General features: G+C 42.2%; 2 protein-coding genes across 6 annotated transcripts; one reads left to right on the top strand and one right to left on the bottom strand.

The window, feature by feature from the left end:
* Positions 1–1,465: 1,465 nt before the first annotated feature.
* LOC122010719 (probable pectinesterase/pectinesterase inhibitor 21) lies at positions 1,466–3,359 on the top strand. The gene is made up of 2 exons (XM_042567214.1): positions 1,466–2,459; positions 2,641–3,359. Exons 1-2 carry the CDS (start codon positions 1,466–1,468, stop codon positions 3,357–3,359), a joined length of 1,713 nt encoding a protein of 570 aa, XP_042423148.1.
* A 1,492-nt stretch (positions 3,360–4,851) lies between these two features.
* On the bottom strand, positions 4,852–28,817 carry LOC122008616 (chloroplastic lipocalin-like). 5 transcript variants are annotated; one of them, XR_006119329.1, is made up of 7 exons: positions 28,662–28,817; positions 28,214–28,349; positions 14,693–14,923; positions 14,338–14,628; positions 5,616–5,720; positions 5,385–5,521; positions 5,181–5,313 (listed from the first exon to the last, which is right to left on the bottom strand). XR_006119329.1 is itself a non-coding variant. In XM_042564408.1 (5 exons), the coding sequence occupies exons 1-5, from the start codon at positions 28,721–28,723 to the stop codon at positions 5,023–5,025; spliced, it is 1,011 nt and encodes a 336-aa protein (XP_042420342.1). In that variant the 5' UTR covers positions 28,724–28,817; the 3' UTR covers positions 4,852–5,022. The 5 variants fall into 5 exon arrangements, 3 of the variants coding, with proteins under 3 accessions (XP_042420342.1, XP_042420345.1, XP_042420343.1); XR_006119328.1 differs by having other exon boundaries at positions 5,170–5,521; XM_042564408.1 differs by lacking the exons at positions 5,385–5,521; positions 5,616–5,720 and having other exon boundaries at positions 4,852–5,313.
* Between the last annotated feature and the right edge of the window lie 32,921 nt (positions 28,818–61,738).

Genomic DNA, 61,738 nt, shown 5'->3' with positions numbered 1-61,738 from the left:
AAGGTCACATAGAAGAGTGTTCTTGGTTTTTATCCTCTCTTCTTTGATCTCCTTTCTTCTTCCATTCCATCCGAGAGCCCTAGAAAGTGCTAGCACACTTGAGGTCTCTCTTCTCCATCCTTTGAGTGTGAGAGACACTCCTTGTTCGTGTGGATATCATTAGAGGAGTGTCTACGTTGACACTCTCGAGATCCGGCGTACCGTTGGACGAGCGGGATTTGCGAGGGCACGCATTGAAGGTAAAATTCTTAACATGTAGATCTAAGAGTAGATCTAAAATTTTGAAACTCGTACTCGTAATTTTCGTTCAGTTTTCCTTGCACGGATCTACGGCATTGGGTGATTCGGGGTTTCTGCGACGCGAAAAGCGGTTTTCGCGGCCCGAAAAACCCAACACAGACGAATATATACGCAACTTCGTTACTCTACACGCTCTTGGCTACAACTTTTTTGCTATTCTCCACATCTTGGCTCGGCTTCTGCGCATCCCTTGAGCGTCAATTTGATTACTCTGTGTAGGAGACGGTGGGTCGATACTCAACCCGTTGTCGGAATATGCCTCGCCTGATCGGCCAACACCGTCCACCCATTGATCATCTTGACTTTAACCTCCACTGTGGCAACAGGGTGGGGCCTCTTCTCCTAATCACCGCATCACTTGGAAAACCGTATGCACACTTTGAGATGCATGTGCGGACACTATAGTGGTACTATAAAAGGAGTTCTCATCTACAGACATATGTATGCGCAACTTCGTTACTCTACAGTCTCTTTGCTACAACTTTTTTGTTATTCTCCACATCATCGGAAATTGACTTGAACATCGGAGAGCTAATACCGAGAACCCCCTCCCGACCCAACACTAATGCTTTTGTGTCACATAACCACGTAAAATCTTCATCCTATCAACTTCTAAACTACATCTCTAATTTACCATATTCTTCACTTTCGAATAGATCAAATATCATATTTATTGTTATTACTATAATAACTGAGATCACATACTATATTCATTGTTACCATATTTTTTATATATTTATAGAAATAAGCTGGGTAACCGTGATAATTAATCAATAATAAAAGACAATAATTATTTATCTTTAACCTCCTCCGTTCTTTCTCTTTGACGGTAACAAATTAGCTTGAATGCTTCTGAAAAGTTTGACTTAAGCTTGACTTGTAACAAACTGGACAGCTATGATCGATCGATGTAACCGACAGTCTCTATTTCTGTCCGCCCTATTCTTAGCACATTCTAAGTTTGGCCCAGCAGCAGTTTCTCGTGCACAATCACACAACAGCTAGCTTCCTTCTTCCTCCACTATATGGAGGCCCTTTCCTTCTCTTCACCGGCGACACCTTCCAATCGGAACAGGAATAATTAAAGGGAACGACAACCTTAATTATACTTCAATTGATTGATTGATTATATTGTCAATTTAGTTGCTAACCATCTCAAATCAGCATGGGAAAGGCTGTCATCCTCGCCGTCTCCGTCGTCATGCTCGTGGCCATCGTCGCCACCGTCGGAGTCTTAACCATTTCCGGCCACCACAGCGGCTCCGAGTCAGCACAACTTCAAATGGCCGAGATTTCCACCTCGCAGAAGAACATCCGAGAATTCTGCCGCCCCACCGACTACCAGCGGACGTGCGAGACCACGTTGGCCTCTGTCGCCGGCGACGACGCCCGGCCGGAGGATCTCATCAACTTGGCCTTCAACCTCACTGTCAACCACATCAGGCAAGCCTTGCACCATTCTTCGGTGCTGCGGGAGGCCGCCAGGGATCCTCGCACCTCCGAGGCGCTCGCGAACTGCCGCGAGCTCCTCGACTACGCCGTCGACGACCTCCGGAGCTCCGTCGGTCGCTTCGACAGCTTCTCCTTGGACAAGATGGACAAATTCATCGACGACCTGAAGGTGTGGATCAGCGCCGCCATCACCTACCAGGAGACCTGCCTGGACGGGTTTGAGGGTGCCAACACGGACGCCGCGGCGTCCATGCGCAAGGCGCTCAACATCTCCGCCGAGCTGACCAGCAACATCCTCGCCGTCGTCACCTACTTCGGAGACACTCTAGACAAGCTCGACCTCGATGGCTTCGGCCGAAAGCTCCTGGCCGACGACGACGGCGAATTAATATTATACCCTTCGTGGGTGTCTTCCGGCAATCGGAGGCTCCTCCAGCTGAGCCCGGCGGAGCTCAAGCCCGACGTTACGGTGGCCCAGGACGGCTCCGGCGACTTCAAGACCATAGGCGAGGCAATCCTCCACGTCCCGAAGAAGAGCTACAAGAAAGTCGTCATCTACATCAAGGAAGGTGTTTACCGGGAGCAGGTCCATGTCAACCGGAGCCACACCAACCTAATGATGGTCGGCGACGGGCCCACCAAGACAAAGATCACCGGAAGCCTCAACTACGTCGACGGCGTCTCCACATACAAAACCGCCACAGTCGGTGAGTAAGATTAATTATACCGATATATCGCCAAGTAATTTTGCGGGATCTGGGAAGGATCCATTGTACGTAACTTTTTACAGAAAACTATTTCCAGAATTTAAATTCATGATCTTTTGATAATATGATATTTATCGTTGTGTCAATGCTCCCCTTAATAAAAATTAATTAATTAATACAGCCGTCGTCGGAAATGGATTCATCGCAAAGGACCTGTGGATCGAGAACTCGGCGGGGCCGGAGAAGCACCAGGCGGTGGCGCTGCGGGTGCAGTCCGACAAGTCGGTGTTTTTCAACGTGCGGTTGGACGGGTACCAGGACACTCTCTACGTCCACACCCAGCGTCAGTTCTACCGGGACTGCACCATCACCGGCACCATCGACTTCATCTTCGGCGACGCGGCCTCCATTCTCCAGAACTGCTTGATCCTGGCGCGGAAGCCGTTGGACAACCAGAAAAACATCGTGACGGCACAGGGACGCAAGGACAGGCGGTGCGCCGGCGCCATCATCCTCCACGACTGCACCGTCAGCGCCGACCCCGTCTACTTCCCCTTCCGCCATCGGATCCCCACCTTCTTGGGACGGCCGTGGAAGGAATACTCCCGGACCATCGTGATGCAGTCGCAGCTAGACGACCTGATCAGCCCCCAGGGGTGGCTGCCATGGCTAGGCGACTTCGGCCTCAGAACCTGCTTCTACGCCGAGATTGACAACCGTGGGCCCGGCTCCGATAAGAGCCAGAGAGTCAAATGGAGAGGGATCAAGAACATCGATCTCAACCACGCGCACAAGTACACCGTCGAGCAGTTCATTAAGGGAAACGCATGGCTGCCGCAAACCGGCCTGCCCTTCGTCCCCGGCCTTCTCAGTCCCATGGAACCAGGCAGGATCCATTAGTAGCACTACTCAATTAATCATGTATGATAGATATATCAGCTGGTCTCTGTAACAATAACAATTAAGGCTTAATTTATTCCACTAATTAATAATTTATCACCCCTATTATTTATATTTAAATATATTTTATTTTACAACTGATATATATAGCGCGGTAAATGTCTCTCATTTCACATGAATCCATTTATGAATTGAGAAAGAAATTTGATTTGCTGCTGAAATAACCATTAATTCATATTGCCCAAACTATCAGATCCATTTATTGTTACTCCAATTGTTAATCTGCATTTTCAATCTTAGGCATCTCGCACTTAATTAGTCCTTTTTGTACATTTGCAATGACATAAGAGCCCGGGGCTTGGAGTGAGGATGAACGTAATGAGGGTTTGATTTTCACACAGCGTAAATAAATGTTCACGGTGCTCGAATCACTCATGGTGACGAGTCATCCCAATGTCTCATTCATTCGATAATTATTGAAAAATTTCTATCGGACCGAACTCGATCTTAAAAGTGAATGAAAGATAGAAATAATTTGACGACTGTTGAGTCTAATTTCTTACTAATAAGGATGAGTAAAATATGTATTAAATCAAAATAATGGGTATAACTGATAGAATTTGGAAATTATGAGTTAATTCAGATTTTTAATTTTAAAAAAAATCAGTTCAATCGAATTAGTTAATTTTATATTGATTTGATTTGTTCGATTTTAATGCAATATAATGCTTAGTCTGATCGATTGTCTAAAATATAGTGGTTTGTTGGATTTGCATCCCTAGATATCCATGAGAGAGACTAAGAGAGTTTCTTCTTATATATTTATTGACATCATCAATACATATGAATCAATATAAATCAATCAATATACCTTTAAACTTTCAATATGAAATTAAAACCTCATTTAATTTCTTTCCTTTTCCTTTCTACCTCTTTTCCATTTACATTTCTAACCAACATAATATAAATTCTTTATCTACAACACATCAAAATCTATGATCGTTCCTAACCATCAATTGTATCAACATTTCTCCTTTTTCTTTCCCATTTGGTCTTTATTTAAGGACAAGAGTTCAGCTCAACTCTAATAGTACCTTTTTGTATCTAAAATTTATTATATGATGTTTAAATATAACCATACCTTCTGATGACGATTCATGATATGGAGAAGTGTCGTGCTTGTTTGAGGTCAGTTCTTCATCCTCCATGATATTGGACATAAGAGTGGTAGGTCTTTTCTCATGTTACTACATTGATTCTTTACTCATCCACGTAATCTATTTCTTCTTGTTTCTTAGCTGCTAGAAATGCCTTAGATTCTTATATGCCTGAAAAATTAAAAAGGTATTCTACCACTGCACCATTGCCTCACGACGATACTAAGCTACTTTACTTTCAAAGAAGATCACCTTCCTAAATAATTGCTACTAAATATCCTTACTTTCAGAATGCACTCAGATTTAAAGAAGCAAATACATACACGAAGGATAAATCAAATTCAAAAAACGTAACAAAATGAAATAAAATAGCAATCTAACTTTACACAGAACAGAGAGCTTATGTATATCAAGTTAAAAATCTGTGATTCTGCTCTGGTTCAGCATAACATCGTAGGAAAGTACTAACAAAAAAAAAAATCAGAACGCTACATTGAGTAAATACATCAAGCTTTAAAATTACTGAAATAGAGCCCAATTAACTTTTTCAATGTGTCAAAGATACTCGTGAATGGGTTAAGCTCAATTGGAGCCTTCAACTCTAGATTGGGAAATTGATTTGTTAAAGCTGCCTTCATTCCAGACATTGACATCATCGAAGATAGCTGGCTGGAGGACATAACTTCACAGTCCTGGGGTGTATCTTTTATCATTGCAGGATTGTATCCAAAATTTTCCAGGTACTTTTTGTACTTCTCAATAAACAAGGGTCCAGGATTTGGAGTTCTCGAGTATATCTGTATGTTTGAAACACCATGGGGAGTCAGTAACTTAATGAGCAAAGGAATCAAGTAACTAGCAACCATACTCCAGTTACTGAGCAACAGCTCTGACTGTGCCTCAATGCACAGGTTTATTCCCTGTTCCTTTATTCTTGGAAATGAAGTTCATGCAATTAGCTGCATTGAACTCTAGTGCACAAGTTTATTCTCTGTCCCTTTACTCCTGGAAATGAAGTTCATGCAATTAGCTGCATTGAACTATCTTAGTTACTACGTTTACCTTTATTATAAATCTCAAATATGTTAGGAAAATATACAGGAAAGAATTCAACAAAGTGATTGTCCTTTTTTTTCTTGACAATGCATCAGAGATGTAAACAGAAAGTTTGTGATCATCTACATGCAGATGCCAGCTGATCAATCTGTAAAAGCCAACAAGAAAGGTCGTCACTAACAAAAGCAACCATGCATGAATCTCCCTATCATGAATAAATCAGGTATCTTTCAAATGATGACTGGTATATTTATTAAACCAAAATGAAGTCCCACCCACGCTAACTTTGACATTGGAACCTAATATAAATGCATTAAATGAGTATAGATTACATTTTATGTGAGGTCATGTGATTTAAAGTAATCTTTACCTACACATAAGTTTAAAATATGTATAACAAGGCACCAAGAGTGTATCAAGAATCATGAAAAAAAATACAATTCAATTAGGCAACAAAATCATATAAGTCATGCAAATTATAGTTTGTATCAATTACATTTGTTTGAGTCTAGAATATAATATATGATGAAATTCACTACATCTTAGCATTCATATCAATCAATGATCATACATGTCATACCAAAGCATGACAATAAGCACGAATCATAATGATAAAGCATCATAACCAACAAATAGCTAAAATGTACACCTCAAACAAATTAAAACATGTAGCATAAATATTAATTTGCACGAGAGAAACTAATTGGCTACACCAACTCAAGGGTATAGTCAATAATTTGTCTCATTTATTGGTGCATAGCTAAAATGATAAGAAAATAGATTTTAGTAGCCAAAACAAGTAGGCACAAAATGAGTTCACTAAGTGCTTAGGAATCTATTTCTTGATAATCTTTTAGCTTTAATTCCATAAGTAGCATTTTAGGCACGAAGGGTACAAGATGTTTCCTTATTCTTAGGTTGACCTCTCACTATCAGTAAGGAATTGATCTTTTCTTTGTATTTCCATTCATAATTTAATCAGCCTTGTTATAGAATGCCCTCAAGTACCGTATAAGCATATCTAAGTATTTAGAGACCTTCATAAATTTTTTATTTCTTCAACTTGTGATTTTAGCTGTTCATTTTCAATCTTAAGCTTCTCAATTCAGAACTAATGATGATCATGATCATTTACATCATAAGTGAGTGCAAAGGAATCTAGCTTGGTAAAGTATTTTCATTTCCTTCCTAGCAATTCATCATCGAATGAGCCATTTAACTCAGTCACTTTCACTTATATTTAAAGTTGTCCCTTCACTTGAGCTTTCACCTCTTCATCAGTGAAGGCCACTAGTCTTTGATGCATGAATAGCCTTTGAGTGGGCTCAATGTATCCAAGTCACTCCATGTAGCATTGCCTTTTAAATTTTTTTTTCTGGTTCTTCCTTCTCATTTCTTTTCTCTAATTCAAGGCATTCATCTTGATTTGACCCCTTTTGTCACACATGAAGTATGTGACACCTTACTTGAATCTTCACTTATGTCCTCTTTTACCCCTTTTGTTGCATTTAAAGTATGTGACACCTTACTTAGATCTTCTCTTATGTCCTCTTTCTTCATTTGCTATTTTTCTTTTATATAATTTTATTGATATTATTAGCAATTTATGTTGCTTCATCTTCACTAATGTCCAATAAAGAGGATCATGATGTATCATTTCTAGCTACAAAATCTATATCATTGGTCTGTCATCAATGGACAGGGACTTTGTGCAATTCCATTCAGAATATATCCTCAGCATGCTCCTAAATCTTTAAACATTTGATATACATCCACCATTGATGTCTATTGAGTTGTCCTTAGAAATCCTCTCAGTGTATTCTGTTATAAATAGGTCATTGTTGTTAATTAAGTCATTAATACCTATGTATCTTTAGTGCATTTGCGATACACTCTCTCCATCATTCATCTAGAAGATATCCAATTGAGTCCTTGTAGATCCCTCTTGGCTAACTTGGAAACAACAGTGCCATCATGGAGTTCAATAAATTGGTGTTTAGTGTGGCATCCTTGTAGTACCTCACATGTCTTCTTTTGGAAGACCATAATAAGTAATGTATTCGTTACTCTTTCATTGGCAATATGTTTTTTCTCTAAGTCCATTTTTCTTTTTCAATTAGATTTCTATATTTATTTCTAGGCTCTTCATACCCGATACCCTTCTTCTAAGGCCAATCCCATATTGCACTTCAAATTGCATCACCTGCATCCTCCATAATGCAAAATTTGTGTCATCATAGAATAGAGGACAGATGATTGAAAATCCTCTCGTTTGTCGATCATCATTCTCAATGTTAAGCTTTTAATTTGAGTGCCTTTCTCTAATATCACTGTAGAGGGATCAATAACGTGGCTCAAGGGAGTTAAATAGACAATGCCTTGTACATTCCTTGCAAAGCACAAACTCAAGGCGTATATGATCAAGATATCAAAGTGTGGAACATACATGGTGAACAATGGAAGCAATAAGACACTAACACACAAATACAAATGATATAATGTGGTTCAAAAACACTCAATCATACATCTACAACCTTCATTGTGTAGTGCGCAACCGCAACAACAATCCACTAAACACTAAACGCTTCTTTAAATAAGACAATTGAGTAATCCTCCACAATAAATAGAATATGTCACTAGATTCTCTTGCAACAATTAGGCTATCGAACTAGTCGGGCCAACTTTCCTCGACTAGACTCTTCTTAGTTGATACTTCCCTCAATCTAGACTTTCCCTAAAACAAGAGACACCCTCAGCCTAGAGATAGACCTGACCCCGGGCTGGGACCGGCCCGTAACCAGGTCAACGAGCCGGTTGCCTGTTGACCCCGGTCGCCAGGCTGGTTCCGGTTCCAAGCCCGCAAAACCGACGGACCACCAGCTCAACCCGCCGATTTTTTTTTTCTTTTTTTTGTTTTTTGTTTTAGGACAGTTGGAACCAGCGGTTCCTGGGCGTTGGCTGGCGATTCATAGCGGGGGGTGGGGTGTTTTTTGGGGTATTTTTTCAACGGTTAAGATCATTTGACCTTTTTTTCAATGACTATAGTGTCTGTTACTATCCAAACTCTATAAATAGGAAGTTCATTTCATTATTTTTACACACATCTTCTCTACTCTCATTTTCAATTTCGCATTCTCTACTCGTTTTCGACTCCAAGTCTCCATTTCTACGCACTTTCGTTTTCAATTTTCAACTACAATGAAAGGAGGTCATGGAGGTTCATCATCTCGATCTCGAAGGCGAAAGGAAATAGTGAATCCGCACGAGGACCCCCAACATTCAATCCACCGATGATGAGACCTAGCACCTTCCAATTCCGACACCTGAAACACAACAAAGTACCGATACAATTACTTCTAAGGTTCGAAAAATTTCTCCTCTAAAATCTTCTATTTTTACTAAACATTCTGAGAAGGTCACTCTTCCGTCGAGAGAATTGTGTGCAAAATGTAAGCACTGCAATACTTCCTACAAATTACAAGCCGGCAATGACTATGGGTTTTTGAAACAACATGTAGAAACAAACCCAACGGAATATGGACTCGACCATTCTCAAACACAATTATCTAGATTTTCTTCAACTAGCAGAATACTGATTCCGATTTATTTTTATATTCTGATAATAAATTAAGAGAATCATTAGCTAAATTTATTTCCATAGAACATCTTTCTTTTAGTTTTGGATCTAAATACACATTTAAAGATTTGTAAAGAATCTCTTAATCCATGTGCTAAACGTGTTCCTAAAACTACACTTACTTGTATAATTAAAAAATTAATAAAACAAGGAAAAAAGAATTTAATTGATGAATTTAGTAAATTAAATAATAAAATTTCTTTATGTTCTGATATTTGGAGTGATCATTGGCAAACACATTCGTATATGGGTGTGACTTGTCATTGGATCGATAACTCTTGAAATCTCCAAAAAAAGATTGTTAGCTTATAGAGTTTTTAACAAATCGCATACTTATTATGTTTAATTTTAAAAGAATATGAATTAACTCATAGTTTTTTTAATATCATTAAATAATGTTAGTTCCAATACTGCTTGTATAGAAGAACTAAAATTTGTTTGTCGACCTATTATTGGTAGTTTATTTTTTAATATTCGTTGTGTATGTCATGTTTTAAATTTATGTGTTCAAGATGGATTAAAAATTTTAGAAAATCATATTAAACCAATCAAAACTGCAATTTCTTATTTATGGTCGCATCCATCTATAATGAAACAATGGGGTAAGTTTTGCAAAACTAATGGAATGAGACCTAAAAAATTTCCATGTGATGTACCAACACGTTAGAATTCAACATATCAATTATTACAAAATTCATTTTAATATAAAGAATTACTATGTTTATTTTTTGCACAAAATATTAATACTAATATATATTTATTTTCACAATAATAGAATATTTGTAGTAATATTTGTGAAATTTTAAAAGTATTTAAAGATGCAATCGAACAACTTTCCGGTGTTTATTATCTCACTGTTCATTTAATTTTAGAAAAAATTTCTAGTATAGTATTAGTTTTAAATAAACATATTAATAATGAATCTTTATCTTTTTGCATATTAGCTATAAAAACTAAATGGGAAAGATATTTTTATGTTATTCCTAAAATTTATTTAATTACATTTGCTTTAAATCCTAGATTTAAATTAGAAGTTTTACGAGAAATGTTAACTTACACTTTAATTCCAATTAAAGATTCTTTTTCTCCTGATCCAGTTAATATTATATATAATGTTAAAATTTATTTATATGATATTTATAATTAATATTATGTAAAATATGGAGTACAACCTAATATTTCTGAAATACAACAAATACTAGTAGTAATTTAAAACTTACAAAAGCACAAATTTTATTAAATGAACGGACGATATGTCCACGAGGATCCTCAAGTTCCACACAGGAACTTGAAAATTAGTTTACCACTTCTTTTGATTTTAAAGAAGCAGATAACGAAAATTTCGATATTCTAAAGTGATGGTCACAGAATGCTTAAAGCTTTTTCGTCCTCTCCGTGATCGCCAAATAAATTTTAGCTTGTCCAGTATCAATTGTTGTTGTGGAGCAAGCGTTTAGTGTCGGCAGCGGCATATTAAATGAACAACGATCGACTTTGTCATTGGAAGCTCAAGCATTACCCTACAATTAGACCATAGCCGAGAAAAGAATCCTAAGAATGCAACTTTCTGATGACGAAGTCGAAGAATTTGATACCGAAGGACTAATACAACGGGAACGGGAAATAAAAGTGGATAACAACATCACTTCCTAATGTAAAGGGGTAAAAATGTAAAAGAACTACGTGGGCTATGATTCCCCGACTCATTGGAAGCTCAAGCATTACTCGATAATTGGACCATAGCCGAGAAAAGAATCCTAGGAATACAACTTTCTGATGACGAAGTTGAAGAATTTGATACCGAAGAAACCAATACAATAGAAACGGGAAATGGAAATGAATAACAACATTACTTCCAAATGTAATTGGGTAAAAATATAAAAGATCTACGTGGTCTTTGATTCCCCTTACCCTAAGGGGATACATAGACAACTTGAATAATTGCAAGCCATTTTTTTAAATAAATTTTAAGTTTTAAATTTTAAATTTTTTAATATAATAATCTTAAACCGTGACGAACCGTGAACCAGTAGTTCCGAACCATGAACCGTAACTGTCTTGGGCAGTTAAGGTTAAGGGTTGACCTGTCAGGAACCGTCGAACTGACAGTTCTGAACCGTGGTCAGGTCTACCTAGAGACACCCTAGCCAAGCGATGCACTGAGTATCCTTACTCAAAGTTCTCATGTCCCTCTTTAGTCATATCAAAAGTTCTTGTTATTAAAGACCTTCTAGCGAGCAATACACAGTATAGTGATTGCTTTTGAACCACTAAAAGCAATTACACTCTCAAGATAATACACAATGAGCACAATATGAGTAAACACCTCTACCTCACCCTACAAGATAAAGATCTCAGCATTAGTGAGAAGAGAATCAACAAAACTTCTAGAACCAAGGATGAGATTAATCCAGATAAAGATCTAAGCATTAGTGAGAAGAGAACCAACAAAACTTCTAGAACCAAGGATGAGATTAATCCAGATAAAGATCTAAGCATTAGTGAGAAGAGAACCAACAAAACTTCTAGAACCAAGGATGAGATTAATCCAGATAAAGATCTAAGCATTAGTGAGAAGAGAATCAACAAAACTTCTAGAACCAAGGATGAGATTAATCCTTTCAAGCTCCCCGGTGATGTTTAGCACCTTCAAAACAAGATAGGAGAGATTAGAGAAGGGTAGTCTTGAACTCTCACCAAGACACTTTTAAACTGAAGCCTGGTCATTTATATTACAACTAGGTCGGCCTATTAAAACTTATAGTTCTACTTACCTTAAGAATCTAGCTTTTTTTTTTGATAGCCCAGGTATCCACGCCTTACGGCCCAACTAAGGCCTTCCTCCTGGTTCACCCATGAGGCAAATTCAAAAGCATGAGTGGCCCGGTGGCCCAGCTGTCCTAGTGGTTCGAACATGGTGGCGAATTCCTTGTCGGTCCTGAGATTCGAACCCAAAGTGCATGGGAGATCCTGCTGGGACCTTGCCGCTTGTAAGGTATTTTTTAGGTCGACCTATCAAATATCACAAGTCAACCTAAACTAGGAAATAGTGATTTCCAATGGTGATCAACGAACAGAAGGTCCTGGTCAACTAACCTACTTACTGGTCTTAGCTCATATAAACTGTCATGAGTTCCACTCAACAAAGACCCTAGGTCAACCTACCTACATCTCGAAGTCAAGAATCTGGTCAAGTCTATTAAAGATGTAGGTCACCTAAGCAGTAAGAAAACCCTTTTTAGATGACAATCTTAGCTATAAGATAACTATTATGTTTACATGAACAAACCCAAAACACATTTCAGTTACCCAATGGGACCCTCAAGGTCGTACCTCCACACTCATTCCATTAAATCTATCATACAAACTTCGATCACCTCAATCACCTAAAATGACATGAGCAATCATGCACATTTAAGGAGATTATCAAATAAAAATTCCCAAGTTAACACATTTTGCAAAAGTTAAAATATTGTGATTAGACATTAACACAGTTGAAAATTTTCCCAACAATCTTCTCAATGGATAAGGGTTTATTTGTTGAGTGTATCATAATTGGCACACTTGAAAGTATTTTGTTTTGTCGATTGACTAGGATGCAAAAGAAAAAAAGAGAAGGACCGTATGGTTTGATGAAGTTGAACAAGCACAAAGGAAAGATCATAAAGAATTTAAAGCTTAAGCTAAAATTGTACATATTTTACTCCCAAAGTGTTCTATAACTTTTTTATGACCGCTTCAACATATAGTAAAGATTTTTCTAGGTAAGGTGGCAGAAAAACTTCTTTGTCCAATGACCTTTTTCACATTGCTGTGAAAAAAAATATATTGATGCAACAACTTTTTTAGTCTGCAACTCCGCCAAATCAACTATAGCATCCTTCTTCCTCCAAGTAAGTTGTCGCTTCCTTCTATTCGTTGTTGTATTTCACAACCTAATTGGGAATTTGTATGCTGATGAGAGGTTTCTAAGGCTTAGATGAGTGAGAACAAGGCTAATTATTTTGAGTCAATTATTTGGCATATTAAGTTAATGGATTATTTATCTTGTTTAGGATGGGAATAACATTATGATATCATAGCAAAGCTAGTTCCACGTTTGGTGAACCACCATCGGTTGGGTCTCAAATGCCAACCAACAACTTGGACCCTTAATGAGAAAATTAAATTTTAGTATAAAAGATCATGACACCCTAATTTAGCTTCAGATGATAAATTGTAGACTGATGAGGAGGTGGTTTTAAGGTTTATAAGATTAAATTACCACAAAATTTTGGATCACATGGCCAATCGAGTTATTTGGCTATCTCATTTGTGATGAGGCACGGCAGCACATTATGGTGCAAAGGCCTTTAAAGAAGTCAAATTTTAACCATCATCTTGGGCATTGTGTATCAATATGTTGAACCATCACATCCGCATTCACAAAGGATATGACACATTTGGTATGTTGTTTATCTATAGTTGACACTCATATGTTCTTGAAACGCTGCTTGACTCAATTAGCAAAGATCTATACAATTAACTATGACCAAAATAACAAGTTAATACATCTAAGTCACCCACATTAATGGCATCTAGTATCTTCAAAATTAGGTATATGCAAGAATACTTAAGATTACAAATTATAAGTGAATGTGAGTAGAAAATCTAGATACACACATATATAAGAAGAGGGAGACCAAAAGACTAGATTAACAATGAGCAAACAAAATAAATTTAGATGATACTATTAGGGGATCGAGCCCACATAGGAAGATCCATGTGGCCAACTTCACTTAGCGTGATAAAGGCTTGGTTATTATTGTGAATAGAAAACATGAAATGCTTAAGCTATATTATTTGATTAATATGAATGAAATTAGTTGTAGAGAAAGAATATTGACACAAGTTTATAACATCAAACTAGTACACAAATCCGAAAGTTAAAATTGCACAGTGGGAAGCTTCAAAGTGAACAGTTTGTTACTATATAGCATATGCTTAGTTATGTATTTTGGTGAAACTAACAGACCATCAATAAATATGAAAGAAATATAAGAAATTAACAGATGTATATCTATGCAAATGATTATACTGATAAATATTTAACATCAAATTTGCATTTGACTCAGTTTTCATGACAAACCTGAACGAAGCTTTTATCTTTAGCCCCAGATACAATAGAAAAGTTATCATAGTCAGTGGTAATCACATCATAAGGTTCCTTAGGTATAAAAGGAAGTGTTGGAAAACGCAGGTAACATTTCTCTTTGATCATCTCTCGCCTTTCCAAATTAGTTTCAGTTTTTTCTGTGTCCTCCTCAGAAAGACATTCAACCTTCCCCCGTATACCAGTAATATAACCATCAGGACCACCATGGACACAGAAAGTGTCTACTTGGATTGATGGAGTCTGAGCATCAAAGCTATATATGCCCTGGAATTATGAAATACTTGTGAAACATCAATCAGTAAAAAATATGAAAGCATACTTTTTATACCTGTGTACAATGGCAATCTTCCTGACCTTGGCCTGCAAATCCACGTTTAAGTGAAGCTACTTCAAACCACCTTCCTGAATATCTTACTGGATCAAAATTCTCAGTTGTCATGCCCCTCATCACCATAAATTTCTGATTTCCTTCGTTATTCATGCCACTAAATTTTGGAGTGTCAATAGCTGTTGCAATCTGACATAAATTCATGTATTGTGATACTTCAGCAGCAACCACCTGGTCATAAAGAACCTGTTACTCTTTGCCCCATTGGACTTTTTTTGTATTTTTACACAGCAACTTAAGAAACTAAAGTTCTTTAGTGTTAGGTAGGATTGGTAGTGGATGAACGAAATCAAGTTTAAATATGCTGAGTGGGAAAAAAATTAGGATTCCACGACCTATGGTGGACTCATTCATCAAAACATACTGCCTCAACACTCTTACCATAGTTTGTTACAATTTACAAATTATATAACTAGCAAAATTTGAACAACAAATCTAGATGGCATCTTGATTTTCAAAATATAGTTTCATTGGCCCAATGGAAAACACCATCCAGCTTAGTCATCAATTACTTGAACAAGATAGGCTCACATATAATTAGAACCAAATGCTTGTATTTTGGCCTTGCGTAAGAGCATAGTAACCCAATTTGAATTGCCTACGGTGAGACAACCTTCCCTAACATATCAAATTTGTTAATTGTATGATAGTTTAATTTCCCAAAATCTCCACACCAATCTAAAATTAGGATCCATGGGAACAATGATTGTCATTGTGTTTAGTATACTAGCCTCGCCGAAGAATATCAAACACATGTATCTATTTGAAAATATGTCAATATCTCCACTTTGAAATATGTTAATTCCTTGGCGAACAATCTATATGCCAAGAAAGTACTTTAGATGATCTAGATCCTAGTTGTAATGATGATATCAACTACTGATGCAATAAGAAAATTACAGCGCAAAAACACAAACTCATAAATCTCACCGAGAAGAAAATATTATTAAACTAAAAAATAATCCAATACAACTGATGCTAGCTCCTCTTGTACACTTGAAATAAGAAGAAAAGTGTATCTTGTTTCTAAGAATTATAACAATCTTTTACAAGATCTAATTAACTCTAAAATTATAACAAATTATAAGATCTCTTAAAAATTTAAATAAGAGTATTGAATTTTTAAACTAGAATTTTTAGAGAAATTTCTGAATTAATTTTTAATTTTCAAACTAACTTATTCTCCTTGACTAAGAAAAACGAGTTATCAATATTTTTCAGTGGTCGTCATTTATAAGTAACGATAAAATTGTCAAGAGCTTGTTACACATGGTTTCTTTATTATCTTTTCTTAGATAGTCTATGACAAATTAGTGGTTCTTCAACTTTTCTTTATACACCCTTTCCAATAAGGATTAGTTGTACCTTCTAGAGTTTAGTGATTGTATTTAAAGTTAAATAAAACTAGTTAGAGTTGATTGGTTGTAGGTGTCAGATTCAACTAGGGTTCAATTTGAGTTTTGTTTGATTTTTTAGGCTGTGATAAGTGTGATCAAGTTGGGTTTGATTTGAATTAGAATTTGGACCACAGAATGGATCAATTTGATTGTGTCAGAGTGTTGAATCCAAATCAATTTTAGGTTACTCAGGGACTCGAGGATTATTTGGGTCTATCAATAAGATTTACAAACTCTACCCATGACGAATACTCCGTCATGGTCGGTCCCAAGCCCAGTTGCATTAAGTTGTCAGCCAATATTAAAACTTAGGCAAAAATTATGTATGAATTTATCAAACTATTGTGTTAATGCTAGGTTATTCCTTAGAATGAACGTATTACAAGGTACGACTACAACGTCTTGATAAGGACCGTTATATCTCCATGAGAACTTGGTATAATGTTTAATGTGTAAAAGTTCTCACATCCTAGGATGTTGGATAAAAACGGACATTATGAGACTATTGATTTTTTGAAATTTAGAAAATGAAACATAGGAATGCTCACTGACAAAGTAATAGAGACAATAGATACTATGATTACGAGAAAATTAATATTTATATTTGCAAAAGATAAAATGGATAGAAGAGAAGACAAAGATGATAGAGAACTTAGATTTAAGTCTTGATACACAAGAAAAAATAAAATAAGAAATGGAGTAGGTATTGTTTTAGATAGCCAGTTAAGGATGAAATAGTAGTAATTAGAAAGAGAGATATTATAACTCTTTAGATAGTAGTAAAAGAAACTATTGTAATAAAAGAGTTTAAAGATTCATCTATTTCCAGTCGAATTACATATGTTTATATAGCCATACATCCCTAAGAATCAACTTATTAACAAAAGATAAAAAGACCTATCTACCATTGCTTCTCACAACACTCCCCCTCAAGTTGAACATATATATCAAACATGTTCAACTTGCTAAGAGAGGAGTTGAACACAGCTTGGGGTATAGCTTTTGTAAACATATCAGCAAATTGGTCCTCAGACTTAACATAAGGCAGACATAACTCTCCAGAATCAAGTCTCTCCCGAATAAAGTGACGATCAATCTCAATGTGTTTAGTCCGGTCATGTTGTACCGGATTATTTGCAATATTGATTGCTGCCTTGTTGTCACAATACAGCCTGAGAGGTAATTCAACCTTTAATCCCATGTCTATCAACAGAAAACTCAACCACAACATCTCTGCAAGACCATGTGCCATGGCTCGATATTCTGCTTCAGCACTGGACCGTGCACAAACATTTTGTTTCTTACTCCTCCACGTTACCAAGTTTCCTCCCAAAAAAGTGCAATAGCCAGAAGTGGATCTTCTATCATCTCGAGAACCAGCCCAGTCTGCATCAGAATAGCATTCCACCTTCAGATCACCACCTCCTTTAAACAGCAAGCCTTTTCCAGGACATGATTTCAAGTACCTTAAAATCCTATCAACGGCCTTCATGTGGATAGTTTTAGGAGCATGCATGTACTGGCTTACTACACTAACAGCATAGGTGATGTCAGGCCTAGTCATAGATAAATAGAGTAATTTTCCAACCAACCTTTGATATGTTCCCTTTTCCAGATTTGTAAGATCCTCCCCACTAGAACTAGTAAGATTATGATTTACTTCTATAGGAGTAGACGCTGGCCGAGAACCCAGCTTCCCTGTCTCCTTGAGTAAATCCAACACATACTTTCTCTGACATACATAGATTCCTTTTTTTGATCGAGCGACTTCAATGCCCAGGAAGTACCTCAATGATCCAAGATCTTTAATTTCAAATTCTGATGTTAACTTGGACTTAAGAGCCTGGATTTCTACCTTATCATCACCTGTAACTATCATATCATCAACATAAACCAAAAGAATGGTAGTTCTGTCCTCTTTCTTTTTTATAAAGAGTGTATGATCAGCATTCCCTTGTTTAAAGCCAAACAATATCATGACTTTGCAAAACCTATCAAACCATGCTCTGGGAGATTGTTTAAGCCCATACAAAGCTTTTCTTAGCTTGCAAACCTTTCCTTTTGTTTCAATTCCAGGAGGTGGTAACATGTATACTTCTTCATAAAGGTCACCATTTAAGAAGACATTTTTAACATCTAACTGAAACAGAGGCCAATCATATTGAGCAGCAAGAGAAAGAATTACCCTGACCGAGTTCAGCTTTGCAACTGGTGCGAAAGTTTCCAAGTAATCCACCCCATATGTTTGGGTGAATCCCTTGGCAACAAGTCTGGCTTTATATCTGATCACTTCACCCTCTGAATTATACTTGATAGCATAGACCCATTTAGAACCAACCAAGTTCTTCCCCTTTGGGGGATCAACTAATTCACAAGTACCATTTCTGTTGAGAGCCTCCATTTCTTCATTCATTGCTTCCTGCCACCTTGAATCTCTTACAGCTTCATAATAGGAAGAAGGTATAGCGTGATTTGATAACTGTGAAACAAATACATGATATGAAGGCGACAAACGAGAATATGAAACATGGTTGGAGATAGGATGTTGAGTACATGACCTGACACCCTTCCTAACAGCAATAGGAAGGTTCAGCTCATTCATATTTTGAGGTGCGGTTGGCTCAACTGATGAGGATAACTGCTTCACAGGATCAGGAGCCGGAGCATCCGATTCAACTAGCCGATCAACAGTAGGTCCTTGCTTGTGTCGTCGTCGTTTGTAAGTAATAATATCTGGTGAAGACTGTGAGCCAGTGATGGAGCATCTTTTCCATTTTCCATGACATCCAGTGAAATAGGAGAAGGAATCACATGAGGAACCACTTGTGGTACAAAGGAAGAGGTAGTATTCTCCCCCTGAGGACGAGACTGAGGAGAATAATAGGACTCGGACTCAAAAAAGGTAACATCCTTCAAAATATATCTTGTCCTAGTAATAGGATCAAAGCACTTGTAGCCTTTCTGACAAGTGGAATACCCTATAAAAACACCTCGTATAGAACGAGGATCAAGTTTAGAGGACTTGGGACCAAGAACATGAATAAAACAAAGAGAACCAAAAACCCGAGGAGTAAGGGAGAACAACTCTACGCCAGGATGAAGAATAGTGAGAGGACACCGGTTCCCGAGACCTCTAGATGGCAATCGATTGATGAGATAAGCAGCTGCAAGGACAGCATCAGCCCAGAAATATTTGGGTAAGTGACGTTGAAATAATAGGGCACGGGCTGTTTCAAGGATATGACGATTCTTTCTTTCGGCCACTCCATTTTGTTGTGGTGTGTAGGGACAGGATGACTCATGAAGAATTCCGGAATCCTCAAGAAAAGTATTTAGAGACTGTGCAAAGTACTCACGGGCATTGTCAGAACGAAGAATCTTCACCCTTGAGCCAAATTGGGTTTCAACCATTCTACAAAAATTTTGAATGAGACGAGGAACTTCTTCCCTGGTTTTCATCAAATAAAGCCATGTACAGTGGGTGTAGTCATCAATAAAAGAAAGAAAATATCGATAGTCATCCAACGAAGTCACAGGAGAGGGCCCCCACACATCCGAATGAACAAGATCAAATGGAGACAAACTCTTCTTTATAGACTCAGAAAAATGGGTTCTACAATGTTTGGATAACTGACAGATTTCACATTGAAATGACTGAAGAGGAACAGAAAAGAAGAGACTAGGAAATAAAATTTTCAAAGACTGAAAAGACAAATGACCCAACCGAGAATGCCATAAAAGAATTTCTTGATGCTTATTTTCCAAACACTTGGCTGCAGATTTCAGAGCAGATGTTGTTTCAAGCTGATAATAATAAAGACCCCCTACTTCACGGTCAGTCCCAATCGTCTGCTTGGTCTCGAGATCCTGGAAGACACAATGATCAGGAAAAAAGGTTACGGAGCAGTGTAGTTGTTTAGTAATGCTACTAACAGAAAGTAAATTAATAGAAACGGAAGGAACGTGAAGTGCAGAGGATAGAAAAAAATGATCTGTAAGTTTTATGGAACCTTTGCCAGCAACAGTGGCTTTGGTTCCATCTGCAATGATCACTTTCTCCTGCCCAGAGGATAAAGAGTAAGAAATAAAGGAGTTAGCAACATTTGTCATGTGATCTATAGCTCCTGAATCAATGACCCAGGGGCTGTAAAAGCTGGGACCAGTAACACTTAATCCCAAGCTATGAATACCTGTGTGCGCTTGAGCCTGAAGCCGAGAGAGAAGATGCTGGAGGTTAACAATATCAGTAGAAGACAATCCAGTGGTAGAAGGCACAGAGGAACCAATAATCTCTTCATTTTCTAACTTTTGGATAGCAATATTACCACTATTAGGAGCCTTCTTAGCATTATGTTTAAATTTTTCAGGTTTCTTTTCTGGATATTTTTCGCAACAGAAATCTGAATCATGATTAGTCCTCTTGCAGTGCCGACAAAATCTGTCTCCTCGTCCTTTAGTTCCCCCAGGTCGAAACTTGTTTGCAGAACCAATAAAGACAGAGGTCTCCCCAATCGGAGGGCTTATCATGGAAATCCCCCCTTGTTGTTCATCGTCCTTCTTCTACCTTCTTCACTGAGAATTTTGTAGTAAACTTGTTCTAGAGAGGGAGTAGGATCAAGACCAAGGATTTGCCCTTTTAAATTTTCAAACTCTGCATTAAGTCCATCCAAAAATTTAATAATTCTGTCTTTTTCCAGAAGCTTTAAATATCTCTGATGATCATCAGTGGAACTCCAGTTTTCCATCCGGTAGTAGTCAAACTCATCCCACAGCCCCTTCAGAGTAGCAAAATAATTGGTGACTGACATAGAACCTTGTTCAAGTTTGAAAATTTGACTGCTGAGCTGATAAGTACGCAGCATATCAGGTCGACGTCCATACATCTGCTCCAGTGTCTTCCACATGTCATATCTGGTTTCACTTTAGAGCCGTGAAGAATATCAAGTTTATCATGGCCTTCGACATAAAGTTCAATAGCAACTGCCCAGGATGCATAATTTGTCTCGGACAATTTTTCTGACACTATCTGAAGACCGGGCCCTCCTATGCCTGCCATTGTGAAAAATGGTTGTACCTGTCCTGAAGACGCCATAGGATTCGCAGAAATCCCCGAGGTTTCACTAGCATTATCTGCCATTACACTTACAAAAAAAAAAGAATGCTAGAGAAATCACGACAAAACAGATGCTAGAGAAATCACAGCTTCGAGAAATAGCCGCCTGCACCACACAAGGAGATCAGAAGAGGAACTGCCGCCGGCAGAGATGAAGAGATTGGGCAGCGTCGCGAGATGAAGAAGGAAGAAAAAACGCCGCCGTTGTGCCCTAGACGCCGCTATAAGAAGTCGCAAGCAGCAGAAGAGACGCCGCGGGAAGAAGTCGCGAGCAGGAGAAGGAGCGTCGCCGCTGGAGGAAGTCGCGAGGGCGTCGCCGCTGCTGTTCGGTGGTGATCGAGGCCGAAGAGAAGAAAGAAGCCGGAGACGCGACGGGTTTCCCTCCTCCACGCTCCAAGATCGATCCGTCCCGGCCTCCGAGTATCCCCCGTCGGCGTTGAGTCGCTCGCAAGAGAGAATCGAGAAGGAAGAGGGGAAAACAAAAGAGAGGTCGGCTTCGATCAGAGGAGAGATCGAGAAGAAGAGAAAGAGGGCTCGGGTGGAGAGATCGAGGGTTTTGGATTTACGCTGCAGTTTCTCCTTCTCGGAACAAGAACTCGCTGCTGCAGCTGGTCGACGACAAGAGAAATAAAGAACTCGAGAGAAAGAAGATGAGGCGGTGTCAAGAGAAAGAAGGGTGCGGCGCTACTAGGGTTAGGGTTGCTCTGATACCATGTTGTAGCGTGGTGGGCCCATAACCCACAGGTCCGAGGATCGAAACATTGCTCTGATACCATGTTGTAATAAAAGAGTTTAAAGATTCATCTATTTCCAGTCGAATTACATATGTTTATATAGCCATACAACCCTAAGAATCAACTTATTAACAAAAGATAAAAAGACCTATCTACCCTTGCTTCTCACAACAGAAACCATTAATATAATTAGCATATATGCATCATAAGTATATTAGATAAAGACACCAAATATAAATTTTGGGAAGACCTAGATGGCGTAGTACAAAAAAAATTCTTGACAAATAAGATGATTTTAATAGCAGGAGATTTAAATGGCCAAGTAGAGTATGAAATGAGGAATATAATAGAGTGCATGGGGCTATGATTTTGGAACAAAAAATGAAGAAAAAATAGTTATATTGGTTTTCGTGATAGCATATGAACTTATCATGAAGAGAAAAAAAAAACCTAGTAACTTCCAAAAGTAGGAATAATATGTTAGTGTAGAAAGCAACAGAATCAAACTTATGTTTTGATGTTGTCAAAGTTCAAAATTAAGTTTTGTTGTGATCTAATATGTGTTTACCAAGTGTGCAGATTGAAGGACTTGACGAGTCTAGACGACCAAACATCAGGCTGAAATCCAATTAGATCGGGAGGACCAGATAACTAGCAGGAAGCCTAGATAGGTCAGAGAGGACCAAATATCTGATAGAAAATCCAATTGGGTCAGCAAGACCTGACAACAGACTGAAGTCCAGATGGGGCATCTAGCAGGAAGACCTGATGGGTTAGACGTCGATGCAAGTAAGTCTACAAATGATAAGATAAACGCTGGAGGAGAGAGATCTAGTGAGGACGAGTCCTAGTGGAACTGTAAGTACTGATCCAACTTAGATCCATTTTGAAAATCTAAGTTAAGACCAAGACTAGATCATAGTCTTGGTAAGAAGGATCTAATTCATAAATATATCTATGCATCCGTACTAACTCTGTTTTGTAGGGAATTTTGTTATATGGACTAACTCTGTTTTACAGAAGCTCGAAATAATGAACAATGTTCAAGGCGCCTCAAGTGATTGGAGGCGCCCCGAGTAAGGCACTGGAGGTGCCTCGGCTGATTGGAGGTGCATAGAACAGATAAACTTCGAGGATGAAATTTGAGTGGAGGCGCCTATGGAGGCGTCCAAGTCGAGGCATTAGAGGCGCCCTCAAACGATTAGAGATGCCCCCAAATGAATAAGTGTCAAAGTTCACGAATAGGATCAGAGTTCATGGAGGCACCCTAGGTCATTGGAGGCGCCCCCATTGCAATATAAAAAGGGTGTTCGGCCATAGCATTTAATCACCAATTACTCAATTCTGCTACGTCGTCTCCCTGCGACTATTGTGCTTCGACTCTACTACACCAAACTGACGCTTAAGCAAGCCTCTACAGCAAGAACCACGACGACATCGAGTTACAAGTGTCAGTAAAATTTAAGTGTTCTTCCTTATTTATTATTGCATAAAGAAAGCGTAGGTTATTAGAATTTTTTCATCTTTGTATTCGTTATCTCTGTCCAAAGGTTTTTTTGGAAGAAATTTTAGTGGATTGCCCAATCGAAATGGTCCACGGAATCGTGGGTCTTAGAGTAGTAGTCGTGGGTCTACGAACCAAAAAAAAACAAGTGTTTTTATTTTCCGTTGCATATTTAGTTTTTCCGAAAAGTTTTTAAATGAAGAAAAGAAAAGTTTTAAAAACGAGATTTAATCCCCCCCCCCTTCGTTTGTTTCGATCCTACATAATAAGTTACAATTTAACTTTCTTATGGTTGGGAAGAGGGATAAAAAAATTTTATAAAGATTATAAGGTCATTCTTTGGAGAAAACTTAATCACCCAACACAAATTACTAGTATTAGACACGCGCCTTAAGCATAATATAAAATGTACGTGACTCTTAAGATCAAGAGATAAAAGTTAAAAGATGAGAAACAAAATATCTTCAAGGAAGGGATAGAAGCACAAGTATTAGGAGAAATACATCACAACTTAAATACAATATGGGATAAGACTACATCAAATTTAAAAATAGTGGTCAAGAGCATACTCGGTGAGTAAAAAGAACATGCGCCACCAAATAAAGAATATTGATGGTAGAATGAGCAAATACAAGAGAAATTGAAGGAAAAAAGGTCATTGAATACTTACAAGAGCGAAGAAAATTTTAAAAGTATGTAGTAGCCAAGGAGGTTAAGAAGACAGTAATACAAAAGAAAATGAAAGAAACATCTATAGAATAGCTATAATGAGAGAGAGGAACATAAGAGATGTACTAAAAATGAATCTAATAGGGTATTAGAGAAGGATAAGAAAATAAAAGAGCAATAGTGGAGGTATTTTGATCAACTTTTTATAAAGGGTTAGATGACCAACTTAGCTTAGAAAATTTAAGTTGGTCGGAGGAGCATAGAAATTTAAATTTTTATAGAAAAATTCAAATTTCAAAAGTAAATTAGGCATTAAATGGAATGAAAAATGAAAAAATGATTGGACCAAATGACATTCCAATAGAGGTACAAAAGTAAACGTACAAAGTAAACTTAATATTGAAAACGAAGAAAATATATGATCAATGGAGGGTAAATACTTTAGTCCCTAAATAAAAACAAAGGACGTAAATAATTCTGCGAATTATAGAGGCAATGAATCATACCATGAAATTTTGGAAAAAGTGATAAAAAGATTAAGGAGACAAGGTAGCCGAAAATCAATTTGGATACATACTTGAAAGGTTGACAATAGAATTTATACATCTTTTTGACAATTGATTGAAAAGTATCGACAAAAGAAGTAATACTTACATATGATATTCATTAATCTAGAAAAAGCTTATGACAAAGTTACGAAAGAAATTATAAAGAAAATTATATAAAAGTAAGGTGTTAGCATAGTATATGTATTAAGACACTTAAGGATATATATAACGATGTAATGACAAGATTGAAGACTAGTCCACACAGATTAACCAATACATGTTCTATAAAAATATAGTTAGATCAAGGATTAGCTCTAAGTACATATCTTTTTACATTAATTATGAAAGGGACACATCCACGATATGTAGAGTCATCAATTTGGGTTGGGCCCGTCAGGTTGGCCCGTCCCGCAAAACAATTTAAGCGGGTTAAGTTAAAATTTTATCAACCCGTTGAAAGGTGGATCGAGGCAGGCCAACCCACCAGGGCCTATAACTCGCGCGGGTTGGCCCGCGGCAGCCTTGGGTTTGCCCGTAGATTAAGGAAATGTTGAAGCAGTCGCTAATGTACCTTGAACCGTCGTTGAAGTCCCTTGACGCTTCTATCGTATTCATCAGAGCTAAGATCACACTTGCTGCTCTTTTGCAGTGCATTGATGCAATTGGAGTTACTAGATTGGTTTATAATCATCTTTATGGTAGACTTTCTTAACTTGTGTTTTCTTGAGTAATAGGTGTTAAATTCGTTTTTCTTTATGAACATTTTCTCTTAACTGGATGAGCAACCCGCGGGCCAATCCAAGCCACCATAGACTTTTTTTATTTTATTTTATAGTGGACCTGCGGGATGGCCTGCCTAACTCGCAACTCTCCTTGAGTTGGGTTGGAGATTTTCCAACCCGCCAAGATGACAACTGCTCCGCCCCACCAAATGACCCCCCCATTATGAGTCGGCCCACCCCGCCACAAGTCAGCCTGTCCCGCCACGGGTCAGCCCAACTCTAACGATAAGTTACCATAGTAAATGTTATTTTCACATGACATTGTTTTAGTCAATGAGACTCGTAAATGAATAAATGTTAAGCTCGAATCTTAGCATAAGATACTAAAAGTTAAAGATTTTAAGCTTAATAGAATAAACACAAAATAGATGAAATTTAAGTTTACTAGTAGACGTAAGAAACAATTATTAAAATAAGAGATGATGAGTAAACTATAATTGAAAGTTTTAAAAATCTAGAATTAGTTTTGCAAAAAAATGGAGAGGTTGATAAAGATTTTTACATAAAAGCTTTATGGTTAAAATATAGGAGGGCGTCTAGTGTTCTTTGTGATTGTAAGGCTCCTTTAAGCTAAAGCTTAAAGAGAAGTTTTATAAAATATGGTTAGACCTACTATGTTATATAAAACTAAATGTTAAGTTATGAAGCAAGCAGATGTGCAGAAAATGAGAGTCACAAAGATAAGAAGGTAACGTGGATGTGCAGGCATACGAGGATGAACAAGATAAGAAATGAGAATATTAGAAAAGAAAACTCCGAAAGAGTCATTTAAGATGGTATAGACATGTACATAGGTGATCAATAAATGCCCTCATTAGATGATGTGAGACCGTGACAAATACACACATTAATCGAGGAAAAGAGGGGCCAAATAAGACTTGATTAGCAATGATAAAACATGACAAATTCATTTAAATATAGATCATGATATAATAAGGCGACATAGCTGATCGCGTTTAGTGGAATAAAGGTTTGGTTGTTATTGTAATAAGATTTAGTCCTCTATTTCCATTGATATCCTCTCTTTTCTCAATTGTATCCAGATCCGAATTCCCTCCACCCTTTAAATGTGAGCTTCAATGATCCTTCTCCGTGCTAGCCTATAATCAAATAGCGTACAAAGTGAATAGTCATCGACTTGTGTTCTTCTAGTGAGTATCTTTCTTTGGCAAGGTTAGCCGAACTCTTCTTTCCCTCTCCTCTTTAGTGAGCTTACTCTTTTTTCCCTATGAGGGCAACAGGTAGCAAGGGACGTATTACCCTCTTGGTTAGGTAGAAATTGTGAATAATCTCTCTAACTCTCTTCTACCTATCTTGTTCAGAAAGCTTAGGCTTGGATCCTTCTCCATTGATCTGCCACTGTGATTTAGATCCACCAATGTGACTTGTTTCATGGTGAATTGTTATCCTCATTTAACCTACTGTGCCTTTTTCTTTTTCTTTTGTTTTACTAATCTCTGTTGGAAGCACCTTTCTAAGTCAATCAGTAACCATTCAGGAATAATTTGTTTAGGTGTGCAGACAGAATTTTTCTTATGGATTTTAGATTGGGCAGCTTTGTTCTAATCAGGTTGGCAAAAGGCGACTATGCTCGCCCCCAGCACCCCCGCCAACTCATCCCAGTGTCAACACGAAGGAGGTAAATCACGGATGACTACTAGCCTTGGAATAGTGGCTGGCGCATGAGTGAGGCATTTACCTCGGCTATGCCAAGATTCAAACCCCAACCTCAAGTTGGTAGCACCTCATGTGCTAGCCACTAGACTGTCCCGAGGGGACAACTTTGTTCTAATCAGGATAGCAACTATGGAGGATTTCCACCAACTCTCTTCAGGTTGTGGATGCCCATTCTTCCCTTGCACTATAGGAAATTTTTAGTTTTGTGACGATTATCTACCTATGCTTCACTAAATGTCAGATGTATTTATGAGTTTTAATAAATAGTGGCGCATAATGCCCATGCTTTAATTAGCATTGGATTTGCTGACGTCTAACTAAAACATCACAATAAACGTCATTTTTTAGTTATTTTAACATAGTATGATTAGTTTTAAAAAATGTATATGAACAAGCTGATCATAACCCTCTCACATAGCCTCTTGTGATGGCATTCCCTCTTCCAAAACCCTCACTGATCATCTCTTGCAAAAGCTCATTGATCGAAGCCAAGCTGATGACTCAATGCCTTCTCTCGTGAGGAATCAGCTTTCCCCGTCATTCTCCTTCACTGCAGTAGATCATGTTCTTCCTGGCGTTCCCATAAGGAGCAAATTTGATCCTTAACATCCTGAGCATAATGCAGATCTGAACACAAAGAGAAGCCTCTCTGCTCCATCCCGCTCAAAATAGGCACCTGAAATAGTTGGGAACACTATACAAGGATGTATTTTTATAGTCTTTCTTTGATGTATAGAATATTTCTTCACTGCACCTAACATGGATATGTCATTTAGCAAGCTGGCATTGTATGAAAAAAATTTTAGCTTAAAATTAATTCTTGTACATTATATTCTATCATCACAAGTAGTATCAGAATTCTTAAAGTTTATAGAATTGGAAGATAAAACCTAATATCTAATGGGTTTCAGAGAAGCTAGTTTATTTCACAGAAAGTATTATTTAAAGGAATCTATTGTCTATAGTTCTTGAGTAAATTCATGCATCTATATAAAAATTCAATAGATGTTGAAATGGAAGAAAAATAAATTAATGACCTGGGAGGGCAAGGAAACGAACATAAAAGAAGCTGCAAAAGAAGCCAACACGTGTGTAGCAATTGCCTCCTTGCCTGATACGATCTTACATAATGAAGATTTTATGTATTTTCGGCCACGAATGGAGCTCAATGACCTATTAGCATTGAAACAAAGGTGCTCATCGGATAAATTGAACAAGCCATCAAGCATTGAGAGAAGAAGCAATCAGGCAAACAAAGGACTGAAAAAAAAAATCCGAAGTTGGAGCAAACAAAGGTGTTTTTTTGCATGATAGATGAAACAACAAGAAATAGTTGTCAGTTTAAGAACCAGGTAGTAGACATTGAGACAACATTTAACCCGAAGTTGGAGCATTGCAAGGTTTCATCTACTAGACTTGCCGATGATAAAAGAACCTGAGAAAAAAGAATCAGTAGGAAAGAAAAGGGAGAGTAGAGAATCGCACTGCGAGGACGGAGGCGGAGGAGGAGGCGGGCGGAGGGGGCTGAGCAGTTGCAAGGGAGCCATGCCTGCGGAGCGGACTCTCTTCTTGTCGCTTTGGGACTTGAAAAAGGAGGAGGGATGAAGAGGAGCAAGGCCGGGGAGATATTTTAGTACGCAAACGGCTGAAGGCCTAGATGAGTTTATTTATTTATTAAATCCCAAAATTATTAGTAGAAATTTTTTTAAAAAAATGTTCTTTTTATTATTATCATCAAAAAAATTTAATGCTATATATATATATATAAATAATCTGTGTTTTTTTACCTATTGTGACCAAGGTAATTCTAACTTTTGAATTATTTTGACTAAAACAATATTTTAGAACTGTTTTGATTTAAATTTTGACTTGGAGCAACTACAATTTTAAAATTGTTTTGATTAAAATAGCTCCATTTTAGAGTTGATTTGATTCAACTCAGGGCAAATTTAACTAAAGCTATTCCTCATTATAGCTACTTTGGTTAAGTAGTTCCATTTTTTTTAAAAAAAAACTGTATTTGAGCTATTTTGATCCAACTTTAGTCAAATTGATGAAAGGATTGTCTAGTTGATTACCCTATAATAAATTTATAAAATTAAGTAAAGGTCTATTTTTGATAAAATTGGTAGAAATATCCTTTCATTTGATGATTTATTTTATTTTTTTTTAATTTACTTTCTCTTAACAGTGTGAAACTGTCATCATCAAGATGATTTTATATATTTTAACTCAATTTTAGTCAAAATAAAGAATGGTGTTATTTTATATAATATAACTCTAAAATGGTGTTATTTGTATAAAGTCTTTCAAAGTAAAACGTAGAGGTGATTTCGGGTAAGAAATTATATCACGATTTTACCCATTTCAATCAATTAGAAATCCTTCTAATCGACTACCAGATACATATTGCTAAAATTAACATTTAGCCCATTATTACTTGAATAAAATCATTATCTTCAACTAAATTTTTTACATTGAATCAACTTCATGATCATATCTAATTGCCCAAGGTAATAGTATAGTCGAGGGACACTTTCTTTGTTTTTCCAACTGATCGAGTCTCATCTTTAGTAAATTAACGAAAAAAATTTCTTAATAGACAATTAACCTAAGAACATTTAGTTGATAAATCGTTCATTATAAGTACTTCTTTATTTATCTTAATAGCCGTTGGAAAATTTTCATAGGATCAAACTGTACGTGATATCAACTAAAAAAATCAAATCTAATCAACTAAATTCAATTAAAGATCTCCAACTTTGCACACGCTATATGCCTACACAAAGTTTCAAGATGAAACTAAATTAGCAAGCGATGATTTCAAACTAATAGCCCCTAAATGGAAGATTTTGTACTAGATGCATCTGCCTAGCTAAAATATATAATTTACAACGAGGAAAACTCTAAAATTTAAATTTACCATTCCAATCTGGATCGCAAACTCTCGTGCCTTTAGGTTTTCAATCCCTTAATATCTCATCAACTTTGTTTTAAAATTTTCAATATAATATATTGAATGCACCAAACTCTTTAAGCTTATTTCCATATCAATATTTTTTTAATAATCCGAATATTCAACTCTTATGATTCAATATTGATCATGTCTGAAAATTATAGAGATAGCACTGAGCATGGTGGATCGGTAGTTGACTAACAAAAGACCTTTTTCCTCTAAGAAGAAGTTTTTCGTTGATCCTGCACACACAGAAATGATCCAACAAAACGTCAGTGTCTAGAAACCATGAGAGGATCCCTGACGAACCCTCTGACGCTCAAGTTAGTATAAGCTTGAGCGGGTGGATGCAGAACAATAGTAGATACGTGCACAAGGTTGAGGATGAGTTTCAGATCTCTCGAGAGCATCCCTTCGTCATGGAGAGGACTCCGTTTTTATATATCATCTCACATAATCTCTACCATCATGAGGTGGCAAAGTGTGTCAAAGGTTGTTAGGTAAAGGAGAGGGTACGACCTATGCAATATGTTGTAATCATCCGAAGAATCTTTCATTTACCTATATGTATACCTTTTTTGTCGTTTAGAGTTTTTGTTATCATTGAGGTTAATGAAGAAATATGTGGCAAAAGGCGATTCACTCGCCCCCAGCGCCCCCGTCAACCCGTCCTAGGCCAACACGGAGGAGGTAAATCACGGGTGACTACTAGCCATTAGTGCAAATGGCCAAGACATGGGGGAGGTTATGCTCGGTCACGCCGAGTTTCAACCCCAAGACCTCATGTGGCAACACCCCATGCCTTAACCATCGCACCTCCCCGAGGGGACTGTTAATGAAGAAATATGTTGTTATAGGTGGTTGACTGACGGGGGACAGGATGGTCCTTGAAGAAGGTTCTAAAAAAAAATTAGCTGACACATAGTTATTATTGTGACAGGTTATTATATATTATCTGCTGAATATATCTCGGCTGGTCCTTAAGTTGGTCGCCTGATTGGGATGTTCGGTTGCACTCTATATAATTGTCGAAAAAGAAGAAGAACACAGTGTTGCCGGAAAGTTCGAAGACGGAGATACGGAGGGAGATGAAAAACGCAAAGTGAGGAAGACGACGTAGCACGCGAGGTTTATAAACCTCGCGGTCGATCGACCTCAGTCGTACGATCCAAAGCTATGGAAACCTAGAAGCATATCCCATCGTTGACTTTGAAAATGCCCACACCTCGTTATAAGAGAATATCCGCTTGTCACGTCGAGCGTGCAGCGGCAATGAGGGACACGTGTCATTCGGTCATCGGGTAGCATTTAATAAGCTTAATTAAAAAGATATGGTCATGTGCTCGGTCATAATTATCAGGGATTTGCATGGTCTTCAAAAAATTTGGATGACGTCAGTCACAATCGAGCTCGCTTGAGGACGCGTAGGGAAAAAGAGACACATGTGCCAAGTGTTGTTGCGCATCGTCCCGATCGACGCAAAGAACGGGTCACAAGGCTGAACCTGGCAACGACAGAATGAAGCTAAAAGTGGTGTGGGCTTGTAGGCCGATCAACGATTAAAGACCAAGCACAGGCCGATTGATATATGGGCCGAACGAACCTTGAAATTGCCGAAGACACATCTTCTTGTCCAGTTAGTCGGACTTGTAGCCTCCTTCGACTAGACTTGAAGAGGAGGCTTGTGATGCGGTGATAAGAAGGAGCCTACCTGGCACGAGTCAATTGTGACGATGTAGGTCAAAATCAAGGCGGTCAACGCCAAGGCTTAAGTAAGGTTTGACCGCACCTGAGCGGGAAGCAGTTCATCGATCAATCGGAGGGATCATTGTTCGATCGGCCACCTAAGTAAACCAGTGTCTGGCCAACTCGGTCGACAGGAGAGCAAGCTGAGCTGGCTAGGACCTCGAGCCGAGTGGGCTACCCATCCGGCTCGTTATATGACATTGGCATTGTACACATAATGAACTGATAAAATAATAAAAGAGGAAAAGACTGATAATTAATAAGGGAAAGAGTAAACAAAGGAGAACACTCCATCTATTATTAAATGAGAAGAAGTCAAGACAAAGATGTCTTCCATCAGTAATTAATATCATTAAATAGGGGAAGATAAGGGATCACTGAGAAAGGTATAAAATAGTATGTCAGGTATGAAGAAAGACAAACTGAATCTCTATCTTTAGTACTTTCACTTTCTCTTCTTCTTCTATTCCTAACTTGAGAGTTGGAGGGCCAACGCCAGGGACCCCTTCCCTGGTTTTGGTTTTGGTTTTGTTTTGCAGAAAGGAGTGAGGTCTTCATCCAGTCAGCGGAACTATCACCTCCCCGGCTTTCCAGCTTCACGCCATCAGACATGATCAATTATTATTTTCAAACTTATTGGACTTTTTTTCAAAAGTGTCATTAAAAACATCTTTCCTTTTCTTTCTCATTCTCGATCCTTTTTCCAGCATCTTTCCTTTTCTTTCTCATTCCTAATCCTTTTTCCAACAGCTTTTTCTAGCAGTTGAACCTTCTTTTTCTAAGCCAACCCTTTCTTCTTCAAACCAAAAACCCTAATCGCGCTAAGATATCTCATCGTTTCTCCCTCTCAGGTCTCCTCAAACCGTTGCTCTCATCTTTGTCACCTCTTCACTTCGTCGACGCCTCACGCCAGTGATGCCACTATTGTTCGTGGTTCGCTTGTTTTGTCGACGCCACTGCCACTGTGCTCCGTCGGCGATCCTCCACAACAAGCAAAATCCCTTCAATTTTAGGTGAATCCTGTTCCTTATTTCATCTAATTCCTAATTTCACGATTTATACTTGGTAGTACTTTAATTATTATGTTGATTGCATAAATCAATAATTTTGATGAATTGAGGTTATGAATAAATTTTTAAAACGAAGTATTGAGTCTTCTAAGAATTATAGGAAGAAAACAGTAAGAAAAAATTTTCTCGCGTTGAATTCAACCCTGATGATGTTGTTAGTGACCCAGGGCTACGCAAATCAATTAATGAATTTGATGTTTCTATTTGAAATCAGATTCAAAGAGAATATTTGGTTAGAGGATCTTGTCAACCATTTGGTCATAATTATCCCCAAAGAGAATTTGGTAAAGAGCATAAAAGTTTCCAAATTGCTTGGTTTAAAAAAATTTCATGGTTAAAGTACAACATATCAAAAGATGCAGCTTTTTGTTTTTTGTGTTATCTCTTTAAAAATTCTCATAGGGGATGTCGAGTTGGAGATGAGGCATTTACTAATTTAGGGATGAATAATTGGAGAAAAGCAATAGAAGTATTTAATACGCATGCTGGTGGTGTAGCTAGTGCTCACAATGATGCAAGCACACAACTTGAGGTTGTTCAAAATCAACAACAGAGTGTATCACATTTGCTACAAGCACAGGGCACGGAATGGAGGTTGCATATCGCACTTGATTAACGACAACTTTGGATGTTACACGCTTTCTTTTGAAACAATGTTTGTCTTTCCGTGAACATAACGAGTCACTGAGTTTCTCAAATAAAGGTAACTTTCTTGAATTAATTGAGTGGTATACCCAAAGAAATGAAGAGGTTGTCAAGACAATAAATGAAAATGCCCCTAGACAGGGGCGTAGCTATATAAAGATCGGGGGGTGCGGTCGCATCCCCTGGAATTTAAGAAAAATATTAATACCTGGAAAAAATAAAAGAAGGTATAGTCATAAATTTTGAAACTTTCTCGTCCTTTTAGTAAAAAGTTTCAATTAAAACCCTTTACTCTTTTCCCGAGTCAATTTTTTTTCTGTCTATTTTTCTTCTTCCTCCTCTAATCCCCAACTTTTATTTTCCTCTTTTTCATTTTTTTTCTTCCTCTAATTTCTTTCATATTCTTTTTCCTAACTCTAATTTAACCCGAAAAATCTTCCGCGACATGTCACTGACATTATAGCCCAAGTCGCTATTGCCGCACACCAATTGCTACCATCATCGCTGTCATTTGTTGCATGGTCATCGCCTTCACTTGGCTAACGTCGTAGCTTCGCAAATGCTCCATAAAAAAACACCTTTTAATTGAGGTAAAATTTTCTTGATTGATTTTTTTCGCTTAACCGACGTCATTGTTTGCTACATGCATCACCGTCATCATTCGTCGACTCTGTCGCTTTGCCCCTCCTGAGTGAAATTCCTAGCTACGCCACTGCCCCTAGAAACAATCAAATAAAGTCTCCAACAGTTCAAAAGGATTTAACATGGGCTTGTGCTACTGAAGTCACAAATGTCATTCTTAATGATATAAAAGATAATATATTTTCTCTTTATGGTTGATGAGTGTCGAGATATTTTAGTCAAAGAGCAAATGAGAGTTGTTTTAAGATATATGAACAAACATGGATGTGTTATTGAAAGATTTCTTACTATTGTACATGTGTCTGACACTTATGTTATTTCTTTGAAGAAGGCTATTGATGAATTGTTTGCAAAACATAAGTTGTCATTATCAAGATTGAGAGGTCAAGGATACGATAGAGCTTCAAATATGTGAGGTGAGTATAATGGATTGAATGCTCTCATATTAAAGGAAAATTTATTTGCAAGGTATGTCCATTGTTTTGCTCACAAACTTCAACTAGTTGTTGTTGCAGTTGCTAAAAGCAATCGAACTGTGAGTGATTTCTTCCAATATGCTATTATGATTGTGAATATTACTAGTGCTTCATGCAAAAGAAAAGATAAGTTTAGACAACTTGAACATGATAAACTTGTAGAATATTTAGAGAAAGGAAATATTGTTAGTGGCAAAGGAAAAAAAATCAAGAATCAGTTTAAAACGACCAGGGGATACTCTTTGGGGTTCACATTACATGACTATTATCCGTTTGATGTCTACGTGGACTTCTGTTTTACAAGTGCTTGAAAATGTATATGATGATGGTACTAATGATGATAATAGTGGTATCGCCACCAGTTTGATTGATAAGATGGAGAGTTATGAGTTTGTGTTTGTGATACATTTGATGAAATCTTTATTAGGAATCACAAATAAATTGTCACTTGTCATACAACAAAAGGATTAAAATATTGTACTCACTGTCAGTTTGATCAAGACGATGAAAGTTTGATTATAAAAATTGAGAGAGGAAGGATGGGAGAATTTTTGGACGTCGTCAACAAATTTTGTAGTAACCATATGATTCCAGTACCGAATATGAAAGAAAATATGAGAACTCGTGGTTGCAGCAGACGTAATGGATAAATGATTACTAATTTTCATCACTATTTTGTTGAAATTTTTTATCAGGTATTATTTTTAAATATTTTGAATTTCAATTTTCTAATAATGTTTTCTATTTGTTTTTTTATTGTTACAATAATAATGTTTTCTATTTATTTTTTTATTGTTACAATATTATGTTCTTGATATGATGGTTCAAGAGATGAATAATCGTTTTCAGAATCAAGTACGGAGGTACTTACTTGCATTGCTTGTTTAGATCCAAAGGACTTTTTTTTCTCAATTTGATATTGGTAAGCTACTCCATCTTTCTCAACTTTATCCGGAGGACTTTTCATAGACCGATCATGTAATTCTTGAGGACCAATTTGAGACTTACATTCAAAATGTACGAGATGAATTTTCTATGAAATTTGGAAAGTCTTACTAAAAAAAATGATTGAAACATGGCAAGAATATAGTTTTTTCATTGGTATATCGTTTGATCGAGTTAGCATTAGTTTTACCAGTTACAACTGTTTCTGTTGAAAGATTTTTTTCTACGATGAAAATTATCAAGATTGATTTGCGTAATAGGATGAGAATGAGTGAATGAATGACAGTTTGATAATATACATCAAGAAGGATATTTTTATCACAATTAAAAATGAATAAATTTTACAACATTTTCAATAGATGAATACTCGTAATATACAGTTACCTCCTCTTGTTTGAATGTCTAGATCTAGTGATGGTGGTGGTTTAAATATTAAAAAATAATTATTTTATTAGTATATATATATTTTTATGTCTATATTATTATCATTATATTATCAATTTAATACTTTATTTTTTATATATTTATTTAATAGTAAGGAATATTTTTTTAAAAATTTCTTCTTCGAACACCCCTCTACTTACGAAGATAAATTCTCAATATTTTTCCACACATCGACATTTCCGACTGAGGCCGCCAGTACAAGTTTTTCATAAAATTCGACGCTGATCGAATTGTGATTATTTGTTCATATAATTATTAAAGGATCCACTTGCTTGATTGATTTCATTATACGATTTGTGGGACCCAATCGGCTAATATAATCCTTATGATTATGATTGCTCCCGCCCATCAAATTTTCTTTTGTTAATTAAATTAAATATTATTAAGCCTTTTATTCACCATGGATATTTATAGGACGGCGCGGCGATTTAGATTAGTTTTATTACAAATTAATAAATGTGCTGATAACATTTAATATTATTAATTGATAAAAAAATATTATCACATGTTGGCATAAGCAACATTGTTTATGCATTCAGACAATAATTATGACATACATGTATAATCTTATGTTAATTAAGATAATTTATGATCAATAAAGCGAGAAATTATAATGATTAAATATAATGTATAAAATAATAATTTAGTCATGACACTCATAAAATCTTCATGAAAACAACTAACGAATAGATGTCGCTTATTGATCACTAGAATTATGAATTTCTCCAAAAAAAAATATTAATTTAAACAGTCACAAATTTTGAATTAAATATACTTTATTTATTTAAAGATGACACATGTGTTTAATTGATTTTTTTATAATAATGCTATGAAACAAATAATTTCAACAGTATATTATAATATTTATAAAACGGTGATTAGATTTGTTATATAATTATATAGAGTTAAATGTTAAATTAGGACTTGACATGAGCAAAAGATTATAATAGAATTGATGAGGATGTTAAGATAAATATATAGATATATATATATATAGATATATATATATATATATCTATATATTTTATATATATATATATATATATATATATATATATATATATATATATATATATATATATATATATATATATATATATATATATAAAAGAAAAATAAAATTATATTTATTCTACTACTATTGTATGCCACTAGGTACCCAAGATGCTTTCGAGCTGCTGGGTGATGGATTCTACTTTTTACTATCATAAGTACACAATGGGGTTTCTCCTATCATGTCCCATTATCTTTGTCACGACTCCAATTGTTTTCCATAATATGTTGGGATCAAAATCCAACCTCATATCAAATTCACTATCCTCCACTCCATGACATGGGAAAGGTCGTCACACTCCTTAATTATCTCCAAGAATTACATTATCTTCACTTCTCACTAGTCCTACCGAGATCAACACTCTAGTGGCATTAGAGATATCCCACAAAGCCCCTCTTATTAGTCCTGTCGAGATCAACACCCTAATGGCGTTAGAGATATCCCACAGAGATCCTCTTATGTTTAAGTCATGGAGGGCGCAAATTGCAAGAATAGTCCTTTGAGTTGAAAAGAAAAAATAATTTTAAAGTTTAAGATTATAATGCATTATACTTATTTTTTTAATTTTTTTTTTCATTTAAGTTTTAGGTCAAATAAGAGGATATTACATAGCTATTATTTTTAACGACTAAATAACTAGCCTTAAAAAAAATTAAAATACTCTTATGTAACTTTGTAAATGAGAAATTACATAAAATTAAAGAGATTATACGCATATATAATTTTTTTTTTAAAAAAAAAAAAAGGAAAGAGGAATCAATATATTTAAAATAATAATACGTCATATAATATAAAAACTCTGCTATAGATTTTAAAAATCAGAAGATATTAAAACTAATACTAACAAAGACAACAGCAACCATTTGGTGGTTAGTGCCAAGACTAAATTTTTAAAACTTTTTTGAGGTTTTTTTTAATACAGTTGTTCCAATTGGATTAATATCGTCGGTCTCATAATAAATCACGAATGACATTTTATTTTAGCACAGTAATTCTCTGTATAAAAAAATTAAATATCTAATAAGATATTTTATATCCGGTAAAAAATAACACCCACGTAACTATCCTAATTAATCCTGTAAATGGATGATAGAGAGATGTATTCATCATATAAATATAAAAACACGCGATAGTATGTCGGCAGTTGATTTCTACCGGCCTTTGTTTTTTAGGATTTTATGTATAGATTAGACTTTGAGGCATAAAACATTTACATTAGCTTCTCTAAATATAAAATTTATTTTAAATTTTATATTTTACATAAAAAAATCTTTGCATCAACTATCCTATCCATTTTTAAATTTAAATTTTATGAATAATATTTTTCTAAATGTATGAAATAAAATTCATTACTTAAATATTAAAATATCATTTAATTTAGATAGAGAACAAAAAATAAAGAAAAAGGATTGAGTAATAAAAAGTAAATATTAAGTAATGAGAGAAAAAATAATTAAAAAATGGAAGAGAGAAGAAAATAATAAAAAATAAAGATAATGAAAATTTTAGGATAGTTTATGCATTGTATGGTGAAAAATGATTATTTAAATTTAATAAAATATATAATTTACTTCAAATTTCAAAAATAATATAAAGAAACATGGATGCTTTTAATCTCGCTTAATTAGGGCATCCACAATAGAAGCTCCGAGCTCTCATTATAACATGGCAATACCCAAGAAGCCGTGAAACACGAAGAAGCGGCTCTATGTTTATTAGAGTTGATTATTCACATTTTATATTTTTTTAATATTAAAATAATGTCTTCTTTTAAATATTAAAAAAAAACAATAGCATCTAGGTGAACAATGGCTAATAAATTAGTCATTCAACAATGACTAATTTTTAATCGTTGTTCAATAGTCAAAATTTAATTTTTTAATTTTAAAAAAAATCTATAAATACATATTCAATCTCATTTTTGCATACATCTTATCAATCTCTTCACTCCCTACTTATTTCTTCCTTTCATTCTCGATTTGTATTCGAGATGAATAAAAATTACAATACTTCTTTTATAAATCTTTTGAATTTTTTAAATACGGAAAAAAATACATCTTCTTAGAATACTTGTATTCCCCCAAATGTCTAATGATCCGGCGGTAAGAACAGGGGACCCCCGTTCTGGGGAGTCAACGCCACGTGGAAGTCAAAGGGTCAGGTGGCCGACCGGAGATGGGTGGGTCGAACGCCCGGCCGGCTGACCGGTGTCTAATTGATGGCAAAAGGCGCCCCAGCAGGAAGCTGGGCCCCGACGCTCATGGTACAGGATCGTAGGACCGAGCGGAGGGCACGCTTGGCCGAAGACATGAGGTAGCATACTGCTAACAGTCTCCACAAAGCACATTACCGAGAATCTCCCAAGTAGACCACTATAGGTGTCCGGCCAGACGTAAGGCAGAGGCTGGCCGGCCGGACGCCCGGCCGAGAGCAAGGGGAAAAGGACATGGGACATCTTTTTCTGACAGCGGCATGTTCTACGTTTAGGCCATACTCCAAATCTTACGACAGGGGGTTCCGCTGTCCCATCGAAGACGTGCTTGGACTGTGGCAGTATGGGGTCAGGTAAGCTCACTGACAGACCCTTACTGGGGTATGGGCTGAGGACACGTGTACACCTCGGTATGTATGCACCCGCTTCTCCAGAGCCCCATATAAAGGCCCTCATCCTTCGCCGGAGGTACGCATTCTACGATTCTTGGAGCTACTTTCTTGTTGAGCTTTGCCTGACTTGAGCGTCGGAGGGTCGTCGCCGGGAACCCCTTCCCGGCCCGACTTCCTTGCAGGTTCGTCGGAGGACCGTACGACCGGTCGAAGATCCACGTCAGCAACTCGAAGAGCGCCACGTGCCCAGCATCCGTTGATTCAGCTTTCGGACAGGATCATCTAATATCCTCATTTTTTCTCTAAATTCCCAAAGTTTTCAAAATTTCTTGAAGAATCCAAGCAATGCAGCCCGAGCTCTATCTGATCCACCCCAAGATTGGTTATCCATGAGTAGCCACAACCAATTTGGGATACCTTCTCCTTATTTTCTCCTATTCAACCATTATTCATGCTTTCGAATGAATCAAGAATGACTACTATTGACTCATTTATCAGCGACAAAGAATCTTTAACGTATCATTTGTTCCAACAGCTCAATGGCTACCACACTCATTACAAGAAGAGCATAAAGTTGAACTAGAGAAGGATGATTCAAAACGAAGATTTTGATCTCTCGATGAAAATATGGTCCTTGCGAAATCATGGGCAACTATCAATACTGATGCAATCATGGGTAATGACCATAAAAATCAAGTTATTTGGAAATTTCTTAGAGAATATGAGAAATATACTCCACAATCACACTACAAAAAGTAAAATAGCGACGAATTATTAGCAACGAAATTAAAATTCGAAGCTAACCAGCATAATTTGCGACGAAATATCAGTTTGTCGTAAATATTATTTTTTCAACATATTTTTTCACAAAAAATATATGTTAGCAACAAATTCATAATTCATTGCTAATAAGGTTTAGGTGGTCCCGTTTTAAAAGATAGGTTAGCGGCGAATGGGACTAATTCGTCGCTAATGGTTTCGTATATTAGCGACGAATTCGGCCAAATTAGCGCTAATATTCGTATATTGGTGACGAATTCAGCCAAATCACTATTAATATGTTAGCGGCGAAAAACTCTATTTCACCGCTAAATATTATTTTAGCGATGAAATTTAAAAATCGCCGCTAACATTCGTAAAAATACCCTAGTTTCTCCCGACACCCCTCTTTCTTCTTCCTCGTGCTGCACCTCCTCTTCTTCTCCATGCACACCTCTTCTCTGGCAACTCTAGCGACTCCAACGGAAGCCTCCTGCTCCCTGCTCCGGCAACTCCGACAAAAGCCTCCTACTCCCTTCTCCTATGCCCTCCTAAGCCACACTTCTCCTTCGGCGACTCCAACCGGCCTTCCTATTTCGACCCTCCTCTAATATCTCACGGTATAACTTTTCAAGCATTAGCTTCAGTATTTGATACTTAGATGATAATCTTAAAGATATTTTGATATTTAGATTATGATTTTAGGGGTATTTTTTTATCTTTAGAATGGATAATTTTAGGGGTTTTGATACTACATGATCTCTAGAGTTTTTTATACTAATTATTTTGATCTCTAGAGTTTTTGATACTAATTATTTTGATCTCTAGTATTTTCAATATTTTTAATCATAATTTTAGGGTTATTCTAGATGATAAGTTTAAGGATATTTCGATACTTAGATGATGACTTTAGGGATTTTTTATATTTAGATGATAGTTTTTGAGTTATTTTGATCTTTGGATGATAATTTTAGAATTTTCTTGCTCTAGTATTTGTAATATTTTTAATCATAATTTTAGGGTCATTTTGATACTTATTTAGCCTCTTGCAAGCAGGGTAAGATTGCGTACTGATCCTGTCCGAACCAGGGGTCAACGAACGCTGGGGACGTGGCGCTCCCTGCTAGATCCTCGAGTGCTCCGGCGAACCTGCAACAAAACCGAGCCGGGAGGGGTGTCCCGGCGACGGCCCTCCGACGCTCAAGTCAGGCGAAGGAATAGATGAAAGTGGTTGTCGGATGAAGACTCGCGTATCTCCGGTTGAAGAAGTGGAGGCCTTATATAGACTTCTGAGGAGGCTGATGTACATATACCGAGGCACACACACGTGTCCTCAACCCATACCCAGTATGGGCTTGTCAGAGGAGCTTGTCTGACTCCTTACTGCTACAGTACGAGCACGTCTTTGATGGGACAGTGAGCCCTTGTCCTAAGATCCTGCATATCATCTGCTGTCAGAAGATGTTTCTATCCTTGCCTTTTCTGACTCCCCGTCGATCGTCCGACCGGTCGGCAGTTTCCTCGCGTCCGGCCGATCGGGTGTTCTGATCCGCGCGGGAGGTTCCTGGTCATGTGCTCTCTGGACTGTTCGCAGCGTTGATGTTTTATTCCTTCGGCCGAGCAGGCCCTCTGCTCGGCCTTTCCTACTGTTCATCATGAGCGTCGGAACCCCGACTCCGGCGGGGTGTATTGCTTCCGCTCGGAAGCTTCAGCTGGTCGTCGCCCTCCTTATCCGCTCGGCCAAGGCCTTTGGCCCTCCTCGCGGCGTTGACTCTGCTAAATGGGGTCCTCCATTCTTACTGCCGGATCACTTGCCTCCCCCTCGAGTCTAGTCGAAGGAGGCGAAGTCCGACTGACTGGACTGCCGATCTGACTGAGCAATGATCCTTGCATTAATCCGCTCGGCCAGGCATAAGGATGCTCATCCGTTCGGCAGTATCTTGTCCGTGCCTTGTGCTTCTCTCGGAATCCATGTCCAATGCTCCCCCCCACTGTTTATCACGTGCACTGCGCACGGTAAGGGGAGCTCATTAAATGCGGCCAGTATCTCGCTGACGCGTGGCGATCGTGCGCTTGTCAGCGCATGGCGGTGGCGTCACTTCCGATGGGACAGCCGCCGTTTGAAATGAACGGCTGGATGATGACCTCGTTATCAATGACCTGGATCGGACGGTGGAGGTTGCTTCCGGGCGGCAATATAAAGCTTGCGGCTCCGCTTCCGCCGCCGCCTCGCTGCTTCATTCGCCTCCGGCACTTCTCTGCTCGTTTTCTCTTCCGGCGACCTCGCCCCTCAACTCTTCGGCAAACCTCAGCCCTTCGTCGATCATCTTCTTTGTTTGTAAGGCCTTTTTTCTTGTTCCCAGCGCTTTCTTCTTTTTGTTACCCGTTTCCTTCAATCGGCTTTTCTCCATTCTTTGCTCACCCCTTCCCTCGGAATCTTATATTCTCGTCCCTTGACCATGACTAGCACTTCACAGTCGATCGGCGGCGCTCCAGGTCTATGGTACACGACCATGGAGAGCCGTTTTGATGAGGAAGACGCATTGCGTCTCGTCCGGACTTATGACCTGCCGACCGACCACCAAATAGTGTTAGCCACACCGGCCGATCGGCCTCATGAACCGCCGTTCGGCACAGTGCTTTTCTTCCGAGACCAATTTCTGGCCGGACTGCGTTTTCCACCTCACAAATTTTTCTTAGAAGTCTGCAACTATTTCCGCATTCCGCTCGGCACCTCGCTATGCCAAACAGCGATTATCTTTTGTTCATTAGTGAACATCCCTTGGACCCAAAAATATTCCACTACTTTTATTATCCCAAGCAAGCCGAGTGGGGTAACTTTGTTTTCCAGTCTAGGATAGGCTTCGTGCTTTTTGATCATATGCCGAGCTCCAACAAATATTGGAAGGAGCATTTTTTCTATATACGTTTTCCCGAGCGGCCGACTTTCCGCACCAAATGGCAGACGGCTATGCCCGCGCAACCGGAGCTCGGCAAGTTTAGAAGCGACGCGGACTATCTCCATGCAGCCGAACGGCTAGTCGGTCAGCGCTATCATATTGACGAGATGCATATATTCGGCTTGTCTTCTATCCCAGCCGATCTGCCCTACAACATGAGTAAGTTTCCTTATCTTCCCATTTGTTTTGTTCTAACTGATTTATTTTTTGCTTCTGCAGCTGAAGTCATGTGGCGTGCCAGAGCTACCGAGAAGCTCAAACTGAAGGCCGCTCAGATTGAGGAGGTGACGAACAAGGAGGCCGCCGAGCGGGGCCTTGCTCCATCTGATCCGGCCGGCGGAGAAGGTGAGGGGGCACCAACTGTCCCCGAAGCCTCAGATGTCCCTGCCTTTCACAATGAGGCCGCGGGCGACCTAGAACCTCCTACCGAGGCTGAGGTAGAGGGTCGTTCGGCCGATGATGTGCCGCTACGCACTCGGAAGCGCCGACGACCAGAATCTGCCCCTGCCTCTAAACTTGATGAGCCACTGCCCGAGCGGAGCGCGGGCGCACCGATGCTGTCCGGGACGGTTTCCCTCGAGAGTACCCCAACCCCTCAGGGTTCTCCGAGGGCCAGCTCTGAGATGCCGCCGTCCAGCCCTTCCAGAACTTTGCACCGTATCAGGCGTATGGGTGAGCTTCCCTCCTCTTATGCCGGTGGGCCGTCCGATAAGGCCGCTGCTTCTCAGAGCGAGCCGAGCGGCCAGAATTTGATAAAGACCGTTCTGCGCCTCCCCTCAGAGGCGTACATGGCTGCTGCTGATCGGCCAATGGTCCCCGAGCAGCAGATTACTCTGACGGGCCCTCTTGCCCAAGCTTGGATAGATGCTCGGCGTCGCATAGCCAAGATGACTCCTGGGCAGCTCGGCGATAGCAACCTTCAACAGGCCACCGGGGTATGCTCTCCTTTTCTTTGTTTGCATATTCGAATTATGTTTTTAACCTGTGGACATTTGTTGGTAGAACTGGGTGGAGCAGATCGCTATTAGCGATCGATTGGCCGAGCTGGAGGACGAGTTGAAAAAACAAAAAACCGCGGGGGGTAACGGGCAGTCGACTGCCGCTCTGGAGAAGGCCAAAAAATCGCTGGATGCTGAACGGAAAAGGGCTAACGATTTGGCGAGCAAAGTCGTTCGGCTTGAAGCGATGATCAAGCAACGAGAGAAGGAGCTCAAAACGGCGACCACTCGGAAGCAACAGGCCATCAATGATATGGACCGTATGAAGGTGGAGATCAGGGGGTTGGAACAACGCATCAAAGACTTGGACGCCCTGCTGGCCACCGAGAAGGAGGGCCGCTCGGCGGATCTCCAAAGATTCGACGGAGATTTGGCAGAGCGCCGCCAGCGATGCCGCCCACGCCGCGCTCAAGGAATACCAAGAGGGGGAGTCGGCCCGCTTTGACGAAGTGAGGAAAGCGTTCCTTTGCTCGGAGGGCTTCGGAGAGAAGTTCACCGACAAGATATCCCTCATGTTCGAGGAGGCGATCAAGGCGGCGGTGGGATATCTAAAGACCAAAGGTCACCTGCCTGCCGAGCTGACCATCCCCCCCGAGGATCTAGCGAGCGTGATGGACACCATCCCCGACGCTCTTTCTGATTTTGATGTGTGAGGAGCATTTTTATAAACTTTTTTGTATTCCCGCCGTTCGGCCCAGACTATCTCTGTAATGACTTTTTTAGCTTGCGTAATAGATGATCTTCTGTTCCTTTCACCTTTTATTGTGGCAAGAACTTACTAAGTATTCTTTATAACTGATCCGACAGTAAGAATGGGGGACCCACTTCCTGAAGGGTCTTAGCTTGAGAACCGATGAAGGGCTGACTAAGCGATTAATGGCTGAGCCGATCAGCCGGGTTGGTCCGAGCGGAGTTAGAGATAACCCATCCATGGGGTTGGGTGTCCGACGCCAAGGCAGGAGGATCGAAGGGCCGACCGGGAGCCCGAACGGCAGGGGCCAAAGAGCCGAGCGGGCAACCCGCCCGGACAAAATAAGGGCGAGGGGACAAAAAGGTGGCCGAGCGGCCTATGCGCTCGGCTCGGGATATGGGATATCGGTAGAAGCATGTCTGATGATTAGGCCGTACACAAGATCGCACGATGGAGGATCTTGCCGTCACATCATGGAAAGGTTGATACAGTAGCAGTAGGCTTGGGACGTTTTCCGGCGGATCCATATCTGGGCATGGCCCTTGAGAGACCCATGCCCGGCATGGTCAAATGCGGTGATTGCTTTGATTGGCGCGCCCATTTCGAGGGGTCTATATAAGGCCCAAATTTCTTCACCGGAGGTATGCGCGTCTTCATCTTGAGGCCACCTTTTGTCATTCCTCGCTGACTTGAGCGTCGGAGGACCGTCGCCGGGACACCCCTCCGGCTCGGTTTTGTTGCAGTTCGCGGAGCACTCGAGGATCCAGAGAGCGCCACGTGCCCGGCGTCCATGACTCTTGGAACAGGATCAAATTGGCGCCGTCTGTGGGAACGCTCGCATCAACGACAATGGGCGGTGGGCGACAATGCAGTGACGCTTTCAGCAGAAGAACTCGAGGCTCTGGTCGAGATGAGGGCCGCCAAACTCATGGAGCAAAACAAAAGCATCCGCCGAGCAACAAGCAACATCTGCGTCTGGTGGCCGAGCGGAAGCACCTCCAACCACCGTCGCATTCCATCGGGCCTTGTTTCGCACCCGAAGCCATACCAGCCCGAAGAGATAGAGGATCTTCCTCGGATGAAATGCCAAGGCGGGATGGCAGGAAGGGAAAGCTCCCGAGCGGACTCCTCCCGAGCGGATCAATCGCCAATTTTCGGAGGTTATCCTACGAGACCCTCTGCCTAAGCACTACGTGCCTCAGACGATCGGCGAATACAATGGAACAACGGACCGGATGATCATCCGGTAAGTTCGATATCTGACCACACTCCATCGATACGATGGAGTAAAGTGTAAGTTTTCCTTACCACCCTCTGGGATCGGCTCAGCGGTTTTGAAGGTTGGGACGGATCCATCACGAGCTTCAAGGAATTCGAGCGGCCTTCCTCCACCACTTCGCGAGTGGTCGGCGTTATCAAAGACAAGTGTCGACTTATTCGCCATCAAGCAAGGCCGGAGAATCGCTTGAGGCTATATTCGATTCAACCAAGTGGCGATGGATATTCCAACGGCCACAGAGACGATGATGAATGCCTTCACACAAGGCCTTGTGGATGGGGACTTCTTCCGGTCGCTCATCCAAAAGCCGCCCGAGATTATGATCACATGCTACATCGGACCCAATGAATATATAAATGTGGAAGAAGCGCAAGCCGCTCGGAAAAAGGAAACTCGTGAAGCCATACTGTCATCTGCGTGAGCAAGACACCGCTCAGCTGACCACCGAGGACCGAGGGTCAAGCAATTCGATCCCTCACGTCCGATCGCACGTCAAAGTGGTGCCGCTCATCCAAGCCAAAGAAGAGGTGGACCCCTATGTTCTGCAAATTCCACCAGACGGATACACACAACACGAGGGATTGCTGAAGCCTTCCTTTGTGCCCACCCTGTCCGGAAAGCCGAACGACGGTCGCCTCCCATCGGCAGGCGTAGGGACTCATGAAGTGGCCGGACCCGCACCGGGGCGACACCAGACACCCGTCGGCACCGATCCACGAGGCGGAGAATCGCGGGCGTCCGGAGAAGCAGTCACGGCCGTCGGCTCGGGAGGAGGAAAATAGGAGCAATACTTCCCGGGGATCAACATCATTGCTGGTGGGCGGCCGGAGGAGATTCCAACCGAGCCGAAAGGCGGGCGTCCGTCATTGCAGATCCACTGGTCATTGCTGACCAAGCGAGCAAGTGGTAGGAAATCACTTTGGACCGGGGACTTAGAAGGTTGAAGTGCCCCACGACGCGCTCATTAAAGCGGTAATAGCAAATTACACCATTCACCGCGTATTTGTTGACACAGGGGGCTCGGTCAACATCATATTCAAGAAGGCGTTCGATCAGCGCAAATTGATCGGCCGAGGCTGCCATGACCCGCTCTCACGGGTTCACGGCAAGTTCAGTAGGTCGGACAAATCCTGGCCACCTGGGAGAAGAGCCGCTCGGGAGGACCAGGACAATAAACTTCGTGGTGGTCGACTCTCCCTCATCCTAGCGTCATTTTGGGACGGCCATCGGAATTCCGGTTGTCTCAACCTTTCACTGAAGATAAAGTTCCCGTGGAGGACAAAGTAGGAGAAGTGCGGGGAGATCAGCTAGCATGACTCGGCGGTGCTATATAGAGATGATCCGAGCGAAGCTTGCCGCCTGGAGAATTGAGGTACACGCCATAACCGAGAAACCTCCTGCTTTAATTTATGATGAAAGGGAGGAAGTCCAGATCCATCCGGCCGATCGGAGGCCACGACTTTATCGCCTCGATCCGGGGAAAGAGCAGAAGGAGAAGCTGATTCAATGCCTCCAACGAAATCATGATGTCTTCGTTTGGTCGACACATGAGTTACGGAATTTCGCCGAGTCTAGCGCAACATGAATTGCATGTCCGACCGGACGCTCGAAGCAAAGAAAAAGGGACTTCAGTGCCGAGCGTAATGCCATTATCCGGGCGGAGGTGGAAAAACTCAAGGCCGACCACATCTGCAGTGATGCAGTGGGCCGTGGTCTTGGTCTCAAGCGGGCGGCAAGTGGAGGTGCATCGACTTTCGAGATTTAAACAAGGCATGCCCCAAGTTTTATCCTCGCCGGATAGATTGGACTCCACGGCCGGCTGCGAACTAATTTGCATGCTTGATGCTTACCAAGGATATCATCAAGTACCGCTCGCTCGAGAAGACCAAGAAAAGGTAAGACTGCCGACGGTACATATTGTTACAATGTGATGCCGTTCGGATTGAAGAATCCGAGCCACCTATCAACGCTTGATGAACAAGGTTTTCAAGGAGCGGATCGGGAGGAATCGGAAGTTTATGTGGACGACATTCTTATCAAATCCGTTCGAGCGGCCGATCTTTTCAAGGATATGGAAGAAACCTTCCGAGCACTGCAGAAATATGGAGTCAAACTAAACCCCAAAAGTGCCTGTTGAGCCAAAGGAGGCGTTTGGGTATATAGTGACGGCGGGAATTGAAGCAAATCGACAAGATTAAAGCAACGCAAGACATGCCGCCCCAAGAAATACAAGAGAAGTGCAAAGGTTGACCGGTCGGATAACCGCTCTATCGAGATTCATCTCGGAACCACCGGCCGAACTGCCATTCTTCAAGATCTGCAGGCTACTAAATTCGATGGGATGAAGAATGTGGTAGAGCATTTGAAGAGTTGAAGACATATCTTAATTCTCTACCAGCCAAACCGACTGCGGGTGAGTCACTTTATATGTATCGTCGTCAACCGAGCATGCTGTCGGCCTTATGAGGGCGAATGGCGAAGAACAGTAGGTGTATTTTCTAAGCCACATTTAAAAGATGCTGAATCGCTACACTGGGCTTGAGAAGTTGGCCTTTGCTTTAGTTCTAGCCGCTCGGCGCCTGCGACCATATTTCTTGGCTCATACCATTATTGTCCGGACGAACAGTCCACTTGGAAGAGTGCTGTTGAATCCAGAAGCGTCCGGACGGCTTATCAAGTGGACGACAGAATTGAGTGAATTTGACATCCAATATCAGCCCCGCTCGGCGATTAAAGCCCAATCCTTGGCTGATTTTGTGACCGAAGTGCAAAGGCCAGAGCCGGAAGCTATGTGGAGAATATATGTGGATGGATCCTCCACTCGGCTTGGAAGTGGGATCGGAATATTACTACTCTCACCTCATGAAGAAAAGATGCACCTATCCGTCCGGCTAGATTACAAAGCTACTAACAATGAAGCAGAGTATGAGGCCCTCATAGCCGGATTGCAGGCAGCACGGCATGTGGGAGCCGGTCGGGTGGCACTCTATTCTGATTCACAGTTGGCCGCTCAGCAACTTTCCGGCACCTTTGAAATCAACAGTGTTCGGCTCAAACTCTACGCTGAGGCTTTTGAAAAACTCAAAGCTGCTTTCCGAGAGGTGCTTATTCAGAAGATTCCCCGAACGGAGAACCAGGAGGCCGATGAGTTAGCCAAACTCGCGAGCTCAATAACGTCGGTCGCCGTTCAGCAACCAATTGAAAAAACGCTGCTGGTGGCGCATGTCGACCGGATGCAAGGCCTCGCGTTTTCAAATGACTGGAGGACACCTATTATAGAATTCCTCCGTTCGGGCACCACACCATCAGATGAATATGCAGCCCGGCTCCTCAGAAGAAGAGCCGGTCGGTTTACACTAATCGGAGATCAACTTTACAAGAAAGCTTTCTCGCGCCCTTTGCTGAAATGTGTAAGCTCGGAGGACTCAGCTTACATCCTCCGGGAAGTACATCAAGGATCATGCGGAGGTCATCCGGGCGGACGCTCGTTGGCCAAGAAGATTCTCTTGGCCGGATACTTTTGGCCAACTTTACAAACAGATGCCGCTCGGACAGTATCTACATGCCTTTCGTGCCAGAAGTATCACAACTTCTCCCACCGACCGGCAGAGGAGATGAAGGCATCAACCATCTCATGTCCGTTCGATCAATGGGGAATGGATATTGTGGGTCCATTTCCGATGGCGGCAGGGCAGAGGAAATTTTACTAGTGGCGGTAGACTATTTCTCCAAGTGGGTGGAGCCGCTGGCAAAGATCACTGAACATATGGTTAAAAATTCATCCGGCAACACATCATTTGTCGGTTCGGCATCCCTCGCCGACTAGTGTCCGACAACGGGTGGCAGTTCAGGGAAGATGTTAGAGGATTGGTGCAAAGCTACGGCATTGAGCAACATTTCACGTCCGTGGCCTATCCTCGGAGCAGCGGTCAAGCTGAAGTCCCGGGAAATTCTTCGTATTCTCGCTCGGCTCGACCATTTGGGAAGGAGTTGGCGGATGAATGCCGGTCTTGTGGGCTATCCGAACGACGCCAAAAGAAGGGACAGGAGTCACACCATTCCATTTGGTATATGGCGGTGAGGCATCATACCGGTCGAAGTCGGCGTTGAGTCAGCCAGAGGATCGAGCTATGATGATGACAACGCCGAACAAAGAAGGAGCTGGACTTGGTAGAAGAGGAGAGGGCAAAGGCGTCTGTTCGGCTGATGGCATACCGTCACGGATGAAGCAAAACTACAACCGGCGTAATTCCCGGATCGTTCCAAGTCGGCGATCTTGTCTGGAAGAAAGTCAAGCCGGTCGGCGACGTCGGCAAGCTTGAAGCTCCATGGGCGGGCCCTTTCAAAATCATCAGCTCCGCTCGGGCGCGTATTATCCGGAGGATGAGGACGGACGGCTAGATAGGCCGTGGAGCGCGAACCACCTCCACCTTACCAGGCGGGGTGAAAGGTGTATCACCGTAAATCACCCTGTATTTCATTTTCGACTAAATACTTGAAATGCAGAGATGAAAAGTCAAAAGAGCGAATATAAGGCATTCTCATCGTAAACCGAAGGCCCCCGAGCTCCGGGAGGTTTGTATCCGAGGAATTGAACCCGAAGACCCAGTTCGGTAGAAATGCGTATAGAATAAAGCGACATTGAAATCGAAGACCCGGCGGTTCGGTAGACTGCATACTAGTGTGGAAGGAAACCAAAGCCTACTGCTTTCGGGATGATAGAGGAGGTTATTGCACGAGCGAGGCCAGTCGGCCGGTATATGGTTTTCGAGCCAAGTGCTCGACAACGAAGTCCCGAACCGCCACGGAGGTATGCGGATCAAATTGGCGCCAAACGCTCTAAAAAGGGAAGCCCGTACCATTCGGACGGATATAAATTATCCGAGCCAAAATGCTCGAAGCGACCCTGAGTTCGGCCAGTACGTTCTTGGGTAAAAGGGGCATAGGGATTATCCAGGCGAGCACCGAATAGTGAAAGCCTCCTGCCATCGGGTTCGCGGCGAATGACCCGTCTTGTTCGGTAGGGCATAAATATTGTTCAAGGCGGGATATGAAGGCCAAGGTCGCTTGACACAGTAAGGAGTCAACCTCGAGGCCGTCTAGCCCGACGTTAAACCGTAGAGGCAGCCGGCGTCTATAAACCCTCCGGCGGAAGACCGACGAGCACCGTCGTTAAGATCGAGCCGCCGATCGGCTATAAACATCCGCGCCGACGAGCACCGTCGTTAAGATCGAGAGCCGCGATCGGCTATAAACATCCGCCCGACGAGCACCGTCGTTAAAAATCGAGAGCCGCCGATCGGCTATAAACATCCATGCCGACGAGCACCGTAAAAATTGAGAGCCGCGGCGATCGGCTATAAACATCCGCTGACGAGCACCGTCGTTAAAAATCGAGCCGCGCCGATCGGCTATAAACATCCGCGCCGCGAAGCACCGTCATTAAAATCGAGAGCGATGGGCTATAAACATCCGGCGGAAGAGCGAATATCAAAGTAAGACCGTGAAACTACAAATATTAAAAATTCAGGCCGATTGGGAGTTGGTCCTCGATACTCGGCTTTGTGGACTTCACGCAGCGGGATCGTGCAAAGTGAGTAGGCTACCTCGCTCGGACCCTATGCAATGTGCCAAGCCGATCGGACGCGTGAAGGAGAACCCTTAAGAGCGGGATGACTCTAAGTATCAACGTTAAGCAAACAGAAGAATATTATGGACAATGAGTAGGAAAACAAACAAAGGAGCAGCGTTTCTTTAGAAGAAGAATTATGCCGAACGGCACCCACAAAAATTTTACATCCGCGAGCGGATGAAATCTGAAGGTACTCGAAATAACCCGCCTCACTCGGGGTCTTCAAAGCTGAAGAAGGCGTCGAGAATATCATCAATCATGGCCGCCAGGTCGGCATTTCCTCGGGAAGGTGGCCCCTTTCTTCAAGTATGTCACGGTGACCTTGACCGCTTGGTAAAGTGGAAGAGGCGTTGCCACGAATTTAGGCCGAACCTCTCCGGTGGAGGTATTCTGTGGTACGCTGGGCGACTCGGCTCACCCTCTTTATATTTTCGAGTGCTCGGGAAGCGGTTAAGGTGTCTTGAACAGCCTTGAGTCCACCTCGGCCTTTGTGCGTTCTGCCAAACGGATCTCTCGCTCGGCATCCGGCTCGACCTTTAGCTTCTGAGCTGGCGATCTAGGGTCCGGACTTGACTTTCATTTTATCGGATCATGAATCGCTCGCCTCTTCGGCCACTAAGCGCGCTTCACGCCCGTCCCCGCTTCTTCACAAGTCTTGGTCGGGCCACCTCCATGACGGATCGGCCTTCTTCCGTTCGGCCTCGAGGTTTGTTTCTCCGCTCGTGGCGGACCCCAAACAATTGAAGTTTTCCAGAGACCCTCCAGCTGGCTAGCCAAGCGGCTAGTGGCGATTTGCTCGGCCAATGTGTAAAGGAAATAATGAAATCAGGAATCAAATAGTGGCATGGAGCAGGAAGAAAAATGAATACAGGTGGCTTTCTTGCATGTTGTTGTCGCTAAGTTGCTTGCGTCATGAGGGCAGCTGAATCTGGCGTCCTCAAAAGCTTCAAGCGGGCCCGTCGAGTTATTTCGTGAACGGGGCTTGAGGGCCGATCGGCAGACGATAAATATTCCTCCGATGGGAATCGGAGGGTGGTCTTGATGGTTGGGTGGCCGTCGGCGCTTCCTCAGCCTGGCGAGGACTCCCCTATGGTGGAAGTTTCGCCCAACCGATGTAAGCGGCGACGAGTCCGGGAGGAGAGTCGGTGGGCTGCGCGGGAGGCGATGTCACAGGAGTCCCGATCTGCGATGGCGTGCGATCGGGCGAGTTACGCCGATCGGCTCATGTGGTTCCCCCTCTTGGGGTGGCGGAGGACCGGATCTCTTCGACGTTTTCGGCGAAGTTCTAGCGGTGGATCCCTGGACGGAATTCACTCGGCGGGGCCAGGAAAGCGAGATCCGCCTCAACCTCCGTTGAGCGGATGGGCAGCATCTCTTCGGTGACTCGCCCCCTCTCCGCATCTGCAGGCGGTGGGATGAGACCCCCGCGAGCTCCTTTTGGTGGCCGCCTCGATCTCCACGCCTTGATTTGGATGAGCGGTAGCTTTGGGCGCCACATGACTTCAAATGCAATAGGAGAAATTAAAATCAGTTAGATAAAAAGGTGAAGGAGTAAAGAGTCTCTTACCCATACGGTAGGGAAGATTGGCCGAGCGGAGATAACAAAAATATATACACCTTGAGAGAATCGTCGATCTTGTATCGTGACGGACAACCGTTATTTGCATGAAGATAGGTGGATTATACGAACTTGCCGAGCTCCGGCTGAGTCGGCACAGCGGTCTGCCATTTGGTTCGAAATGCCGGCCGCTCGGGAAGTCGGATGTAGAAGAAAAATTCCTTCCAGTGCTTGTTGGAGGTCGGCATATTATCAAAAAATTTAAAGCCTATTCTACTCTGGAAAATGAAAGTGCCCAACTCGGATTGTTTGGGGTAGAAGAAGAAGTGGAATATTTTGGGGTCAAGTGGGATACTATGCAGCTTAAAGAGGACAACCACCCCGCTCAGCAACCTAAAGGAGTTCGGCACAAGCTGGCCGAGCGGGATGCGGAAATAATTACAAACCTCCAAAATGAATGGATGGGTAGGAAATCTAAGGCCGCCCTGGAATTGGTCTAGAAAAAAGCAAATGGTGCCGATCGGCGGGTTATGGGGCCGATCGGACGGGTCGGCTATAATTATTTCGTGGTCATCAGGGATCCCATACGTCCGAACAAGACGCCGAGCGCCCTCTTCATCAAACCGACTCTCCATGGTCATATACCAAGGGCCATGAACACCAACAGCGGGCTCAGAGGAGCTTGCCATCTCGGAGAAGCAATAAGAGGGCAAGAAAACAGAGGAACGGGAACGAAAGAGGCAAAACGACTTGGGAGGACCTTGTAAACGAAGGGAGAAGACTCACTGAGAAGGAAACGGGCGGAAAAGATCACCGGTGGGGTGGTAGCCGCCGAAAAACAGGAACTGGATCGTCGGAGGTCGCAGCAGAAGAAGAGGCGGAAGGACAACGCACGAGCAAGCATGCGGCGAAGGAAGTAGACGGAGGCTTTATACTGCCGAGGTTGGTTGGCCTCCGCCGTCGGATGCAGGTCACGAAAGACGAGGCCCTCATCCGACCGTCTATTTCAAAGCAATCGCGTCCCATCGTACTAAGCATCGCCGCCACGTGAGAAGAGCCACGTGGCGCCTTGCCACTAGGCGCAATTAATGCGCGTCATACCGCGCATGCTGCGACTTAATGGGAAGGATTTGCATGATTTTCGAGAAGATTTAAGCAAGCAAACGTCCACGTTGAACAACAAGGCATCCGAAACGAAGAGCCGAGCGGCTGAATCCGGCATAAGGGCCGAACGGCTAAAAGGAAGATTATGGGCGGCCGCCCGCTCGGACACATATAGTCCAGTCAGTCGGACTCACTGCCTCCTTCGACTAGACTTGAAGGGAAGGCAAGTGATCCGGCAGTAAGAATGGGGGACCCACTTCCTGAAGGGTCTTAGCTTGAGAACCGATGAAGGGCTGACTAAGCGGTTAATGGCCGAGCCGATCAGCCGGGTTGGTCCGAGCGGAGTTAGAGATAACCCATCCATGGGGTTGGGTGTCCGACGCCAAGGCAGGAGGATCGAAGGGCCGACCGGGAGCCCGAACGGCAGGGGCCAAAGAGCCGAGCGGGCAACCCGCCCGGACAAAATAAGGGCGAGGGGACAAAAAGGTGGCCGAGCGGCCTATGCGCTCGGCTCGGGATATGGGATATCGGTAGAAGCATGTCTGATGATTAGGCCGTACACAAGATCGCACGATGGAGGATCTTGCCGTCACATCATGGAAAGGTTGATACAGTAGCAGTATGGCCTCAGGGACGCCTTTTCTGACGGATCCATATCTGGGCATGGCCCTTCTGAGAGACCCATGCCTGGGCATGGTCAAATGCAGGTGATTGCTTTGATTGGCGCGCCCAGGCTTCTTCGAGGGGTCTATATAAGGCCCAAATTTCTTCACCGGAGGTATGCACGTCTTCATCTTGAGGCCACCTTTTTGTCATTCCTCGCCTGACTTGAGCGTCGGAGGACCGTCGCCGGGACACCCCTCCCGGCTCGGTTTTGTTGCAGGTTCGCCGGAGCACTCGAGGATCCAGCAGAGAGCGCCACGTGCCCAGCGTCCGCTGACTCTTGGTTCGGACAGGATCAAATTGGCGCCGTCTGTGGGAAACGCTCCTGCATCCGATCGGAGACAATGGACGAGGCTGGACGACAACACACGGTGACGCTTTCAAGGGAAGAACTCGACGCTTTGGTCGAGATAAGGGCCGCCAAACTCATGGAGCAAAAACAAAAAGCATCCGCCGAGCGGGCGGAGCAACAAGCAACATCTGCGTCTGGTGGCCGAGCGGAAGCACCTCCAGTCACCGTAGCATTCCATCGGGCCTTATTTCGCACCCAAGCCATACCAGCCAGAGAGATAGGATCTTCCTCGGATGAAATGCCAGGCGGGATGACGAAGGAAGGAAAGCTCCCGGCGGACTCCTCCCGGCGGATCAATCGCCATTTTCGGAGGTTATCCTCGAGACCCTCTGCCCAAGCACTCGTGCCTCAACGATCGGCGAATACAATGGAACAACGGACCGGATGATCATCCAGGTAAGTTCGATATCTGACCACACTCCATCGCATACGGATGGAGTAAAGTGTAAGTTTTCCTTACCACCCTCTGGGATCGGCTCAGCGGTGGTTTCGAAGGTTGCGGACGGATCCATCACGAGCTTCAAGGAATTCGAGCGGCCTTCCTCCACCACTTCGCGAGTGGTGGCGTTATCAAAGACAAGTGTCAACATTCGCCATCAAGCAAGAGCCGAGAGAATCGCTTGAGGGCTATATTCAGCGATTCAACCAAGTGGCGATGGATATTCCAACGGCCATCTGAGGACGATGATGAATGCCTTCACACAAGGCCTTGTGGATGGGGACTTCTTCCGGTCGCTCATCCGCCGCCCGAGATTATGATCACATGCTACATCGGGCCAATGAATATATAAATGTGGAAGAAGCGCAAGCCGGAAAAAGGAAACTCCGCGCAAGACTGCTCATGCCGAGCTTGGACACCGCTCGTGCCACCCGGAGGACCGAGGGGTGAAGCAATTGATCCCCTCACGTCGGATCGCATACGCAAAGTGGGCTGCGCCGCCCAAGCCAAAGAAGAGGTGGACCCTATGTTACGCAAATTCCACCAGACGGATACACACAACACGAGGGATTCTGAAGCCTTCCCTTTGTGTCCAATCTGTTCCCGTGAAAGCCGAGCGGCAGTGCGCCTCCCATCGACAGAGACGTGGGACTCATGAAGCGTGACCGGACCCACCGAGGGGCGACACCGTGAACACCGATCGGCACCGATCCACGAGGCGGGAGAATCGCGGGCGTCGGAGAAGTCCACGACCGGTCGGCTCGGGAGGAGGAAAATAGGAGCAATACTTCGGGCGAGATCAGCGTTATTCTGGTGGGCGACCGGAGGAGATTCCAACCGAGCGAGAAAAGCGGGCGTCGTCATTGCAGATCCACGATCAGCACCAAGAGCGGCAAGTGAGGAAATCACTTCGGACCGGGGACTTAGAAGGAGTTGAAGTGCCTACGACGACGCTTGTTGCTCATTAAAGCGGTAATAGCAAATTACACCATTCACAGCATATTTGACACAGGGGCTCGGTCAACATCATATTCAAGAAGTTCGATCAATTGCAAATTGATCGAGCCGAACTGCCATGACCCGCTCTCACGGGTTTACAGACAAAGTTGATAGGTCGGACAAATCCGGTAGCCACCTCATTTGGAGAAGAGCCGCTCGGAGGACCGGACAATAAACTTCGTGGTGGTCGACTCTCCCTCATCCTACAACGTCATTTTGGGACGACCGGCGCTCGGCGAATTCCGAGCGGTTGTCTCAACCTTCCACCTGAAGATAAAGTTCCCCGTGGAGGACAAAGTAGGAGAAGTGCGGGGAGATCAGCTAGCAGCTCGGCGGTGCTATATAGAGATGATCCGAGCAGAAGCTTGTTCCGCTCGGAAGGCGCCCCGAATTGAGGTACACGCCATAACCGAGAAACCTCCTGCTTTAATTTATGATGAAAAGGAGGAAGTCCAGATCCATCCGACCCGATCGGAGGCCACGACTTTTATCGCCTCTGATCTGGGGAAAGAACAGAAGGAGAAGCTGATTCAATGCCTCCAACGAAATCATGATGTCTTCGTTTGGTCGACACATGAGTTACCTGGAATTTCGTCGAGCCTAGCGCAGCATGAATTGCATGTCCGACCGGACGCTCGACCAGTGAAGCAGAGAAAAAGGGACTTCAGCGCCGAGCAGAATGCCATTATCCGGGCGGAGGTGGAAAATACGCGAGGTGCAGTACCCGAGCTGGCTGGCCAACGTAGTCTTGGTCTCCAAGCCGGGCGGCAAGTGGAGGGTCTGCATCGACTTTCGAGATTTAAACAAGGCATGCCCCAAGGATTTTTATCCTCTGCCCCGGATAGATCAGTTGGTGGACTCCACGGCCGGCTGCGAACTAATTTGCATGCTTGATGCTTACCAAGGATATCATCAAGTACCGCTCGCCCGGGAAGACCAAGAAAAAGTAAGCTTCGTAACGGCTGACGGCACATATTGTTACAATGTGATGCCGTTCGGATTGAAGAATGCCGGAGCCACCTATCAACGCTTGATGAACAAGGTTTTCAAGGAGCAGATCGGGCGGAATCTGGAAGTTTATGTGGACGACATTCTTATCAAATCCGTTCGAGCGGCCGATCTTTTCAAGGATATGGAAGAAACCTTCCGAACGCTGCGCAAATATGGAGTCAAACTAAACCCCCAAAAGTGCCTGTTCGGAGCCAAAGGAGGGCGTTTTCTGGGGTATATAGTGACCGAGCGGGGAATTGAAGCAAATCCCAGCAAGATTAAAGCACTGCAAGACATGCCGCCCCCAAGAAATACAAGAGAAGTGCAAAGGTTGACCGGTCGGATAACCGCTCTATCGAGATTCATCTCCAGAACCGCCGACCGGAGCCTGCCATTCTTCAAGATCCTGTGCAAGGCTACTAAATTCCAGTGGGATGAAGAATGTGACCGAGCATTTGAAGAGTTGAAGACATATCTTAATTCTCTACCAGTGTTAGCCAAGCCGGTCGGGGGTGAGTCACTTTATATGTATCTATCGTCAACTGAGCATGCTGTAGGCTCAGCACTTGTGAGGGCGAACGGCGAAGAACAGCCGGTGTATTTTCTAAGCCACATTTTAAAAGATGCTGAATCTCGCTACACTGGGCTTGAGAAGTTGGCCTTTGCTTTAGTTCTAGCCGCTCGGCGCCTGCGACCATATTTCTTGGCTCATACCATTATTGTCCGGACGAACAGTCCACTTGGAAGAGTGCTGTTGAATCCAGAAGTGTCCGGACGGCTTATCAAGTGGACGACAGAATTGAGTGAATTTGACATCCAATATCAGCCCCGCTCGGCGATTAAAGCCCAATCCTTGGCTGATTTTGTGACCGAAGTGCAAAGGCCAGAGCCGGAAGCTATGTGGAGAATATATGTGGATGGATCCTCCACTCGGCTTGGAAGTGGGATCGGAATATTACTACTCTCACCTCATGAAGAAAAGATGCACCTATCCGTCCGGCTAGATTACAAAGCTACTAACAATGAGCGAGTATGAGGCTCTCATGGCCGGATTGCGGCGGCACGGCATGTGGGGCGCTCGGTGACACTCTATTCGATTCACGGTTGGCCTCGGCAACTTTCGGCACCTTGAAATCAGCGTATTCGGCTCAAACTCTCGTCGAGGCCTTTGAAAACTCAAAGCTACTTTCGAGAGGTGCTTATTGAGAAGATCCCGAGCGGAGAACCAGGTGCCGATGAGTTAGCCAAACTAGCGAGCTCAATAACGCCGGTCGCCTTCAACAACCAATTGAAAAAACGCTCTGGTGGCGCATGTCGATCGGATCAAGGCCTCGCATTTCCAGTGGTTGGAGGACACCTATTATAGAATTCCTCAGTTCGGGCACCACACCATCCGATGAATATGCGGGGCTCCTCGGAAGAAGAGCCGGTCGGTTCACACTCATCGGAGATCAGCTTTACAAGAAAGCGTGAGGACTCAGCTTACATCCTCCAGGAAGTACATCAAGGATCATGCGGGGTCATCCGGGCGGACGCTCATTGGCAGAAGATCCTCTTGGCCGGATACTTTTGGCCAACTTTACAAGCAGATGCCGCTCGGACGGTATCTACATGCCTTTCATGCCGGAAGTATCACAACTTCTCCCACCGACCGGGAGAGGAGATGAAGGCATCAACCATCTCATGTCAGTTCGATCAATGGGAATGGATATTGTGGGTCCATTTCCGATGGCGACCAGGCGAAATTTTTACTAGTGGCGGTAGACTATTTCTCCAAGTGGGTGGAGGCCGAGCAGCTAGTAAGAATATGGTTAAAAAATTCATCGCAACACATCATTTGTCGGTTCGGCATCCCTCGCCGACTAGTGTCAGACAACGGGCGGCGATTCACAGGGAAGATGTTAGAGGATTGGTGCAAAAGCTACGGCATTGAGCAACATTTCACGTCCGTGGCCTATCCTCGGAGCAACGGTCAAGTGAAGTCGCACCGGGAAATTCTTCGTATTCTCCGCTCGGCTCGACCATTTGGGAAGGAGTTGGCGGGATGAATGGCGTCTTGTGGGCTATCCGAGCGACGCCAAAAGAAGGGACGGAGTCACACAGTTCCATTTGGTATATGCGGTGAGGTCATCTGGTCAATCGGCGTTGAGTCGGCCAGGATCGAGCTATGATGATGACAGCGAGCGAAGAAACATGGAGTGGACTTGGTAGAAGAGGAGAGGGCAAAGGCGTCTGTTCGGATGGCATACCGTCAGTGGATGAAGCAAAACTACAACCGGCACGTAATTCCCAGATCGTTCCAAGTCGGCGATCTTGTGCGGAAGAAAGTCAAGCCGGTCGCGTCGGCAAGCTTGAAGCTCCATGGGCGCCCTTTCAAAATCATCGAGCTCACTCGGTAGCGTATTATACGGAGGATGAGGACGGACGGCTAGATAGGCCGTGGGCCTTGAACCACCTCCCTTCAGGCGGGGTGAAAGGTGTATCACCGTAAATCACCCTGTGTATTTCATTTTCGACTAAATACTTGAAATGCAGAGATGAAAAGTCAAAAGAGCGAATATAAGGCATTCTCATCGTAAACCGAAGGCCCCGAGCCGATCGGTAGGGAGGTTTGTATCCGAGCAGAATTGAACCCGAAGACCCTGTGTTCGTAGAACTGTATAGAATAAAGCGACATTGAAATCGAAGACCGAAGCGATTCGGTGCATATACTAGTGTGGCGGAAGGAAACCAAAGCCACTCGTGATGATAGAGGAGGTTATTGCTGGAGCGAAGGCCGGAGCCGGTCGGCCGGTATATGGTTTTCGAGCCAAGTGCTCGACAACGAAGTCCGCTCGGCAGGAGGTATGCGGATCAAATTGGCAAACGCTCTAAGCGAGCCCGTACCATTGGACGGATATAAATTATCCAGGCAAAATGCTGCGAGCGGACCACAGTTCGGCCGGGAGTCGTTCTTGGGTAAAGGGGCATAGGGATTATCCAGGCCAAGCACCAGAATAGTGAAAGCCTCCTGCCGATCGGGTTCGGCGAATGACCCGTCTTCGTAGGGCATAAATATTGTTCAAGCGGGGATATGAAGGCCAGGTCGCTTGACACAGTAAGGAGTCAACCTCGAGGCCGTCTAGCCCAGGGCGTTAAACCGTGAGGCAGGCCGCGTCTATAAACCCTCCGAGCGGAAGACCGAGCGAGCACCGTCGTTAAAGATCGAGAGCCGCTCGGCTATAAACATCCACGCCGACGAGCACCGTCGTTAAAGATCGAGAGCCGCGCCGATCGGCTATAAACATCCGCGCCGACGAGCACCGTCGTTAAAAATCGAGAGCCGCGCCGATCGGCTATAAACATCCGCGCCGACGAGCACCGTCGTTAAAAATTGAGAGCCGCGCCGATCGGCTATAAACATCCGCGCCGACGAGCACCGTCGTTAAAAATCGAGAGCCGCGCCGATCGGCTATAAACATCCGCGCCGACGAGCACCGTCATTAAAAATCGAGAGCCGCGTTGATCGGCTATAAACATCCCGAGCGGAAGAACGAATATCAAAGTAAGACCGTGG

Source organism: Zingiber officinale, chromosome 8A (genome assembly GCF_018446385.1).
Source record: "Zingiber officinale cultivar Zhangliang chromosome 8A, Zo_v1.1, whole genome shotgun sequence".
NCBI lineage: Eukaryota > Viridiplantae > Streptophyta > Magnoliopsida > Zingiberales > Zingiberaceae > Zingiber > Zingiber officinale.
The sequence above is the reverse complement of the archived record's forward strand: the minus strand, read 5'-3'. Positions and strand labels throughout refer to the sequence as shown.

Bases quoted from the DNA above. Each gene is read 5' to 3' on its own strand.
- LOC122010719 (XM_042567214.1), top strand. From the start codon at position 1,466: ATGGGAAAGGCTGTCATCCTCGCCGTCTCCGTCGTCATGCTCGTGGCC. The intron at 2,460-2,640 runs GTGAGTAAGATT...TAATTAATACAG, and splicing joins ATACAAAACCGCCACAGTCG to CCGTCGTCGGAAATGGATTC.
- LOC122008616 (XM_042564408.1), bottom strand. From the start codon at position 28,723: ATGGCTCCCTTGCAACTGCTCAGCCCCCTCCGCCCGCCTCCTCCTCCG. The intron at 28,350-28,661 runs GTGCGATTCTCT...CAATGCTAATAG, and splicing joins CCTCCGCCTCCGTCCTCGCA to GTCATTGAGCTCCATTCGTG. The intron at 14,629-14,692 runs GTATAAAAAGTA...TCATAATTCCAG, and splicing joins AAGATTGCCATTGTACACAG to GGCATATATAGCTTTGATGC.